The following is a 72,089-nucleotide window of genomic DNA, read 5'->3' as shown; positions in this document are numbered from 1 at the left end:
AAGACATCAAATTAAATTATATAAATATTAGGCTTGTTTAAGGTCGCAAGCCAGCTCGGGCTAGTTTATTAAACAAGCTTATTTTGAGGATTGAGCCTGTTAAAACTCGGCTCAATTCATTAAGCTTTTAGCGAGCCAATCTTGACTATCACACGAGTGGGCTTGGCTTATTTACACCTAACAACAAGCATACCCAATCAAAAGTCCCCCCAATGGCTTGGCTCGTTTACACCTACTGTGTGTAAAAGTTCTTTTAAGTGTTTTTGGTGCATTCTGAAAAACTACTTCATTTCTAATGCTAAATCATTAGTAGTTTCTTCATTTTTGAGATTTGTAGTGACTTGTTTCTTAATCCAAGTTGTTAATTTTGACAGTTAAAATCTTGTTGAGGGAAAATGGCAAAGCATCATCCTGATTTGATAATGTGCAGAAAGCAACCGGGAATTGCAATGGACGGCTTTGTGAGAAATGTGATGGAAAGTGTGTTGTTTGTGATTCGTATGTACGTCCATGTACGCTTGTGCGTGTTTGTGATGAGTGTAATTATGGGTTGTTTCAGGGTCGGTGTGTTATATGTGGGGGTGTTGGGATTTCTGATGCATATTACTGCAAGGAGTGCACGCAACAGTAGAAAGATCGCGATGGGTGCCCGAAGATTGTGAATTTAGGGAGTGCTAAGACGGATCTGTTTTACGAGAAGAAGAAATACGGGTTTAAGAAAAGATGATACCGAACGGGTATTATGCATATTTGTAGAATTGCCTTGTGGTTGTAGAGTTTAATGAGTGAGATTTAACATTTTGGCTGTTAAAGCTAGAGTTAGACCCTTGTAATGGAATGATGTCGGTTTCACCGGAGGTTGTTACTGTTGAAACCGACTCGTGGCTTATGATGATTAAAGGTTTCATTGTTTTTCGGTTGTATGAAAATATTAGTATAAAATAGACGGTAAATGATGGATATTGGTTAGGGATGAGATTGGTGCCGTATTGAAAATATGAATACCGAAAAAGAGTGAGAGTCATAACCTTATGTTGAATGTTGCCATTTTTTCTGGTTCGTACCGGTACCCTTGAAAGTACCAATACCAAAAACATGAAAAGTTAATACCAATATTGTGTGGTACGGTTCTGCTAAATGATTGGTATTCGGTAAAATTGTTCATCCATACTAATTTTTAAAAATTTGTCTGAAATGCCTAAGCTTGGTTTCATATGTCTGTTGTTCTATCAATCATCTTTTTTCATTTTTTCTGCTGTCCGTGATCTGTAAATATCCATGTTATATGCAAGTAACCCGATGCACACATGTACTGTCCTATTAGGATAAATAATAAGGAAATGGCGTATCAATTCAAGCTATAAATAAATAAAAAGATAAACTATTTGGTATCGTCTTTTTGTATCACTAGGCAAATGAACTCAAAAATAGGTTAATGTTAATTGATAAAATGAATATAAAGAAATTATGATTGTTGTGTATACTATATGAAAATTTATGACATTATTATTATTGATCAATAAAATCAATATCTGCAAAAAGGGGAGTATCAAATTATTTTATGGTAAAAAATTCATTTATTTCAATTCTTTTGAACTCGCAGCTTCGCCAGAAGCTACGAAGGGGGGCCTCGGCCCGGGAAGGGGAGAGTGGCCGAGTGGTCAAAAGCGACAGACTGTAAATCTGTTGAAGTTTTTCTACGTAGGTTCGAATCCTAGCATGTGTAAAACATCATTAAAATATTACCAGTGTTAATATTTTAGAAATTTAAAATGTTATTATACAGTTGACCTTTTCATGTAAATGAGGAAGTGTATAATTTTCTCATATATTGATTTATTATTCTCTAACAAGTGTGCATATAATTAAACTTTTGAAAGTATATGTGTATAATTTATTGCACTAAGGTACTCTTCGTTTGTTCAGAAGTAAAATATCTGCAGTCTACGGACCACATCTGCAGACAGCTGTAGAAAAAGAGGTGGGTCAAACTTCTGCAATCTACAAGAAGAAAACTGTTTGTTTTTTAACGTCTACAGATTACTGAAATAAACTGGTATTGGTGCACAAACTGTGGTAGTGGGTGGTAGTGCTGCTAGGCGATGGTGGTGGTGGATGGTGAACATTGATGGTGGTGGACGATGGTGGTAGACGGTGGTGGTGGCGGACGGTGGTTGGTGGGGGGTGGACGCTAGTGGTGGCGAACGGTGGGTTGAAGTGGTGGTGGTGGCGGACGGTGGGTGTTGGTGTTTTAACCGTCTGCAGACCTTAGAAGATCTCAAAAGTGGATGAGCCAAGTCTAAACCAAAAAGAGCCAGCGCAGACTATTTTTTATGAAACGTCTTCAATAAAACAAATAGTCTGCAGATGGCAATGTCTACGCCGTGCAGACATTTTTCAGAAAAACAAACACCATATAAATGATTAAAATAATTAGTATGCTGCATGTAAATTGAAAGATAAGGTAAATATCAAAAAAGGATCAGTTGCATATATATAATATGTATATACTAATACTAGTAATGTTAATACTTGTGTATATTTATTTATTTATTTATTTATTTATATACATACCTAATATGTTTGAAATAAGTCCCCTCAACATTCAAATATCAAATGCATATCCCACTCCACGTTCTCTTTTCCACCTTCCCTTTACTTTTGCACCTTTTGATCATCCTATATTTCTTCTATTTCAAACCATTACTGAAAACCAACTTCTAAAAATAATATCCATCTTCCAATATTATCAACACCACCATGAAATTCTTTCAATCTTCTACCTCTGATTCCCAATTATCCAAACTCACGTCCGTCGGAAACTGCCTTCCGGGAGTCCTATGCCGCCTGCCTTGCTTCCACGATCGCACCACCAAATCAAGGATTTAACCGAGCCTTTATACGCTAAAACTAATCCTGGGGTTGTGGCAAAGCTAATGGGATTGGATTCAATCCCACAAAGGATTCCTTTGGTTCATCATCAACAAGATCATGGTAATTTGGCCACTAGAAGTCACCCGTCCGGTCAATCTCCAATGATTCTCGAGTCAAGAAAGGGAAATTCTTCGTTCTTGGCTTCGAATCGCGTTGTAGAGGTAAGTAATCATTATACTGTAATCATATATTATTTTTCCTGTCTTCCCTTTACAAGATTAAGTGTTTGATAATAATTGATGTGAAGTATGAACATTGTAGGTAAACAAGAATCGAGATCAGATTCGAAGAGGAAGTTAGTGGAAGATGATGAATCGGTGAAGAAGAAACGTGTAACCGAGACAAATGCATTGTTGAAAGAGAGTGCAAATGCAAATGCAAATGCAAATGTTGATTATGAGTTGGGGTTTTTAGATCAGTTGGTGCTTGAATTAGTATATGTGTTCTAGTATTTTAAGTTTAGTTTACAACGAGTTTGATCATTCGATCCACTCGTGTAGTGTTTGTCTTGATGTTCTTGGTGTGTGTTTTTAAAATGATTTGACATGTAATGTAACTTCATCATTGATCACTAACTTAGTGACAATGAATTCAATATTAATGAAATACTTGATTATCTAATTCTACCCTCCTTTTGTTCAACCAATAGCTTAAATAGTTCCATATCATACTCAGCTGATAGTTCAAGTAATTCATCTTACAAACGGTATTGCTGGTAATTACATACTTAGACAACTTTTGTTATTCACAACTTAACTCAACCCAACGTTTAATATAAAACTATTTTCTCTCGAAATTTCTATCTACACAACTTAACTCAACCCAAACCAACTTTTCATTTATTCATAACCAACTTAAACCAAATATTTATTAAATAAATATGTTTTGTTATTATTTAATATATAAACATAAAATTCTTTTTTCAGATAATAAGTTAACGAACCAAGATATTATATCGGAACCATGTTAAAAAGATACATTTTTAATTCTCTGATTTCAGTAAAATTTGTATCGGAATATTAAAAAAAATAAAAAACTAACAAGTTTACTAACTTAGATTTGAAAAGAAAAATTAGTTATTACAAATTATTAGATAAAAATGAAAATATACATTAAATGAATTGTTTGAAAAGAAAAAAAATATTAAATTATCATCCAATAAAATGTTGCCATGCATTCAACTAATCATATTAATGGTGATGGCCTTTGGTGAACTTGGGTTGGTCTAGTAACCAGGTTGTGGGGACGGTTGAAAAAATTTGTTATTTTTTAATTTTTAAAATACATAATATTGACAACTTAATTAAAAGAGGTCATTAATAAAGCTAGTCTTATAAGTTATGGTTCGTTTCTATTAATTAGTTTAAACGTAAAACCCACTTGATATGTCTGTTTGTTTAACTTATGACGCAAAATACATTTAAAATACCTATCGAAATTGTGCCACTTCCATATCAACGCTTGGGTATTGTATACAAATTTAATTTTAGTGTTTAATATCGATAGTGTAACGAATTTAACTGATACTGACTAATTCATTTTGTTTCGCTGCAGCAAGGTATCATGAGTCATGACTAACTTAACCAACACCGACCAAATTCATGTCGCTTCGCCGCAGCAACGCGTATCAAGTATGGACGGAATTCACGTTGACTCGTAACCGCAACACGCGTGTTTTACCAACTGACTATATGTCATTTTAAACAGGGCCGGCCGGGGCATAGGCAATGTGGGCGACCGGCCGGGGCACTTAATTTTCAGGGGCACAAAATTAATTGAAACATATAAGGTTTAAAAATCATTATTGCGATCTTATAAAAATTTCGATGGGTTCGGATCGAAACGCACATAATATGTTGTTATAAAATATGTTTTATTTTTTATTATCGTAAGCTCTGCACACTGTTATAAATATTGTTTTTGTATCATAAGCTGTATGGTTAAGAGCGTAACTTATCTTTTAGGTTTACTGCCATTAACATAGCGAAGTTAATCGATACCAACTGAATTCACATCACCTCGTCTATACCTATAGATAAACCGAATCGGTTTGGTTTATTCACTGTTGAAGCCCAAAGCAGGTAATTGTAAAAGAAAAGCCCAAATAGTGTACGACGTGCAAACCCTCTAATCCGTCATTTCTTCTCGCCGGCACTTTCTTCCCGGTGACGGACCCACCACACATCACTCTATTCGACCTAAACCAGCTTCAATCAGTAAGTTTCTTTCTAATTTTGATTTGTACGGTGAATCATAACTCAATACTTATCGCCTTGCGTTGCTTTTTAACCCTAATAGTTCAATTCAACTAGTTTTTAAACGTCTTGTTACCTTCACGGTGTAAGATAATAAGATAACACCCGGAATTGCCTTTAGGGTCTTTCATTTCTATGACATCGGATTCGTTTATTAGCTACAGAAGATAGATTTGGTGAATTAGGTTTATGCACACTTATACTGTTCAATTTCTCATTGGCATTTTATCAAACAGTTGGTGTGCGTTTTAATAACTGACGTCATACTCGTTGTTCATGGGAAAATGAAACTTGTTCGGGCTGTTCTACGGTCTCTTGCTTCTGCCAATTCACCTAGTTACCATATTGTTTTCAGTTGCCAGCACTTGTGGCTACAAACTTCTCATTGGCATTTTAACAAACAGTTGGGGTGCGTTTTAATATCGGGCATTTTTAGTTGTCGTTTATAGGATAAATGAAACGTGTCTTGCGGCTGGCAATTCACCTAGTTTCATGGGTTTTCAATTGCCAGAACTTTAGCTACAAACTTCTCATTGGTATTTTAACAAACAGTTGGCATGCGTTTTAATAACCGAGATTTTATTTGTCATTCATAGGAAGATGAAACTTGCTCAGGGTGTTTTACGGTCTCTTGTGACGGGCACTTCACCTAACTACCATGGGCGTACAGTTGCCAGAACTTTCGCCACAAGTGCTGCTTCAGGTATTTGGATTAATCTTTATTTGTTTTATATATATTCTTCTCTCAAAATTAGTGCTTTATATTGTATCTCATAATATGAATGCTGATCCATGCCCGTTTGTTCATTCTATAATTTCTGCGTAGCTACCGACTCAGATGCAAACACAAACTCATCAGAGACTATGGAAGAAATTGAAAGAAGCATTTTTGGTGAACCGGGAAACAGCCAGAGTGCAACATCTTTTCTTCAAATGTTGGGTCAGCCAAAACATGCTCGTGAGGCTTATGCAATGAGTGCTAGGTTGAACGGTTCTAGAAGATTGGGACATGCAGACGGTCTAGATGAGAGTTTCACATCTTTGACTGATGGTATTGATGGGAAGTTAAAGGATGCTGCTGTTTCTTATTTTGAATATGATGTGAACGAAGTTGAAAAAGAAGATTATAAGTTCAGACCAGATGTTACATTTTGGCCTGGTAATACTTATGATATTAAGGTATTAACTATAAATTTGTACTTTTTTTTAGCAATTTTTCTAAAATTTATATATTTTTTCCCCCTCAAGATTTTTACTTAAATGTGGGTTTATGCAGGATCTTGATGTTACAAAACCGGGTGTTCGTAAACCGTCTAAAAGATTCGAGTTTGAAGTAACAACAGAGGAAGTTCTACAAAAAGCTGATTTCAGGGTGAGCATCTTTAGGTTTAGTTTATTTGTATAAAAGTAAATAACAAGTTAGTCATTTAATTTGTTTTAAAAGTTTTATGGGTAGGCTTGTAAACGAACTGAACGGAGCATGTTTGTGTTCGCTCGCTTAACTTTAACTGAACAAACGATCGAACATGAACAATTAAGCGAACATGATTATTTGTTCGTTTTCATTCGTTAAGAAAATGAACATGTTCGTGTTCATTTATGTTCGTTTGTTAAAAGTATACACGAACGATTCACGAACGTAAATGAAAGAAACAAACATAACTCAGTTAATACCAGTTTAAAGCATCGTGTAAACAATGTGCTGGGCATTAAACATTATTAAAACTAAACTAAAGTTGTAATGGAACCAGAAAAAGTTTAATGAATATATCAACGAACGAACTTAAACAAGCATAAACTAACAAACATAAATGAATGATTATAAACGAATTTATATAAACGGACATAAACAAATGTTCACGAACTTAAATCAACTAACAAACCACGTGCTCATGATCGTTCGTTCAACTAAATGGTCGGTTAATTTACAGAGCTGTATGTTGGGCAACGCGTTGATTAAAAGTTGGCCTTTATATGTGTGCAGAATGTGCGCTTTCTTGCAAACTTTATAACCGAGGCTGGAGTGATTATCAAGAGGAGCAAGGTACCAATAATATTGTTTTATTGATTAAACAAATCTTTAACAGTTATTATTTAAGTTATATTGCTTTTATGTAGACTAAAATCAGTGCGAAAGCCCAAAGGAAGATTGCTAGAGAGATAAAGACAGCACGGGCGTTTGGACTAATGCCATTCACGTCAATGGGAACCAAACATTTTGCTTATGGAAAGTCAATGCAGGATCTTGACAAAGATTATGAGTATGAAGTTTATGATCACAATTTTGTTGATGATGCGCCTTGAAGGTTATTAATCGTGTAAGTTTTTGTGATCCAGATGAAATAAGCCTAAAGAAACATTAAAGATTTGTGTTCATGTGGACATTATTATCACTGGCAATCCATCTTTCAGTTAGAATTATTATTAATTTTCGTTAATGATGCAGTATTTATGTCTTATGTGAATTCCAAGTTGTTGATAGTCGGTTTGTTGCCTTGCCGCTGTGTGAGGTTGTTTACTGTTAAATAATAAACATGTGATATCAACCCGGTTTTATCACGTCAATGAAAATTAAACTATACAAGGGGGAATTTTCACAGCCTTATAACTTCTGGGTTGTAAAAATTATATCTTTAGGATATTTAAAAGGTCAGTATTTTAAGAACCAACATTTTTCCTTAGACGCTGAGATTCATTGTATTGTTTTAGGCACCATACACATTATTATTAGAATACGGTATGCTATGTAAAGCTGTATTCCGTTGTATCGTGTTATGCTACGTAATCTTGTGTTATACTTAACATGCGATGCTTGCAATATTATATGATATTGTCTTATGTTATGACATGCGATGTAATGTTACATCATATTCGATGCAATGTGATGTAATATGGTGTAATGACAACACATATTATATTGTATTATGAATTGCTATTATGTTACATTACGAATCCACTTATATATTGTTAAGTTTATAATATTTCAAATAGCATTTTCTAAAGAAATAGCCTCCCTTATACATATTACATCAAGGCTCATACGGTAACACCTCCATCTTCTGCATCATTGCCGCCGTCACCACTATGACAGGACACTGGAAAATCCTGATGGTGTCCTATGCTAGCCGTGGCCATGTCAACCCATCCCTCACCTTTGCCGCATGCCTCGTTAAACTAAGGGCCGATGTCACCATTCCACCAGCTATTTTGTCATACGAAACGCCATTGATAAAGAAACCATACCTCCCAAAATAACCTTTTCTCCATTCTCAGATGGCTATGACTGTGGCAAACAACCAACCACCACCCGTCACCAATTCATGTCAGATTTTGCCACAAACGGGGCCCGTTCTGTTGCAGAAATCATCACGTCCGCCGCTGCAGCAGGTCACCCGTTTGACCACATGGTGTACACAAGCGGCATACCTTGGGTGGCAACCGTGGCCAATACCTACCAACTCAAATCCAGCCTCCTTTGGTGCCAACCAGCCACTGTCTTGAATGTTTATTATTATTATTGCAATGGCTATGAAAAATTTATATCCAGTGACACGAACCAGTTATGGCCTACAGTTAGTTTCCGACAGAACAAGAGTTTCTTGTACAAGTTGCTAAAGACCAGATTGATGCACTCAAAACCACTTCAAGAATACTCCATAATAGTTTTAACGAGTTGGAAAACGAATCGATCAAAGCGATTGAGCAACTCGAGTACCCTCCAATCGACCCTTGATACGATCGGATAAAAAAGAAAATGACGAATGCATCTTATGGTTAAACTCAAAACCGAATTAATCAGTAGTGTATGTTTCGTTTGGGTCACTAGCAGTATTATCAACGGATCAAATGGAAGAGATAGCGGTCGGGTTGCTAGAGAGCGGGCACCATATCTATGGGTGATCCAAGATGGCGAGCAAGCGGGACGATTAAGCAAACGGAGGAGCTTCAAAAACTAGGGAAGATTGTAGACTGGGGTCCTCAGGTGGCAGTGTTAAACCACCGATCAGTCGGTTGTTTTGTGACACATTGCGGCTGGAATTCGACGATCGAGGCGTTGGCGGCTGGTGTTCCAACAGTGGTGTTTCCACAGTGGACGGATCAGCCTACAAATGCGAAGATGGTTAAAGATGCGTGGAAAACAGGGGTGCGGGTGAAGAGGCGGCAGGGTGGTGTGGTGGTGGAAGGGGCTGAGATTCAGAGGTGTGTGGAGATGGTGATGGTGGGTGATAACGGCTGTGATATGAGGCGGAATGCACATAAATGGCGGTTTTTGGCGGCCGAAGCTCTACACAATGGCGGATCCTCCACCATCAACCTCCAAGCTTTCTTAGAGCATGTTTGGGATTGAGTTTGAAAAATGCTTATTGGCTTATTAGTGTTTTCAAAAGGCCAATAAATTAAAATGTGTTTGGCAATTACAATAATCTTTCTTATTTTAACTTTTTGAAAGAGTTAAAAAACAGTTTTTCAAAAGCCCAAAATCCTGACTTCAAAATGGCTTTTTGTAAAATACAATAAGCTTATAAGCATTTTTGAAACTCAATCCCAAACATGCATGCTCTAAGATGATGCTTGATAACAATCTATTAAACTAATTTATTCACATAATGTTTTTCACTTTTAAACGTTTACTAATACATTTATGGTAATATCTTGGCCAACAAGTTAAGATAGATCTATAAATACAAGATTGGATGGATGATCAACAAAGAATTATGTAACGAGTTTTTGAATGTGTGTTCTCTTGTAATAATAAAGTGCTTATCGACCTTTTGCTTCGATTATTTATATAGAGTTATGAATTATATAATTTGTATTGTTCAACTCGTGTATAACATGAATAACTAACTTAGTTATAAATATACTTATAATTCTGTTAATATGAAGTTAACAAAAAATGATATATGTTTTTCTTAATTTTTTCCCACTTTTAATACCTGAAGTAAGACACAAGAAATTGATTTGAGAGGGTGTCCAAAATTAAATCATAACGGGTATATTTAGAGTCTCTTTAATATATTCCTTACTTGTTTTCTTTTACACTCTAAAGCTTGTCTTTGAGAGCATACATTCTTTACTTGTGCAAGGAGACGTCCAAATTAAACAAAAATATAAGGTTCCTAACTGCATCTCATATTCTATATTCGTTTCATTTTTCTTTCTCAACTCTCAAGTTGAATTTTTCTTGGTTCATCTCTCATAATCTTCTTCCCAATTCCCTTTAAACTATATATTTTCTATCTAAAGCCCAAACCATCATAAAACAATGACTGAGGTCGTTAGCGCCCTGGTTGGAAAAGTAGTCGACTACTTATGCGGTGCGGCTAAAACCGAGATAACCTACCTTTGGAACTACTCTGAAAATGTTAAAAATTTGAAAAACGAAATCGAAAAGCTCTCAAGTATGAAGGGAAGGGTTCAGCAACACATAGAGTTGGCTACTTCTAAAGGGGAATGCATCCTAAAAGGCGTTGAAGAGTGGATAAAGAAAGTAGATGCTGAAATATCCGACGCCACAGAGTTTATTGCCAAAGAAGCGGAAGCTAAGAAGACATGCTTAAAATTACCGTTTTGTGTCAATTTAAGCACCATCCTTCAGTTCAGTAAGACGGCAACAAAAAGAACCTCTTATCTTCAGCAGCACCAAAGATACGGTAAGGATTTTGAAACTTGTGTTTCGCTTCCTGCACCCACCCCAGGATTCTTAGACTTATACCGTCGAAAAAGTCTTGAAAATATTGATACCCAAAAGTCAACTTTGAAGAAAATCATTGAAGCCATAAAAGATGACAAGATACAAATAGTTGGAATCAATGGGTTAGGAGGTGTAGGTAAAACTACACTAGCTAGTGAAGTTGCTGCTGAAATGAAGAATGAATTTGCAGAAATTGTGTTTGTAACAGTTTCACAAAATGTTGATGCTGAAATGATTAAACAAAAGGTTCTAGTTGCGGCAAAAAGAATTATCAATGGAGAGAAGGTTCTAATAATTCTTGATGACGTTTGGGAGGAACTGAAGCTAGAGGAAGTTGGCATCCCATTTGGGAGTGACAACAAGAGTTGCAAGATTTTGGTTACATCTAGAAGCAAAGATGTGTGCGAGGCAATGAATGTTCAGAAGAATGTTTCAGTAAGCCCTTTGCAAGATGAAGAAGCGTGGACCCTTTTTGAGCGCGTGGTTGGTAAAAGCGAATGGGATAGTACATTGGAAGAAGTTGCACTGAATATTGTTAAAGAGTGTGGTGGACTACCACTTTTTATTCAAGCGGTAGGAAAAGCCTTAAGAAACAAAGAATATAAAACTTGGGAGGCAGCGCTTGATCGACTACAAGATCCAACCGATGAGGATGCTCTCTTCAAAAGAAACGGAATAATGCAACTGAAGCTAAGCTATGACTATCTTGAAAGTGAAGTAGCTAGATCGTGCTTCTTATTGTGTAGTATGTTCCCAGAAGATGGAACCATTGGCTTTAAAAGGTTGACATACTATTGTCTGGGTCTAGGAATTTTTAATAATCACGATGGCGATATTCAGGGTGCAAAATATAGAGTTCAACTAGCCGTTGACTCCCTTAAATCATCTTTCTTGTTATTGCCTGGTGGAGAAACAGAAGATGAAGAGCTATTCAAAATGCACGACCTTGTTCGTGATATGGCAAGGCTCGTTACTTCTAAAGGTGATTACAAGTTTTGGGTGGAATCTGGAAGAGGTTTGAAAAAATGGCAACCAAAAAAATACTTAGAAAGCTACAACAAGATATCTCTCATGGGAAATAGAATTTGTGAGCTTCATGATCATGGCCTTGTTTTCTCACACCTTGATACTTTCCTTATACAAGATAACCATATGTTTTCACTTCCTGATGAATTCTTTCAAGGCATGGAAAAACTTAAAGTTTTAGATATGTCATGTAATAGGATACCATATCTCCCACAATCACTGAAGAAACTCACATTACTCCGTATGCTTGATCTAAGTGGGAATGAATCCCTCAATGAAATTTCTATACTTGGGAAGCTAACATGTCTTGGGATTTTAAAGCTCAGAAAGACTAGAGTTACAAATATCCCTAAAGAGATCGGGGAATTGACCAATTTAAGGTTGTTAGATGTTTACTTATGTGAATCTCTAACTTATGTAACACCTGGTGTCATATCAAAGCTCAATAAGTTGGAAGAGTTGTATGTTGGGTTGTCGAAGAGAGATTGTAATTTTCTCCTAGAACTAAATGAGTCGCTTAAAGTTCTACATTTAAATGTTCCTGAATTGCTTTGTATTCCTGAAGGGTTCCACTTTGAAACTTTGATGGGATTTCTCATTGAGGAAGGCTATTTCGAGAACAAGCCAATATATGATTGTAAACGCGTCCTACGTCTTACAGAAAGTATCTTACCACTCACGATGCGAGTAACAAAATTGATTCAGGCAAGTGAATGTTTAATTTTGTGCTATATAAAAGATTTGAATAACGTCCTACCATACCTTTATCTAGAAGATTGTGATAAACTAAAGTATATTGAAGTGACTGCATGTCATGATGTTAGAAGCTTGGTGAAGACATGTGACATGGATGTAACACACACATCGGATGGACTTGGTGAAAATAAGGTTTTCTCCCAAGTGGAATACATCTTGCTAGATGATCTCAATAGGTTGGAACTTTTATGGGACAGGCCACTTCAATATATATACTTTTGTAATCTAACAAGTATCACGATTTGGCGTTGCCCCTCCTTGTTGAACTTATTCCCTTTAAGTATAGCACAAGGGCTAGTCAATCTTAGAGATATAGATATTGACAACTGTAAGAGTTTGTTGGTAGTCATTTCGAAAGGAGATGAGGGAACAACAAGAAGTGAAACTGAATTGGTGGACACAAATATTGTGTTCCCTCTTACCAATATTAAGCTGCTTAATCTTCCCAAACTCGAGAGTTTCTACTCTGGTCATTCTATCATTAAATATCCTTATTTGGAGAATATGATGGTGATAGATTGTCCTAACATGAAGAGATGGAGTTATGGAGAGAATCATATACCCAATATCAGATTTAAGCATGAAGGGAGGCCACATAGCAATATTAATGAATACATTAACGATCATAAGGTATGGAAAATACATACTCCATACTCTAGCTAATAGTCTAATAAATTAATATATCGCTTTGCCATGTAAATTAACTTATTATGTTACAGTCGATGGATGTAAACACAATTATCCGAAAGGGGTCATTTACAAACAAGGATCTTTTCCGTGCCGACCAGGTAGGTGATTAAACACTATTATGGGAAGGGATGTGCTAAAAAGTCAATTGTGTCTAAAACCACAAGTCACAAGGAGATTGGAGGGTAGTTTCAACGATACTAACACTTTTGTATATATGCGATACACACTATTGCATATATGCACTACACCGACGAAAGTTTTTTTTAATAGTATCAACATATAAGAATGAAAAAAAAAAATAAGAAACTACAAAAAATTAGAAAAAAAAAGTTAAAATATTTCTTTAGGAGTTTTTAAGCCTATCCAACCATTGTACTATAGACTATTCATATGAAAATATATTTTTGGTGATCAAATCTAATAAAAAGGCTTGAGTATGGCCTAATCTTTCATTCCAGTCCTTACACAGGCTTAGCTAAACAAACAAAACCCTGAAGGCATTTCCCACTAAAAATCAAGTATTTAAAGTTCAATTAAGTCAACAACCAAATTATCCTTTCATTCTCACGGCTGAGCCTACCGGCACATCCCAAATTAAGTGTGTTCCCGTTTTATTTATCTCTTATTATATAATAATTTTGAAAAATAACTCCCGATTTTTCTATCATTTTCCATTATTTTGCAAAAAATCTTAATTCAAGGAACATTAAAACTTTTAACTTTTTTCAATTTCTCTCCCATCCCTACACTTGAGGCAAACATTGTCCTCAATGTTTAAAATTTAAGACATAAAATAAGGACGGGGTTTAAAATTCACTTGACAATTTTCAAACCGGGCCTAATGTGATGATGGTTATTAAATATACAAAAATACAATTACACTTTTAACACAAAAACTAATAAAACAAATAAGGTTATGAAAACGAAATCACCTGATAGAAAATAAGACTCTCATGTGCAACTTTCGTGCCCTCGGTGAACTTAACTCCTCAACTCTCAAAATAAAATCTGCAAACTCTCAAACATGTAGAAGCAAGCTTCTCACAAATGTTAAAAATATAGGTCTTTTAAATCGTTTGCAAAACCATTAATTTTAAATTACCAACCACGATAAATTAATTTCATAACCAAATTTGTTAAACGAGTAAAAATGTTAAAAGACCTAACTCACTTTCGTAGGAATCACGATTGCATTTAGCGTATGCAACAAGTCCTTTAAACCCCCCGGTAGCCCGGGTGGACGAGTATGGTCTCGTGAGGGTTTATAGTGAACTACACCCACAAAGTTCAACTACAAATTATACATGTACCAGAATACAAGGCCGGGTTGCCTCCCGGTTAGCACTAAGTTTTTTTTAAGGTCTTCAGCCGAACCATTACCTGATTTGGCGATTATGGTGATCTAATGGAGTGCTTACCTTCCTCCACCTCGTTGTTCTTACTCCTCCAACAAAGTGGTGCACTGTCCATGACACTCCATCTTGGCCCGAAACATGCCAATCTTCTTTGTTCATTTTCAAATCCCGGTGGCTTCCTCACTTTCTCCTTCTTTGGCGATTTCTCCTTACTTGTCTTACCTGCCTCATTTTCTTGCATGTTTGAAATCATCACCTGACTTTGCCACCTCTGCAACACGTATCTCTACCGCATTTAGCTCATCTTTTTCTCTCTCCCGCTTCGACCTATCAAACACAAAACTTTCTTCTTTGGTGTCATCCTCACTTACATGAGGAAGACACGTGTTAGTAGCACCTGACCTAGAAGATTTATTTTCACAAAAATAATCAAATGAATTTGAAAAAATATGCAAAATTAACTTACGATTACCAAATGCCATGCACACTGTTCCGTCTCGGAAATTGATTTGAGCATTTGATGTTGCCAAAAATGGTCTCCCCAATATCACTCTCGGCGCTTCTTCATACTCTACCGGTTCATAATCCAAAACAAGAAAATCTTCAGGATAGTAAAAATCACCAACCTTTACTGCAACTCCAACCAACTTCCCTCGGGACCGTCTTCGAGTGAAATCAGCTAACACCAATGTGGTGTCAACTTCTTGTAAAGGCCCGAGGTCAAACCGGTCATACACACTACCCGGTAGAACACTTACACTCGCCCCATAATCAACTAACGCCTTGGTGGTCTTGAACTCGCCAATCTGAATGGGGATAAGTGGTGCCCCTGTTTCAAATTCTTCAACTGTGTCGTTCACCCCATGATCTTCAATGGTGATTGCACTCACGTGTACGTTTTTACCATTTGATGAACTGCTACTCTGATGGCTCGGGTTCTTCACAGTATCACTTGGTAGCTTGGATGGATTCCTCTTCAAACTAGCCACTTCCTCAGCTAGCTGATTCACCTGTTTATCCCTCGCAGCATTGGCTTTCTCTTGAAGCTCCAATCTTTGATTTACGCTTTTATTCTGAGCCTCCTGGTCTGTCTTCATCTGCTTCAGGAAATCCATCACGTCCTTAATCGACTCTTCCTGATTACCCGAAGAACTTCCTTGACTTTGAGCTACCTCTTGACTTTGCTGACCTTGTTGATAACTCTTGTTATAACCCCCCGATTCTCTTTGATTATACCCGCTTTGACCGCTACCCCTCTCGTTCCCATATTGACGCTGATTCGACTGATAACCTGCTTTTTGGGAATTACCTTGAAAATTCGGGTTTTGTTGCGTGTTCGGGTTTTCGTAACTGAAGTTGGGATGGTTTCGGAGGCCCGGGTGATAGGTGTTTGAATTCATATTATTATTGTACCTCTTCTCACCCTAAACAAAGTTCACCTCCTCTTCTTCCCCTTCTTCTTTGTCTTCCAACACGACCCCACAAGTAGCCACTACATGGCCTATTCCACCACAACCTTCGCAAACTTGATACGCTTTTCCTGATTTGCCTTTTTCTTTCACTCCCACACCCATTAACTAATCCAACTTTCTCTCCAACCTGGCCATACGATCATTCGACTCACCACTATCCACGGCTTTCACAACCGCCCTTTTTACCATACGATTCGACTGCGCTTGCCTTTTTGAATTCATTGCATGCATTTCTAAGTGTTGCCAATCTTCATTCTCATCATTAGTCAAAAACAACCCATTTGTGGTTGACTGAAGATCACGCACATCGTCACTCGACAACCCGTCATGAAACGCTTTAATCAACTCCCACAACGCAATCCCGTGATGCGGACAAGTTCTCAACAACCTCTTGAATCTAGTAAATACCTCATGAAACGTCTCACCTGAACTTTGCTGAAAATTTCTGATGGAGGTTCGGGCCTCGGAAGTTCTTTGCGGTGTGTAATACTCATCCAAGAATTGCTGAGCCATAGCTTGCCACATGTAGACACTTGCTGACGGTAACGATAAAAACCACTGCTTTGCTAGATCTTTAAGGCTGAACTGAAACACAACTAGCTTGACTTCATCAGCAGTAAACCCTTGACTTGAGATGGTGGCACAAATCACATTAAACTAGCTCAAGTGCAAGTACGGTTCTTCTGATGCTTTCCCATGAAAAGTAGGCATCCTGGTCAGGTTGCTTTGCCTCACTGAAAACGTTCTTCCTTCTCTAACCGGAATCACAATGGGAAGCGGGTTTGTGGCCACTTGTGGAATGAAGTGGCTTTGAACCCCCCGAACGGGCGGTGGAATGAATGCCCTCAGGACCCCATCGTCAAATCCATACTCGGGAAACTGTGGCTCGGGGGGATCTTGTCTTCTTCTCTCTCGATGGTTTCTTGGTGGTTGAGCGGGCTCGGGTGTTCGGTTTCTGGGAGGTTGTTGTTGTCTTCTATAATACCGATCCCCTTGCACGTCTTCCATCTCCTCTTCATCCTCGAACTCATAAAAATCGTCAAATCCCCTCAGCCAATCATACTCGAACTCGACTCTATTTTGCGATGGTTCAAACCTGATTGAACGATCATCTCTCATTTGATATCTTCTTTGAGCTCTCGGGTTTCGGTTTTGGTGAATGGGTGGGTTGAATGGTGGTAGGTCATGGATTGGTGGGTTTTGTGGAATGTTTTGTGGGATATTTTTTGGAATGGGTGTTCTCGATAGTGCGGCGGGTTAAGGTCATCGGGTTGAAACACAGGTGGAACCGGGTAGGGGTTATCTTCTTGATGATTCATATCTTCTTCTTTCGGTCTTGAAGTTTTACCCCTTCTTTGTTTTGCTCTGTTTCTTCTTGCGACTTTCTCAATCTCGGGATCAAATTGCAACACCTCCTTGTCTCGAGCAAATCTCGTATGCATCAACCTAAGAGATTAACTGCACACACCAAACAAGCACACCCCGCGTAAAATCAACGAAGAAAATAAATTAAACTAAATTACGCTAACTTAAACTAAACTAAACTAGCACTAAGCGCGCTGAGTCCCCGGAAACGGCGCCATTTTGACGTAGGCTGTCGTGGTATACTAAAAAACAATTAATTAAGGACTTAAATACCTATAACTAGTACGGGTAAGTAAGGTCGTCTCCTCAGGGACTCAAGGAAAGTGCTAATTTAATATAACTAAATTAATTAACTAAAGCGGACAGACGATGTCAAGCGGTTTTTAGAAAAAGATTTAATTAAAACTAATTATTACTTAAAAACGATTTGTAAATAATATTAATAAAAGCATTCATTCTAGGTTCGGGTAATGTGTTCCATACGTTAATCACAAATTCTTTAGTCTTTGGTTTTATAATAATTGCTAGTCCTATGGTTTGATTTATGATGACAAACGATACCCTAACCGAATTGTTGACACAAATGCACCCGGACACCACAATTACCAACTCTATGTCTAAGATGATTAACTCAATGACAAGGTTTGATGATTCTAGTTCAATGACACAAGAGCTTAAACCGTAAATGTTGATGAACAACCAAACAAACGTTACACAAATCAATAATCGCAAACACAAACTTTAATCACCCAAATAACAAATTAAGCAAGACAAATTCATATAAAATCAATCAAGCTATATTCAATAAGCATAAGAATCTGATCATAACAGTATTTCACACAAAACCTTAGCCTAGAACGAACACACACGACTAGCCGGACATCGACATAATCGTTAAAGTACTTATCTTGATGAACATAAAATTGTAGGACAAACCGGAAGCTTCGGGATGGCTGAAAATCGTCCTAGAACACCTCTTCTGCCTCTGGAAGTCGTAATCTACCGAATAGGGTCGAAAAATTGTTTATATAGTGAAAAACCTAACTTTAGCCGACTTTGAGCATCTTCGCGTATCGCGAAGTTGCCATGTGGTGCATCTTTGCGATACGCGAAGATGTAACTGACTTCAAATTTAGATTCCTCTCGTCGAGAAACATGAAATTCATATATTATGGATTCCGTAACTCATTTTCTAGGCCGAGATATGCTCGTTTTACTAAAACACACTTTCCTGGTAACCCATCTTGTTCAGTTTTCGCTTCGGCTTCATATTTCTCATCCAATCATCTCCCGAATCCTTCTAAACCCTCAATATATGTTTCCCCATACTTCCATCTTCTCGAGGCTTGCTTAATCTTCATTTGGATGGCTCTGAATTAGCTCGTTTAAGCTCCTTAACTTCCAATGTCCTGAAAACACATAACAATGCTTGAAGTACCAATGTTCATTCAATTATTTAACTAAATATAACTAATTAATATATAATAATAACTAACTTTCACCCAACCATCAATATAACTCACCAAACATAAGCACACAATAAATAATATTGAATAACTCTCAATATTATAAAGAGGATTTATAACTCAAAAACCCCTATTACACATAACTCATGTTTCTCTATATGAACCCTAACTCGGTTGCATCTCGTGTGTGTTTCTAATGTATAACCATAATTCGGTTTATATATACTAACCTAACTTACTAGCTAAAACATTACCAAATATAATAAAACCCAAACTGCAACCTCATAAACCCATTACATATTAATGAATCTTATAGGCCCAATAGGTCCGACTTGGTCATCTACATGTGACAGGCCTATTAAGATGAAAATTACATCCAACAAAAAATGGGCTTATTTTTTGTACTGGGCTTTATTTTTTAACCTTTCATGGCTGGCCCGGACTCAAATACTATGAATGGGTCAGACTCAAATAACATGGATGGGCCAGACTCAAATAACATGGTTGGGCCGGACTTAATAAATATAATTTTTTTAGAATTTTTCCGGTAAAAATACACTACTAAACGAAAATGATGGTGGGGCCGCAGCCCGGTTTAGCCCAAAGAAAGGACCGCCCCTGTATGTACATTATCATTTACCTTAAATTATACATATTTGTATAAAAAGCATATGTGTACATATATGTACATATTATACATATATGTATAATTTCACTAAACCTAGAATTTTATTTTTTTTGTTTTTTTAGAAACCGGGATGATAAATAAGAGTTTTGGTTTTTTTACTTTTTTATTTCTGTGTTTTTTTTTGTTTTATGATTTTTTTTTATTTTTGGGGTTTTTTTTGTTCAAAATGGTTCTCATAGTTCTTAATTCTTAAAAAGTTCTCACATGATCCTGATCTTATATATATATATATATATAGGCAAAGTATAGAATGAAAACCCACTTGAGTTGTGAAAACCCATGAAAACCCTATGTAACATCGTTTTTTTTGTTACATGTAATATATGTTGTTACATTTAATATAAAAAATCGAAAACATAAAAAAAATATTTTGCTATTTTTTTACATTTTTTTACTAATTTTTATATATGTTTTCAGGAGAGAGAAAGTGTAAATTAAATTATATATTTTTTATTAACTTTAATTGTGCACCACAAGATTTAATCTTTAATTAAAAATATGTGGTTAAGAATGGATTTATAAAGTTTTCACAACTCAAGTGAGTTTTTATTCTAACCTAACCCTATATATATATATATATATATAATTAAAGGAAATAATAATGTATATATATGTACATTATGTAGCTGAAGATAAAAATGATAATGTATATATACGTAAACTTAGAAAAAAACTCGAAAAGTATGGTTTCTGTACAAAAACAGTTGGTGGTCGGACATGAGTGGTCTATAAGTCAATCTTGTCTAAAAAAGTATCAGAAGCCATGCGAAGGTGCCAAATGTCACAAGGGGGTTGGAGTTTAAATGTGCTCAACAAAACTTAAAAATATGGTAGCTATTACTCGCACGTAGACACCCCGCATAAAACCACTATTGTAAAAAAAATCTAGACGCCCCGCTAAAAATATTTGGATGCGCTATTATACATTTACCCAATTTAACGCTCTTTAATTTTTTTTAATATATAATAATACCATATTTAAATTAAAAATAAAAATATACTAGATTTTTTAAGGGTAACTTGAAAAAAAACATTGAGACGTATATGAAGTTATTTACATTTTAAAAAGTAGATGGAAGATAAAAAAAACATCTTCTATAATATAGGGGATAGTTCAGGAGAGAAATGAGATTACTGTGAAAAATGTGAGAAATGAATATGTATCACTAGTTTTATTTTATGTTTTAAATGCTTAATGATAAATAAAGAAAGTATTAATTCATGCTCTCCTTTCAATTAATATAACTAATAAATATAATAGTTATCTATTCAATTAATATAACTTATAAAATTGTTATAATTGGAAAATAATAAGAATTCATTTATTTTTATAACTTATTTTTTCTCTCTTGAATTTTTATCATTAACAAGTACAATTTATTTATACATTAAAATTTCTTTCTATTCAAAACCAATTTCTTCCAACTCAATATATTAATATCCATCAACACGTAGTTACATTGTGATAAATAGTACTAAAAACTATCTTACACGTGTTTGCATTAAATATCAACAAAAAAGTACACAACCTACACAAAAGCATATAACCTACACTTGTTCTAATAATAAGAAAACAAATAACTTACACACGAAAAACATATAACCGACACACAAGATTCAGCATCAATAAACTACACGCACACGAAAACGTATAACCTACACACGAAAAAAATATAACCTACACTCGAAAATTTTATCCTACACAAATACAATTTATTCATATATTATATATCAATATCAATCAACATGTAGGTACATTGTGATGAATAATACAAAAAACTATCTTACATATGTTAGCATTAAATATCAAAAAAAAATATACCACCTAAACAAAAACATATAACATACGCTTGTTCTAAGAATAAGAAAACATATTACCTACACACGAAAAACATATAACCTATACACATATAGGATATGTGTATCAATAATTAGAGAGTGATTTATTATGGTTATATTAGTTGTATTAATTGAAGAGAGAGGAAGCATTTATTGTTGCATTTACATTTTTTTTCATTTGTTTTTAAACATTTAAAACCTAAAATAAAACTAGTGGTCCATATTCATTTCTTACATTTTTTACAGTAATTTCATTTCTCTTCTTAACTTAAACCTATATATATATATATATATATATATATATATATCAAACATTTATCTTGTTATGAGTTCTAGATGACATAACTAATGCTTTACTATCATAATTAAAGGCAGAAAAGCGGTGGATAATCAAAAAAATTAGAACACATGCGCAAATGCTGAGAGCCGCAACATTATTCCATGCAGTAGGTGTCGTACCCCAACTAGCAAATGCGAAAGCGTAAAACGGGAATGCGGGAATGCAACAGACACCTCTTGTATCAATCACATTGTTTATAAAGAAATATTGCAACTAATTTACATTATATTACATCGTTCTATCATCGTTTACAATCTAGGTGATACAAAACAACATCAGTCATTAATTGTCCCACTCCTTACTAGTATACTTGTATCTATTCAAATAGCATCGATCACATTCCAAGACAGGTAGCACATCATCAATTCATTCCAACTTTGGTATACCTGAGAAGCACGTTAAAACGGGTCAACTACCTATAGTTGACGAGTTTCAAGAAATCAGTTATGTGTAATCACAAGTCATAGTCTGTATATACGCAAGTATGTATGTATGTTAATCTACAGTGAAGCCTTGACTGTTCGTTCGTGTTGCGTGCCTCCATTTCCCACGCACAATCAACCACTGTGCCCCCATTCCGCCCACAACATGCCCAAGTAGCTATGTCTAACACTACATAGCATGTTTGTATAATTATGGTCATGTGTAAACGACGTTATGTATAACACGACAACCAAGTTGATTCCGTTTGGGTTTGTCAAACAAATAGTACTATTCACAAGCCACTGGCTCGAAGTTAATCACTGTGTTAGTGGGGACTTTCATGTGCTAGCACTTAGATAATTCACCTCATCACATGTTTCAGGTATATAGATATAAACAAACATGCTTTTCACCCCAAAAGTTCGTAAAGCGGTTTAGAAAGAGGGGTCATGAAACTCACGGTTTAGTAGTTACTCAGTACTGTATCAGCTCGTGATTTGTCCCACTTGCTATCACTTAGTCCCTATAATCAATATTATAACAATATTAATATTTTAATATTATTATAATCTCCATACTAAACTGGGCTGTATATCTAGTATCTAGTCTGTGTATAGCTCTCACGCCCAGAATATGTCAATAGTCTTAGATTGTGACGTTGTTCAATGTCTAATGTTGAAAATCGAACTTGGCTCAGTTTCACCATTTCACCTGCTGAGCCAAGTTGATTGTTTACGCGTTTAGAAAACAGGTAAGACCATATAAACTTGGGTAAACGTGTCGGTTGATAAAATGATGAAATTTATAAAGAGAAATCATAGATTAGATGTCTGGATTCGCTACGGGACTTATTTCCGTTTATTTAGTCTGGTTTGGAGAAAAACGCGCACAATCCATCCAATTGCACGAATTTCTCACAAAAAGTTCGTTTTTACTCAATTAATCCAAAAAATATGATTTTTGACCACTCTTGGTGTTCTGATATTCCAACAGGCTCGTTAATCACAAACCTGTCGGTTTTTATCAGAATTAAATTTGTTTAACTTTCAAATTAGCACAACTAATTATCTGTTTATCTTGTAATTACGAAAATTTATACACTCACTAATTAAAATATGTATATTTTTACAAAAATATTTCTGGAATTATTTACTGATTTATTAATTTACAAAAATTCATTTTATATGTTATTTTTAACCTGTAAATCGTCCGTTTATACCAAACGATTTCCAAAAAATCTGATAAATTTACTGAGTGATACAAATAACTCCCAAACTATCCTGTAAACTTTCCAAAACCTAACAATCTTGCCAAATTACCTTTTTGAGCCAAAAACGATAATAAAAACTCTAATAAACGTGAATTCATAAAATTTTCCAAATGACCCCAAATTTTATATGTATTCATATTATGTCATACCTAAGTTCTCCACAAACTTTCATACTTTTTCAAGTTGTTTAAGTATTTTTCCTAAATAAACATCCCTAAACGATAATAAATTCGCCAAATATTCTCGTATGGCCGAAAAATTACTAAATTTGGATAGGGACTCATTCATATGGTCCCTGATATCGCTGCAAAATTTCACAAGCCAACAACAAGCACGTCACAATCTAATCTTAAACTGCCCTAAACAAGTATTTCGGCAATACCTTTACGGTTTTCGTTTGTTTCAACTCTTTTACTTAATTGTCCAGGTCCTTGGTCATCTAAGTAATATAGCTACAGTTCCTATTTCACAAAACCAAACATGTATCATCAAAAGATCAGCCTTGAAACTTAGGGTTTCGGTTAGGAATTTTAACCGAACTTTTGAACCGTAAAAACGCGATTTAAACCCTCTAATCCGTGTTTATGGCCAAAAAATTTATCAAATCAGATTTCTAAGCATGTGTAAGATCAAAACTTGTTTTTGAACACTTTTTAGGGTTTTTTTCATGATTAGGATTGATTTTTACTAATCAAGGTTCATGTTTTATGTAATAACCATGTAAAAATCACGCTTTAATGATGTTTATTTCAATGGGATCCAAGCTTTAATGATATGCGATGTAATGTTACATCATATTCGATGCAATGTTATGTGATATGGTGTAATGACATAACATACTAGTGTATTATGAAATGCTATTATGTTACATTACGAAATAATCCACTTATATATTGTTTAGGTTTATAATATACCCCCCCCCCCCCTCCCCCCTCCCCCTTATACATATTACATCAAGGCCACTGGAAAATCCTGATAGTGTCCTATGCTGGCCGTGGCCATGTCAACCCATCCCTCAACTTTGCCGCCCGCCTCGTTAAACTAAGGGCCGATGTCACCATTTCCACCAGCTATTTTGTCATACGAAACGCCAATTGATAAAGAAACCATACCTCCCAATATAACCTTTGCTCCATTCTCAGATGGCTATGACAATGGCAAACAACCAACCACCACCCTTCACCAATTCATGTCAGATTTTGCCCACAAACGGGCCCGTTCGGCCGTTCTGTTGCAGAAACCATCACATCTGCCGCAGATGGTGTACACAAGCGGCATACCGTGGGCGGCAACGGTGGCCAATGCCTATAAACTCAAATCCAGCCTTCTTTGGTGCCAACCAGCCACTGTCTTGAATGTTTATTATTATTATTATTATTGCAATGGCTATGAAAAGTTCATATCCAATGACATGAACCAGTTATGGCCTACAGTTAGTTTACCTGGACTGCCACCACTAACCATGGCGGATCTTCCGTCGTTTTTCGTTCCATCTAGACCAACAAACAAGAGTTTCTTGTACAAGTTGCTAAAGACCAGATTGATGCACTCAAAACCACTTCAAGAATACTCCTTAATAGTTTTAACGAGTTGGAAAACGAATCGATCAAAGCATCTGAGCAACTCGAGTACCTTCCGATCGGATAAAAAAGAAAATGACAAATGCGTCTTATGGTTAACTCAAAACCGAATTTATCAGTCGTGTATGTTTCGTTTGGGTCACTAGCAATATTATCAGTGGATCAAATGGAAGAGATAGCGGTCGGGTTGCTAGAGAACGGGCGGCCATTTCTATGGGTGATCCAAGATGGTGAGCAAGCGGGACGATTAAGCAAGCAGGAGGAGCTTCAAAAACTAGGGAAGATTGTAGACTGGTGTCCTCAGGTGGCGGTGTTAAACCACCGATCAGTCGGTTGTTTTGTGACATATTGCGGCTGGAATTCGACGATCGAGGCGTTGGCGGCTGGTGTTCCAACATTGGTGTTTCCACAGTGGACGGATCAGCCTACAAATGCGAAGATGGTTAAAGATGCGTGGAAAACAGGGGTGCGGGTGAAGAGGCGGCAGGGTGGTGTGGTGGTGGAAGGGGCTGAGATTCAGAGGTGTGTGGAGATGGTGATGGTGGGTGATGACGGCTGTGATATGAGGTGGAATGCACATAAATGGCGGTTTTTGGCGGCCGAAGCTCTACACAATGGCAGATCCTCCACCATCAACCTCCAAGCTTTCTTAGATGATGCTTGATAACAATCTATTAAACGTTTACCTATGCATGCAAAGATTTTATGAATAAACGAATTTTGTTTATTTATGTCATCAATAAGAATTCTTAAAAAAAATAAGCAAACATAACATTGTAAGCATTTGCAAAGAGAAAGTTGAACAAAAAGAAATTTGGTTGTTCGATGTCTTTTTGACACATTCGATCGTCTTGGTTGAGCTTTTTGACACAATGATTAATTTAGTTTGATCTTTTGTTAAACATTAAATTCATTATACATGAATAATCTATTTAGTTTGATACATTAAATTCTTTTTGTTAAATTTCATTCTTTTAAATTTTATGAAAGACTGAGTGAGAAACAATGTTAATAACCATTACATTCATATTATTTTTTTTATTTTAAACATTTTTTTTATTAAATCTCTCACCATTATCTTTATGAAAAGTATCTTTAGTAAATTGAGATGACAATTTAGTTCTCTATATATGTTGTATGGAGTGATACTTCATTTATGTGTTGTTTGTTTTTGAAGACAAAAACTGTCTACAATCTGATTTCATATAATTTCATGTGCAACTGAAGATGTGGTCTAAAGGTCTGTAATCTGAAAATATAATACTATTTGTTTTATAAACTGGGTATCGTCTGCATAAGCTGAAAACTAGTTACCTATCATATATATCACAGTAGATAGAAGTCATTTAACGTCTGTAAACTGATGAAATAGTTGGTGGTGGGCGGTGGACGGTGGGTGGTGGTGGTGGTGGTGATGGACGGTGATGGTGGTGGGTGGTGGACGGTGTTGGTGGCAGATGGTAGGTGGTGGCGGACGGTGGGTGGTGGTGGTGATGGATAGTGATGGTGGTGGGTGGTCGACGGTGTTGGTGGCGGATGGTAGGTGGTGGTGGCGGACGGTGGGCGGTGGTAGTGGACGATGGTTGTGGCCGATGGGTGGGTGGGGGTTGTGATGGATGGTGGTGGTGGTGGGTGGTGGATGGTGGTGGTGGCGGGTGGTGGATGGTGGGTGGTGGTGTCGGACGGTGGGTGGTGGTAGTGGATGATGGATGTGGCCGACCAGTGGGTGGTGGTGGTGGGTGGTGGTTATGGACGGTGGTGGTGGGTGGTGGATGGTGGTGGTAGTGGTGGTGGGTGGTGGTAGTGGACGGTGGGTAGTGGCGGTGATGGACGGTGGTGATGGAGAATGGTGGGTGGTGGTGGACGGTGGTGGTGGTGGCGGATGGTGGGTGGTGGTAGTGGACGCGGTGGTGGTGGCGGTGCATGATGGGTGGTGGTGGTGTTGGACATTGGGTGTTGGTAGGATGTTAAAAAGTGTGAATGTGTGTGAAGAAGTTAAACAATAGCTTCTTTTTTAAGACCATAAAAGCAGTTTGTAGATCTTAATTAAAAAAAACAAACAGTCTCCAGAAACTTATGTCTGCGCGCCCGCAGACATAAGCCTCCTGCAAATGTTTTAAGCAAAAACAAACACCACCTTAAAGTCTTTGTTTTTTCGAAAAATTCCCAAAATAAATATTTTCAAAAACATTTTCTAATTTTAGCTATCATTTACAAATAATTTCAAAAATTAGTATTTTAAACTAGTCGTGACGAGTAGTATATGTTAACAAACGAGTAGTTTACAAAACCAATTAAAACATGCCACGTGACTATAAACTAACCCTGACGAGCATGTTCAATAATCGTTTAGTCGTCACGAATAAAAAAGTTGCATGCCTCATAATCAACGCCCACGACTGCTGCATAAATCCTTTAATCGTGACGAATAGATCTTACAACTTTCCGACACATGAGTAGTTCACCAAATTAACCATGACGAGGTGTTTTGTTAACCAAATACATCGAACCGGTTAGCTTTACAAAAGATTAACTGGAACGGTTAGTTTACAAGCTCAGCTAGTCAATACAAGTAGATCTTCTGGTATACATTTTCAATACGTATAGTTTGTTACTAGCTAGTTAACTCATCGCTCCTAGTTTTACCTTACAATCTACTCGTGGCTACACGTTTTAGCGGCAATCCAACGTATTTAAAAAACATATAAAAATATTATCTAATCCCTTATTTTTATGGCATCCTTTATAAAATTTATTATGTCATGTTTCTTATTTTATGTGATCCCTTATTTTTATGTCATCTTTTATAAAAATTATTATTATATCATGCCTCATATTTTATATGATCCAATATTTTTATGTCATTTTTTCTAAAAACTAGGTCATGTTTCATATTTTTTGTGATCCTTTGTTTTTATGTCATCTTTTATAAAAATATATAAAAAAAACAAAATGTTAAATAATCTTAAGTGTTTCAACGTATTATTATTATGAGAATTGCATATATAAATAAAAAAATTGTTATTATTTCGAGAGACTCGATCACTTTAATTGTGTCGTTTTATTTGGGGGTTAACGATTTGAGGTTTGGGTTAATAAGATGAGATTTACCATTCTTGACTCTCTCGAAATCAAGGTGACAAGGTATCACAAGCAACAATTTATATCATCGTTCTATAAGTGAGGTGTGAGCAATATCATAAAAGCTGGAATATATATATGGACTTTGGTACAGTTATTTACTTTTTGAGAACCTGGCTTGTAGTTGGAACTTTTGTAACCTTAAAGATTTTACAAAATTTAAAGACTTACAAAATTCAATTATTTATTGTCTGAATATACAAGAGAAAAGAAGAATCATATGGGGAAATCGAGAGCCGAAACATTCGAAACGTCTCATAGCTGTTTAACCAATATATATATTGACACTTTATTATAACGTTAAGAAAATTTTTATGACTGATGAGGCGGAAAACAATATTGCTGATCCATTAACGGACTGAAATTGTCACCATCATCATAAATCACATTATTATGATTATTATCTTCATTCAACATCATTAATGGACTGAAATTGTCACCACCATAAATCACATTATGATCATCTTCATTCAACATCATTAACGGAGGTTGAAGACTGAAGTTGTCATCATCATAAATCACATGATCTTCACTCAACATCTGATCAGACAGACCCATTATAATATTATTCATAGGATCCACCATCAAACTAGGGTTCCATGATTGCATCATCATCTGGTTATTAATATTATTATCATAAAACCCCAACCCCACTTGAGGATATTCAACATTATTCGGAATAATATTCTTGAAACTTTCAATTCTGCTTTGGACATCAACGATCTTGTTCTCCAACCCTAACGCCAACTCCCGCAAACCCGCTTCCTATCCAAGAAGGAAACTTGGCCTCCAAGTTCTTCTTTTTCTCCTTCACAAGTTCTTCTTCAACCTACCTTGTTCTTCCTTTCATTGTAATAATCCGATAAAGTGTAACCCTTGATGCTTTCAGGGTTCGCACGCCGGGTACGGCTGTAAACATCGATCGTACTGATGAGTTTGCCGTGATGGGGTGGGAAGATTTGTGGGGTTTGTTGATCATCGGAGAAGATGATCATGGCGACATTGGCGTCGCAAAGGGTTGCGACTTCTCGGGCTTTCTTGATCATGCCACTGCTTCGTGAGTTGAAAGTGATTTTGCGTTTTTTGGGGTTGGTGATGGGGGATTTTGGCACGACCCATGGTGTGTGTATGGTAGGGAAGAAGAATTGAAGATGTTTTGAGTGATTTGTTTGTGTTAATTAACTGTAGATGGATGTTTATATAAGGAATTGAGAGGGTGGTGGAGGGTTTTCTATTCGTAAAGGAAGACGGATCTTTGAAATTAATGCGAATATTTTAAAATTAGGAAACCTCATCATAGCCGTTGGAATTGTCAAATAGAATGCCACGATTGATATAATGTTGCAAATACAACTTCATATGATGAGAAAATAAGAAGAAAAAATTATTACATTATTTGTTTTCTTTAGTTATTTCGTTTAAGACCTCGTTTACCAGGAATCATAGAACCCATAATTACCTGCCACTATTGGCTAAACTAGGTCACTCTCTCTTTTTGGTCAGCTGCCCGTCTAGTGAGTTATCGTTGATACCTCACCAGTCAAGTCAGTGCGATCAAAAGAAATGGTGTTTGTAAAGTTAGACTCGCTACTAAAGAAAGAGCTCTTATTTGATATTATTTCCCTGTTACGTATGGCATCGCCACTCTCTTTGATGACACACATACATTCACTAATTCGGAACTTAATTTGAAAGCCGTATTTTGACCCGAGTGTTTTTTTTATGCCGCTAATAACCAACGAATGGCAAGTGTTTTTCCTTGTGTGGATTCTATTTAAATGGGAACTTGATGAGTCGATCTAGAATCTTACGCTAGTAGTATAGGTAGTATTGTTTGATTGTAAATGAGTCGAGACGTTTGTGAGCAACTCGAATTTCAATCTTCAAGTTTAAATAAATTGAGTAGAGATTAGTGTTTTTTTTTTAAACAGCAAATGTTACTCATACTATATGTTATATGAATAAATCTACTCTTTTAGGTTTGAACTTGTGACCTCATCTCTAAAAAACAGATGCCTCCACCAAACGGGTTATCCTCACATTCACGAGTCAAAATTAAATGACCTTGAATTGAATCTGAATACTCATTGAGTCATTTCATTTTGTTATGAATACGTTGGGCCTAAATAAACCACTAGGCCCAATTCAACAGACCCGTCAAGTAATGAATTGAAGATGTCCGCCTATCACTTGAATTACCTTGGTTGATTATTATTTTGTATTTTGGGAAGTAATTCAGTAATCACTTCACATTAAATGTCTAATGAGTTTTACTAGACTCGTGAGCAAATAGCACATTACTTATGTTAGTATAAATGTATAATAAAGTATAAAATGTTTTATATATCTGATGAAGTCTGAACTATAGAAAACTAACATGATGTGACAAGTATAATTCGGCTATGAGGATATGTGTTCATACAATTATACACTATAGTGTGCACCACATGTTTATAATTATGCAACATACACATCACTGGCGGGAGATGGCGGCCACATGTTTATAACTATGCATAATAACTTATAATTACACACTGAATCAACGGCGGCAGGGGAATGGGGTGGTGGAAGGGGTTGAGATTCAGAGATGTGTGGAAATGGTGATGGCGGAGATGAGAGTGATGATATGAGGCAAACGAAGTACACATCACTGGCGGGAGATGGCGGCCGGATCCTCCACCATCAGTCTCCATGCTTTCTTATATGATACTTGATAACAATAAATAATCTATAAAGTTTAATTAAATGATCATACACAATTGAGCCTAAAAACTTACAAATTACATCAAAAGTTGGCTAGATTCTATAATTTTCTTTTTCTGTTCTATCATTTTGTCAATCTGTCTGTTCCCCTGTGCAGGGAGTTTGCAGGGCAGGGTTTCTGAAGGCAAAGCTGCTGATCTTGCTAGAAACTGTATTTGATTTTGATCAGCAAAACAATATAAAGACTCCACACACTCTTCTAATGCAGACTCAGGCCAAACAGGTTTGAAATCCAACAGCTTTGCATATTCAACTATCAAGTGATACATATAATCATATACTCTATCAATATTCAAACTCTCCATAAAATCCTGCCCTGATTTTCCTATTGCTTCTGCCTGTTGAAAATGAAAATGGTCATATCGAAACAGAGGTAAAAACACGAGTAAATTGCATTTTTCATCCTTTAGATTTACCCCGAATTGGAGGTTCTGTTCTATAATAACTAAGGTAATTAGAAAGAACGTCCTTTATTTGAAAAGTCATAAAATATTACGTCCTTTCCACTAACTGGTGTTCAAAATTCTGTTAGCTTTTATACAAACTGAATATTTAGTCCTTAAACCTAAAGGACAAAATGTGTAAAAAGAATAAGGTAGCGTTTGGTATGCAGGAATGACGGTAGGAATGGAATGATTCATTACGTGGGAATGAAAAAAGTGATGTTTGGTTGCTCAATGGAATGGAATCATCCATTACACATGGAATCCCATTCCATCAAAACCATTCCTTCCCATCCCCCTTCTTTTTTTTCATTCCATTCCTCCTTCACTCTACTTTCTCAACAACACTACCACCTAACAACCACCACCACCACTACCATTGGCACCACCACCAACTCCGCCGACACCACCACCGCTGCCGCCACCATCGCCACCGCCACCACCATTTTTGTCGCCGGAGCTACCACCATCGCCATTGTAGGTTTTTTTTTTTTTGGTTAAAAAGTATTTTCAGATATGAGTGTTTTTATTATTTCTATTTCATTTCTATAATTTTTTTGGATACCAAACAATAAAAATTAATAATTGATTTCATTCCTATAGGTTAACCAAACAATACAAAGGAATAGTAATAATCCATTTCATTCCCTTGTCCATTCCATTCCTTCTCCCATTTCATTCCCTCTTCATTCCATTACCTCTAACCAAACGTACCCTAAGTGAAAATTACACTCTTTGTCCTTTAGGTGTAAGAGCAAAATAATAATTTTGTAAAAAAGTTACCAGAATTATAAGCCCCAGTTAGTAGAAAGACTAAATGTGTTACAATTTTTCAAATAACGGGCGTTCTTGGTAATTACCTTAGTTGACAAAACCTGCAATTTGTGGTAAATCTAAAGGACGAAAAGTGTAATTTACTCTAAAAGCACCAAATAAGGGATGTTTTTATTTTGTTTTGAAAGTGATTAATTGGTTATATGATATTAAATAACTCACTTCAACTGGATGTGCGTTTCCCCAATCAACTGCGGTTTTAATCGATGGACATATGTTGTCTGGAGAGATTGGTAAGTAATTCTTCTTTGGGAAAAGACCGCGGCTGAAGAAATCATCGTATGTTGGGTTTATAATAAGTGGAACACAACCGCATGACAGGATGTATTTTAAGCTTACGGACCAAGCGTAACCCTCGGCATATATTTTATACCTACAATTAATAATCAGAATTAGATAATCATAAGTTGATAAACGGTTTGAGTGTTTTAACGTACCGATGATTGCATTGGGATGAGAGCTTTGACTGCTTAAACCCGTCTAGTGCTTCCTGTGTCCAATTCTGTAAAACAATTTCATATGTGAAAAGAAAGGTTAATGCAGATATAAATAAAAATACAATTAGATTCATATTAACATACCTGACGCATGATTAACGCACCCCATTGTATCGTGTCATTACATTGAAGCAATGCTTCTCTAATTGGAGAAACTACATCCGGATTGCCTTTCCAATATGCATACGGATACTTTTTCTTCCAACTTTGCTTTTGTGAGCCTTCTTTAATGCTTTGAAACTCTTCTTCCCATGGTCCAATGTTAATCTCTGACCTGGTCAAATATGGTCAATGCAGAAATTGTTAGCAGGGAATAAGTCAACCCCACAAACATCATAAGATTATTGTGACTTAAATTGTCAATTAATCAATCAAGATAATCACTTTTCACCAAAGAATGACAGACACGCGCTATCTTTACATGAACATTAATCCATTCTTGCATTCATAACGAAAAAAAAGGCGTAACTTTTACTAAAATCATCAATTATCAAAATTCTAAATCACTTACCATAGATGCTATAAATGCATACAAGTCAACCCCAAAATGACATAAACTATTATCACTTGAATAACCAATTAATCATAATCAAAATAATCACTTTTCATCATTCTTGCAAACATAATGACAAAAAGATGTTAACTTTCACTATAATCATCTATTATCAAGAAACACATATAAGTTAGCAAGAAACATACAAGGACTAAAACCATGATTACTCGTAATAAAAGATTCAAGATTCTTACCAGCCCCAAAAAGACCAATCCGGAAACGGGATATCATAATGATTCGCAGTCGTACAATACCGAAAGATAGGCACGGGTTTAACCGACTCATTCCTCTCAATAATCGGCTTATCCATACAATCAAACATCATATCCACATCCGGGATTCTACCCGGATACCTCTTAAGCAGCTGCAAAAGCCCCCAAACAGTAAACATTGCCCTACTCTGCACACAATCATAATAATAATTCACATACAATTTCCCACCAACAATCACAACCCGAAAAGATGCAAACTTCTTCACTTCCATCAAATGATCATACGAGATGCGGGTTTCGGCCCACGGCTCGAGATCATGATGTATCCACCTAAAAAGGCTAGGACACCTGGCCGATTCACCAGTAAATGTATATTGATCATTGTGAGACCTAATCCCACAAGAGAAATAAGAGCATTGAATGATCTTGGAAGCTCGGGCGATCTTGGTTTCGTTATTGAATTGTTTTGCCGGGAAATCATGCCAAGGCGTTGGTTTTAGATTGTATCCGATGATGGTTTTGGTTTGCGTTGAGATGTTGTCCACCTGTTGTTCGACGAAATGCCTCAATGAAAAAAAAGTAAAAAAAATATATAATTGAAATGGGAAAAAAGGTACCTCGAAGAGGAAGATGGCGGTGAGAATGAGAATAACGAGAAGAACGGTGAAAAGTGGGACGGAATTAGGGTTTCGATTTGGTTTCCGGTGAAACAAGCCCATGATTTGAGGATGATCAACATTGCCGTATGATTGATGTAAAACACCACCAATTGGTGTACCTGTCTCCTACTTCTTCGACCGATTGAATATTATTATGTGGCATGTTTGGTCCCTCTGGTTTTATGGAGTATTCGGTAGGGCCTGATTAGCTGAAGCATACATGTTCGTTAAGTAATTAAGTAATCTATTAATATTAAGTAATTAAGTAATCTATTAAGGCGGTTCGCTATGTGCGGGGCTCACTAAGACTGGCACTACGGGGTCAATATGTGGGCACTCCTTCATGTTCAACGCCTCAACGGTCATATGCCTGATTTAAATAAAAAAAATCTCCAAAATTTTATGTGTGTGTAAACCCACTTGAGTTGAAAAAAACTCTAGAAACTCATTCTCAACCACATATTTTTAATTAAAATTTAAATCTTGTGAATTAAAGTTAATAAAAAATGTAAAAGTAAATTTAACTTTTTCATTTCTGATAATATATGTAAAAATAGCACTTTTGGTTTTAAATATATGTATCCACCTAAAAATGTAAAAGTAAATCTTGTGGTCATTTATTAAATTTTAAGAATATTGGTTTTAAATAATCTTCTAAAATGGCATGCCTAATTGTCAAAATCTTCATTATGTGACATAAAGTGGGCCCCAATCTTCACCCTTCTTCTTCGTCCCATACCCCATTGTTATTGACTCCATCTCAAAACAAACAGAGTCCTTTAATGGCATTAATATCATCGTCGACACTATGCCAAGCACAATCCCGGAGTGACGACAAGCACCACCAATCCCCAAATACCAACCTCTCAACACCATTCCCATCTTTAATCAATAATTCCACCACAGAAACCCTAAATCCAACCACCACGCAACCATCACTCGTGGTCGTCAGAACCCTAAATCCAACTACCCACCACCACCACTCGTGATTTGAGTTGATCGGAAGACTTCTGGGTTACCCGGCCAAGAAGAAATCAGAGAAGGATAAAAGTGTGCCTCAAAAGTTGGATTTGGATCAGGAAATTAGGGTGATTTGTGGGAGAATTCTAAGGTAAGATCGAAATAGGATTTTCAACCGTACCTTCCGGAGGAGGTAGACAGTGGAGGTTGCGGGTTGCTGGTGGTACGTGAGGTTGGTGGTGGTGTCTGGAAGTCTAGAATGAGGGAGATGGGTGAAGTGAAGGCTGAGAGATGAGAGGGAGAGATGGTTAGAGAGATGAGCTGAGGTGTATTTGCTACGTATTCACCACGTAAGCAATTTTTTTTTGACAAGTAGACATGCCATGTAAGCAACAGCTGTTAGTCGTGGGTCTGTTATAAACAAATACCCTTTTAGTTGGGACCGCCACCGGGCAAGCTTGAAGTTGGGACTGCCATTTACCAACAGGGTATAGTTGGGATTATTAAAAACCAATATTCCTAAATTTTATAGTGAATTGGGTATTTCTAATTTTTATATTACTTTGTAAGGGCATATATGAGATTTTGGGTATTACATTTGTTTTATTTTTTATTTTTCGTCACAGGTGAGAAAGGAATGAGAACGCTCGGGAAGCCTCTTTTCTACAAAGGATATGTGTTTCACAGGATTATTACCAGTTTCATGATTCAAGGTGGCGATTTCACCAATTCAGATGGTACAGGAGGTGAATCAATCTACGGAGTAACGTTTGAAGATGAAAACTTTAATATCAAGCATTCTGAACCAGGTAACAACTTGATTAATCGGCGAGTGAGAATAAAAGAAAATGAATATTTGAAAATATTTGCAGGACGGTTGTCAGATGGCAAATGCTGGAGAGAACACTAATGGCTCACAATTCTTCATCACAACAGTGGCAGCTGACTGACAATTTGCATGATTATATTAGAACATGTTTTTGTTTATATGCACGGTTGATTAGAGTATTAACATCTGACTACTGTTGTTAGGTTGGATGGTAAACATGTTGCGTTTGGGAAAGTGTTAAAAAATCTAATCGAACATGAAATCGGCCTGTGCTGATGGCAGTGAAGAGAATAAAATCAACTTCTGGTTGAATCAAACAATTGTTTAAATTGGATTCAATGTTTTAAGTGAAAGGGCATTTTAATCTTTTATGAAAATCTGGCCCAAAAAAAACCAACATAACCATCTGTGTTAAGTTTGACCGAATGATAGGGGTCAAGAGTATACAATATGAGTAAAGCACACCACAGGGACTACCCGTGGAGTCACATGCTCCTACCGCCTTCAACACACTACTTTGTGTTGGCTGACCATGGGGCGTATGTTAAAAACCGTAATAACTCCAATGATCAAAAACCAAAAATAAACGACTACAAACATAACATACCCATTGAAACAGAATGAAGAATTTTGCATAAACTGTTGTATTAATTTACAACTAATCCAAGTCTACACAACTAATCTTTGCTTAATTTACAATCTTCAGGATACAAGCATAATCTCATGAGAAAACAGACCTACCTCTTTTAACATACAGTCTCGTACAACGTTTAGATAATTAGTCGGTATCACTAGCAGAGTCCAAGAAGCTGAACTCTCTCTGCCCGTTCAGTTTGATTAGCAAAGTTCCTCTATTTTCTTCTTTATATTCGATGTTTTCTGCTTCTAACAGATTAACAACCTACAACCACCATCCTAACCTCATAAGCTGCACACACATAAACTGATATACATACATATACACACATATATTGCATACCGATTGTTTAAGCTTTGACTTTCCAAGACCGTGACTCCCACACCCTGTGATAACTCTGATGAGCCGCACAGCTGTACATTATAAAAAAAAAGAAATTAAAATAATAATAATAATAATCTGCAATTAGAAGACGAGATAATCGAAGAATAAACGGGATGCTTACAACGAACATATGCACCAAATAAGAGGTGAAGCTTTAAAAGCTTCATTCCTTGTTTCACATGTTGTCCATGCAGATCAATTGTTATCACATTCTCAATGTTTTTGTTTCTGCATGTCATATACTTAGCCAATCTAAATAATCAGAGAATATTATAGCACATGTAACAAACCTTGAATTGAATATATCCTGGCTTGCCTTTTCGTCTGCTTTCCGAGCCTTTTCATTACAAATCCTTCCCTGCATTAACATATATAACTTCAATTATTCTTCACCTTGATTCTAAAAAGCGCGTTTAAGGCGCAAGGCGAGAAATAAATGTCCCAGGGCCTTAAAGCAGCGGTTAGTGCACATGTGAGTAAAAAATAGTCAAAATAAGGTTGAACATTAATGGTTTAATTAAAGAAGATTTTCATCTAAAAAAGATAAGAGTGATGCCAAAAAACCCCGAAAAAATCGAACCGAAATAAATGAACCAACAACTGTTTGGTTTTTATGTTTCTGCAAAAACCAAATTTTCGGTTTTGCATGTAATTAAACCAATATAACAGAACCGAACCAAATTAACAATTTTCATTTTTAATTTTTAATGTTAAGTAACTTATGAAAATTTTATAAAAGTGTAACTCAAATATTTAGGCCAAAATCCATTATCATCCATTAATATTTAAATAGCAAAAAGAAGAAGGCCCGACTTTATTAATTTACGCCAACTTTTGTCAACCCAAAACGTAAAACCGGATCAAACCCAGACCAAATATCAAAGCCAAATGATTTTCAAAAACCGAACTTTAGATATTTGGTTCAGTTTAAGACCAAAACCAACCTATGCACACCCCTAAAAAGAGCTTCTTTGGTTGTAAGTAGAGCAACGCCTCGTGTGCGTGAAGCTCTCGCTTTGCACCTCAACTTTCAGGTCCTAGCCTCAGGCTTTTCTATAACCAAGTTCTTGGCAATTTATAGAAACTTTAACATGATTATATTAATTTTTTTAATATTTTTCACACACACCTGATCAGAAAGATATGCAGCATATTCACGTTTTCCATCCGCATATGCGGTTGCAGCCTGTACAACAAAAACGTAACAAACCCATTGTAAATTATACAAAACTAACAACATTTAGACTATAAAAATTACCTTGTGATAATATGACTTCATTGAATCCCAATGCTGACTTGCAGTAGTTCTGTACTCCTGATAATCATTTCTTATAGCTACATGCAAATTTAGGCTGCCTAAAGTTAAAAACTTAAAACTGAGACCGATCAAAGAGGCAAAAATTTAACAATTACCAGGAATAGGCTGATTTTTAACTGTATCTTCAAAAGGATAGTCAAGCCCCTGGCCAAGTGATTCCATCTTTTTCACTACATTCCTCCAATTCATGCTTTCGGGCTCATGTTTTGAACTTTTTGGTGTATTGAAAAGTGATTCCAACACTTCTTGAGTCAGTTCAGATGTATTTTTGGTGACAGAGGAAGGATGAGGTTCATCACCAGCAAGAACGTCAAAATAATTCCTAAAAAACATGAAAAAATATCAATGAAAAATCCAATATCAATACAAAACAAAGCAGCATAATAACTAGAGCCTCTTTACCTGCGGTTAAAGCCCATACCGTAATCAGTATCAGATGAGGAAGCCATATCAGAAGTACTATTGTTCAACTGTCACAAAGGTATCATACCAGAGAATACATAAAAATTTTCACAAAACAAAGCCAGTTTCAAAAAATACACATAGAACAACAAGTTACTTACACCGTCACTTGATTCTAAATCAAACCTAATATCTTTACTTTTCGCATTTAAGTTATGGTGTTGACCACTATTATCAAGTTCAGACGAGGGAGGAGCGGTTAATTCAAGCAGTATATCCAATGCCTATATCCAAAATGACATAACACAAATGTATGTAAACTTCTCACAATACATTGTTAAAACATAACTTAAACTTAACAAACAAGCAACCCGTTACCTTTTCAACATCGTAAGCAGTCTGGCCTACCAAAAAGAACACACATTTACTTTAGTACACATATTATAAAAACCAAACATGTGATATTACTAATAATTACTAATACTCACAAAGCACATCTTTAACCAAACCCATGCCAAATTCACACTCATCACTAAGCATCGAACACAAAAACTGTTCGGCGTCTTCATGGCTGACACCGTCATCTCCCGACACCTTCAACTTATTATTAACCCCTCGTTTCCTAGGCACATAATCCTTCCCTATAACACTAGCCACCATGCCAGTTGCAGCAATCACTTTGCTCCCCCTACTCCCTTTCCCAATCTTCCCGACAACCGGCCGATTAAACCCGTCACAATTCGACAAACCCGAGCTTCCACTTGAACTCGAACTACCCGTTTCCGTCAAACTCCCGAATATTTCTGCAGCATCATCTTCGCGATTAGCACTAGCACTCGAACTCGAAGCATCGTCTATAGAAGTTGAACCAATTGCGTCTGTTAAAGCGGTCAAAACCCTAGATTGATCGTCAGATTGATCGTCAGTTTGATCGGAATTAGGTTTTTGAGGATTAGGGTTTGGTTCCTTGGGTTTGGAAACTGGGGGTCGATGTCTCTTCTTCTTCTTTGGATGCTTCATGGCGTAGAAAATGAAATTAGGGTTTTGTGAGATTGATCGATTGGTGCAAAAATAGGGTTTGGTGAGATCAATTGGTTGGAAATTAGGGTTGGAATTGATGAATTGGGATCTGGGTAAACCCTAATTTGGAGGATAACGGAATTGGGATTTGATGATGAAAGGAAGAGCGAGGGTTTGGGTGGATTTGGGGGTAATCAGGCGCCATTGATGTCGACAAGTTAAAATAATAATATAATAATAATAATACTCCATTGGATGATGGATGTGGGGAGTTAGATAATGGATCTGGGGGTAAATAGATAATTGTGTAATTAATTTGTACGGGATGGCTTAATGGTAAAATGTTATCGTTAGTTGGCCCAATTAAGTTGTACGAAGTTCTTAAGTACCTCCTAGTTATCTTCGGTTTTGGGGAAAACCCACTCGTCCGAAGGTCTGCCTTGATTGTAAAACCCATACGCTCTCAGGATCGAACTAGAGATCAGAATGATCTCAGTCTTCCTTCATTAAGCCACCTATGTCATCCTCAAAATGTTGTTTGTGGAGATTGAATTTGGGTCTCTATTAAAAAACTCGGGTTTTCTCTCACCACATAACACTGGAAAGGACGTTGGAAAATTATTAAATTATTATTTTTGGTTAAATGATTTATGGATTTGATAAAAAGTTGATGGACATTGGGACTGGAATTAGGGTTTTTAATTATTACTGAAATTAAGTTGATGGTAATTGTCAACTAATCTATTTTTGTCGCAAATTCTACTTTTTTTAAACTATGGTTTTCTAAGGAAAAAACTAGATTAAAATGTATTTAAAGCTCATGGTACACACCTACGTACATCATTCCTCACTTTTGAGTAATTTACTCATGATGAGTAATATAAATGTCACATCATTCTTCATTTCCAATCTTTAAACCATGAAAATATCAACTATTCTCATCATTGGACATCTTTTTTATTTTATAATGTAAATATTCAACATAAGATTAATTTTTTTTAATAAAAACTCATGATTTTTCTATTATAATAAAAAGTTTCAATTACAATAGAGAAGCAAGTAAACGAGCAATAAGTTGCGCTGCCACCCCCTTTTAAATGGCAAAACCAATCCTGCTGAAAACAAAGTTATCGTTTTTCAGCGTCGTTAAGTTACTGCGCACGACCTGCTGAACTCTTTTCAGAAACGTAGCCGCATCGGGGACAAGAGACCCAAATGTATCGAAAGCAAAAGGAATGAAGGCGTGTTGATTCTCAACACACGCCTTCTCGTGCTTAGCAATTTTTCCTGATTTTGCCTTTAACACGGTCTGCTTAGCAACAAACCGGTGTCCCTAAGCTCGATAAGAGGGGACACCCCAATAGGGTTTACACAAGCATGCTCCCCCCCCCCCCCAAATCCAAACATAAGAATGTCCATTGGTCGAAGAGTATACCTTCTTTCACGCGGATCCTACAAGAAATTCATAAGAGCTTCTTTTTTGCCGAGATTCCCGCCCGTTATAACACATTACAAAGGACATCCCTAACTCAAACTAAAACAAATCACAGGCTTATGATTAAAACCCGTTTGAATGCTTAAGCATAAATATCATTCAACTAAGTTAGATTACTATATGTTAACTCAGTACGATAATGGTGGAATGGCACATCAAATGGCACCAATAATGGTCGGGTATAATGCATGTATATTATTATATTAATACGTTCGTTTTAGTATAATTAGTGTGTGAACATTGGTACTTCAAGCATATTTATGTGTTTCATGTCTTTGGACATTAAGGATGCTAATTGGTGTTATTTATGAGCTTGGGATGATGACTTAGAAGAGCGGAATTGAGTGGCACGCTTTCCAATGCAGAAAAAAAGAAAATGCCAAAATCCCTGTTACTAAAGCCCTTCGCGAAGGAAAAGGTGATTCTTCGCGTTACGCGAAGAATCCTAAATGGAACCCAATAATGTTGTCCTTCGCGCTACGCGAAGAACCAAAGTGTAAGTAGTTCGCGCTACGCGAAGAAAGTAAAAAAAGGGGAAAATAACCTTAATCTTATAAAATTAGTATTGAGCCCCCCATTCGAGCCATCCTTCATTCCAGTAGTCAAGAACAAACCTAAGGGCGATTTTATACAATCTTGGAGCTTCCGGTTCGTCCAATCAGTTCATGCTTCCATCCTTTCATCAGATAAGCAAATTACTCATGATGTCGATGTCAGGCTAAAAACCTTTGTGATCACTTTAGGTTTGGGTTTTGTGTAAACTGACTTTGATTGGATTCTATGTGCTTTATTGATTAAGACTTGGTTGAATATATTATTTGATCTTGTTTGCTTTGTCAGTTGATTGTTAAATAGTTTGTGTTTTTGTTTATCAAATCTTGCATAAACTATTAAGTTGTGTTCATCAACATTTAGGACTCGGTTCTTATGTCATTCATCCAAAAACCGTTAGTCATTGCATAATACTTGGTTTTCATAATATAATACTGGTAATTTGGTAGATCGCGCTCAGTTGTGTCAACAATTCGGATAGGGATTCGTTTGTCATCACAACCAAACTACTAGATCTAGTAATTACTGCGCAATTAATTTAACTGAATCCGTGATTAGTTGTTTATCACATTACCTGAACCTGAAATGAATCATTCGTTTCTCATAATTGTTTACAAACTTTAAAAGTAATCGTGTGTTTTCAATACATCTTTCTAAACTGCTTAGCATCTTTTGTCTGCTTAATAATTAATTTAAGTCATTAGCCAAACTTGCAATTTTCACTGATTCCCTATGAAGAAGACCTTACCCATACTAATTATAGGTATTTAAGTTTTATAAATTATTGTTTTTGATTAGTGCACGACATCTAAATCAACCAACGTCCAACAAGACATCTACTACTGACACCATCAAGAAATTAAATTATAATTCGTTCAAAATTAACACAACCAAATAAAAGCACATAAATAAACGTGAACCCAGTTGTAACAATTCATAAATATTATATGTTGAATGTAAATACTAAATGTTAAACAAATGACTAAACTGTAGTGCCGGTTATGATCACCGGAAAATGAAGTCTGCGGTTCCAAAAAGTTTCAATCAATTGTTGTCTTGGTCTCGAAAACCTTCGATCTACCGTTAATTCATAAGTCACACCACCTCGATAACCCTTGTCTAAATTACCGACCTTCTGTTTTTAATTTTTAAAGCCAAAACTGATTATTCAAAATAAGCTAAGCCACAAAATGAATAAAACCACGAGCCCATCACTTTAATATGGATTGTGATTGTTGTCCAATTTATATCCCCATATTTTGTTGTGAAAACTCACCGACAAAACAAAAGGTCGTACATTAATCCTCTTATTATATTTTTTCAGTGTAACGACTTGACTTTAGTTTACAATTGAACTTCCAACATTCTCATGTTAGAGCATGTGTAGGGGTTCAAGTTTTTAGGGGTATTTTCTATCATTTGAACATCATGTCATCATACGAATTCTTAGTTAAAAAAGGATGTAGTGGTTCAGGTTCTTTTCACACCTCTTTAATCATTATTAAATATTTAGATGAAATTGAAATGAAATGAAACCTAAAAGTACTTAATTAAAAACATAAAATACTTCACTAAAAATTTAAAAAGTACAAACTTAATAAAACATAAAACATGTCATCAAAATTTTAAAAAAAACACATAACCAATAAATTGGACCGCGAGTTGAACCACACTTGTAATTGCATCATCAATTTCATTCTCGTATGAGAATGTACTGTCTTCAATGGTTGATGATGTTGACTAGTAATCCATTTTTTTTAACTTTAAGATAAATCTTTTTGAATGAATTCTTGTAATTTTGAAAAATATAGTTTGAGTTTGAGTGTAGTTTATAAAACAACAAATATATATATATATATATTCAATATCTTTAAGTAATAAATTCTCAATGATCACTTAAAAAAATCACTTTGAAAAACATAAATTCTTAAACGATAATATAGATGAAATTAAGTTGTGCTATCTTCTAGAAAATTTATGTGTAATTAATAATTGCAAAGGTTGTTTGTGATTTTATAGAAAATATGGAGCTTTGTTTAAATAACGCCTCATTATATTTAATGTCATTTAACATCATATGCGTAATGGTTATGTGACAGTTTTCTAGTGTGAAACAGGAGGTTTCACGCCCCATTACTGCTGGTCTTAAATCAATATAACAATTTATTTATTATCAGTCCCTTTTTAACTATTTCTATATTGAAACTTAGAAAAAAAATAAAAGTTCATTAGTAGTATATATTATAGTTATGGGGTATACCCAAATTGCATTCCTCCTTACTTTTCTGTAGTTACAAGTATGATCTCTAATAGTTTGTTGGGGGTAACACGTACTAGTGTTTACTGTGCTCTCTTATGAATTGACTTTGAAAACCTAGTTTGCATGCGATGCCACTTCTTGAGATCCCACTGATTCGTTGCTACTTTAACGAAAGTATTTTGCAGCATGTTATATCGATATTTATGTTCTGATATCCAAGTCAATCTCTTCCTGTAACGTAATGATGATCACACGTCTTTCATTATGCATGCAATGACACTGCGCCAATAGTGACGATGAGTCTACGTCTCAATTTTTTTGTCTTGCGTCATGTTAAAAATCAAAGAATGCGAAATACAATGAAAAGAATTGAAAGGAAGAAGAATATGCAATATGGTATCAAGCAAATGAATAATGCTAGATTGTTTGTTACTAATGCAGGATAATCTTCTTATTTGAATTCATATCTTCTTATTTGAATTCATATCTTTCTTTTTCAGTAAGATATTTATAATTAAGTATAGATAGGGCAATTAGGTTTATGGCTTATTTAGTTTTTGTTAAGTTTATTGAAAACAAACATATTTCTTGAAATTTCGCTTCAATCTAACGTCTTTTAATTAACAATAAGTTTCTTAAGTCATTGATCGCTTCTCAAAACTGCATCAGTTACCATTGTTGTCATCATAATGATTGTAATCCGAATTCTAGCATAGCAACACACCAACCTGCCTGAGTTGGGTGTTAGGGACACGGACACACCATCAATCAACCATGAAAGATCATACAATATTTTGTTGCGCGACATGATTAAAAGATTACATAACCATAAAAAGGTCGGCAATCGACTCAATGCTTCCTTATTCATAACTACAATTCTATCTTAAACACAAATAGATACTAAAGGGGTTGGGAGTGTCAAGGTTTAGCATCAATCGACTTAATCGGTTCTTCATATACACTATCTTTAACAAACATTTGGTGATTTGTATCAACAACTTCATCTCCTACATTTGGAGAAACCGCATGTGTTAGTAATTTAGCAGCACCTAGTGATGCAACAAACTGGTCATGACCACTCGGCTTTGTGAACCTTGATTTGCCATCATGTTCATCATACTGCATCTTCCTCGTCCGCATCTCTTCCCTCACTTTCTACAAGAAATCAAAAGGTAGATGAGTATAGAGTTAAGTTCCAAGTTAACAATGTTAAAAAAATATTTGTGTTGTGACTTGTGTCTATGAAAACTTGAACATTTCACCAAATATGTTAGGAAAGAAGAACCTTGTGTCCCTAAGTAAATGCTCTTGTTTTAAGATAAATAGATAATCATGATAATATGCAAGGGACAAAAGTTCTAAACATGGGATATTACTATATACCACTGATAGGTAGGCGTGCAAATAAGCCAAGTTGCTCACTACTCGAGATCTGATCGATAAAAAGCTCAAAATGAGCCGAGCCTTAGTGAGCCCGAGCCACATATAGAGTCGTTTAGCTATCAAGCTCGTGCTTGACCCTTGTATGGGATAGCTTGTAGAGCCTTAACAAGCCCAGTATATTTTTAAGTTTAAACTCTTCTGGACTTCTATGCATTAGTTTTACACCGCACAATCAAGCTCGAGCTTAGCTTAGGTTCATTAAAGTATTTTCGAAATAATAAAAATAATTATAAATGTATATGCATTAATTAATAAAACGACTCATGACCCAAGCTTGAGCTTTAGAGAAAGGGCTCGTAACAAGCCGGGATTGAGGTTAGTTGAGCTCGGGCTTGGGCTCGGCTCATTTACACCCACAGTCCAAAAATTGGCTCTATGTTCACTATACAAACTCATGCACATTCTTGTTTATATACATTATGGGCTTATGGCATCCACAACTATGAACTACTCTATATATAATTCAAAAGCAGAAACCGACCTGCATTAACCTCGAATCAAACTCTGGCAATCCGATTTGCCCAACCGTCAACGACCCAAAGAAGTTCCCAAGCAAGGCAGCATCCGGAACCACAAGCCCCTGAACCAACCCGGCCACCAACCCTCCTAAGAAACTATCACCCGCCCCAGTCGGATCAATCTGCACGGTCGGAAACGGGTCCACCTGCACCTCCCCATCCTTCCAATACAGCGTACACCCATCTTTCCCACCAGTCACCACCACACAACAATCTTTCCTCGCCTCATCGACATCCACACACGGCGCTTCCTTAGCCGAAGCCTTCAAGAACCCGATTCAATGAACCAAATGCGCAAACCCACTTTCTTTCAAATTCACAATCTTCACAACCCCATCAATTGCATCAAACTCTCGAATCAAAGCCTGAATATCGACCAATACGACGTCGCATATGTCCAGCATCTTCTCTAACGTTTCTGGCAATATCTCACCCGCAATTCCAACGGCCATACCGAAACTGAAACGGGTTTCGTCGGGCAGATCCGACGGGGTAATCGGTTCGCAGGATTCGACCCGTTTGAGGATCCGATCTTCCCGAAGGATCTCCGACGGGTCGGAGATGAAATAAGCATGGAAGACGGTGGTTTTAAGTGACGGCGATGAAATAGGTGGGTGGTTTACGGTGTTGGTGGTGTAGATGAAATCGTTGCCGGTTTTGGAGATGTAATCGGAATGGATGTTGAGGCCGTCGAGTACGGCGGAGATGAAGGCGACGGCGCCGCCGAGGGATTGGGCGAGAACGACGTCGTCTTTGATTAAGACGTCGTGGCAGTAATTACCGACGATTAGCCCACGAGGGTTTGGGTTTGGATTTGCACCCATTGATGATTAGGGTTTGTGGGTTTTGGTGGTGGGTGTTCATGAGTATATATTATTAATGGGTTTGTTTGGATTTGGGTTGGAATGTGGAGGAGATGACGCGCGGAAGGCAGTGACGGTGAGGTGGCGGAGGTGGTGGCTGATCAATGGTGGCTTGTTCAATTGCATAGGAGTGCGGGTTAGTTTTAGTTGGTTAGCTAATGTTTCTTCTTTCCTTTTTTAAGGTTTTGTAACATGTTTTTTTAGTGTTAAGGTTTGGTTTGAGAACATGATAGTTTGGTTTAAACAAATTTAATGATAACAACTAGCCACAAGGACACAAGGTTAAGGTTATGCGTTTATATTTGGTTTTTACATTGTTTGTTTACGTAACTAAATAGTATATATACTAGAACTCTTGTGGTTTGTAACGTTTTTTTATATGAACGGTTTCTTATTTATATGAAGTTGAATGTCTATCGGAATATTTTTGCTTCTCATTTTCGGCAATTAGCAATCATTTTTCGGTGGACCTTCGGAAATCCCTTTCATGTAGCTTGGCAAGGAAATTTTGAGTCATGGGTGCATGACCCTTTACATGTAAGACTTATTATTACTCATGCAATTTGGGATTCTCATTTTGGTCAACCAAATGTAGAAGCTTTTACTCGAGGGGGTGCTCCGGGCTAGTGAACGTTGCCTATTCTGGTGTTTATTAACGATGGTATACAATCAGTTTACAAACTAATGAAGATTTTATAGTTTGTTTTAAAGAAATTTAATGATAAGAAGATTATGTGTTTATATTTGTTTTTACATTGTTTGTTTACATAACTGAATAGTATATATCAGAACTCGTGTGGTTTGTAACGTCTTTTGATCTGAATAGTTTCCTGTTTAATTGAATAGTATATTGAAGACTCGTTCGAACAGCTTAGTTGATTTGTGCATTAAATGTAACTATAGTAAAATCCATACAAAATTCTTTACGTTAACATATACAAAGTAATTCATTGAGTTCATTCAAGCTAGTTTCTTAGTGTATTTAACAGAAAGTCTAAAACAAAATACAAGAGTGACTTGATTCAAACAAAATTTCAATCAATCTTTCAAAGCACAATTCATTCTTTTGATCAACATTTGCTTCAATCTTCATCCAGTCATCATTAATTTGTTATTACCTTGTATAACCTTCTGAACTTGCTCATTAGTGTCTAATGACCTTCTGACCTATCAAATATCATGAATGCAATTCAATATTCAAAAACTGATGTCAACAATAGTAACAGATTCTTAACTTGAAAAACACATTGCTGGTAAAGAAACCTTCAAGAAAACAATAGTAAAGGTATACAATTTTAGTAAATTAGCACATCAAACAAAAAATAAACGAGCTAAGCCGGTCATGTTTGGGTTGACACGTGTTTAACAATTTTTGGATACGGGCTGGGTACAAATCATTCTGAGATCAAAATAAAAACAGTAAATAAACCCTAAACCACTAAATTCCAACACTAATCCACTAAATGACCAACATAATTGTTTTACAATTACCCACATAAAAGTCACCTATAGGGACTGCAAATTGATTGAGCGGTTTTGATTTTCAATTACATTGGCAGAAATATAAATGATGAAAGCACGGAATTCAAAGGGATGCTAATATTCCCATTTACATTCATGGAAAACAATTCTACAGAACATGGGGTAGCAGGGTTGTCCGCGACTGGCCTTCCGGTTCAATCGCATGGGGTGATGGTTAAAGCATGACATATTAAGATCTCAAGTTCGAAATCTGACTCAAAGGGGTTTCTCACAGTGATGGGTTTCCTCCTTGATCGTGTTCTTGGATGAGTCAAGCCTGAAGCGTCAAAATAGTATGGATGCTTAACATTCCGTCTCAAGAATGCTCAGTCAGGTATTGGAGGTGGTTATCCATATGGTTTCAACTTTCAACCCAAAGTTGTAGAAACATTGAGAGAGGGGGGATGAATAGGTTTTTGAGCCATTTAGTTTATCTTAGAGGGTGTTTGGGTGCTTTTAAAATTGTTTTTTTGTTTATTTGCTTTTTGAAAAAGCAAAAGCCACTTTTGAAAAGCTCCAATTTGAAGTTTTTGGAGGAGCTTTGCCAAAGACCTTTTGCTTTTTAACAAATAAATAGCAAATAAGCAAGTTTTAAAAGCTCACCAAACACCCCCTTAAGTTGTTTAACAATGTAAATCTTGTGTATAAATTCTTTTTTGTAACTCAAGTTAGTAAAGCATGCAAGTCACTAAATAGTTTAAGGATTAGGGATAACAAAACCGGTTTATAAAGGTTTAAGTGAATATTAAATAATCCACTCTATGTCCTTCCCTGATTCTCCTAATCGGGATTGCACCACTAACAACGTTTTTCTTGGACGGAAGAGACCACCGATACGTCTCACTAGGGCAAGGTAGTGATCGCCTTTTGTAACACATTATATCAAGATACTATATCTTTACACTTTTATAAGCATTCACTATATGTCAAGATAGTCAAGCCGCACAACGCTATGTCAAGATAGTGTTTAAATATTAACAACATTTGAAGCATAAATTTTAGGGATGTTAATTATTATTATGATTATTGTTATTATTATTATTATTAGACTTCCCATTGTCGTGGGCGAGTGGAGCAGCGAAGGAGGTGGTGTGAATCACGTAGATGGCGCACACCACACTGGCCTCCCGCGAGCGGCGGCGAGAACAGACTCCTGCAAGCCGCCGTGAGCCAGGTCGCGGCTGGCGAAGGGAGAAAAAAGAAGATGGTTGGTGGTTTTTATACCGGATGAATTGGTCTGTGTTTAACAAAATAATTTCATTTATTTAATTTAACAAAAAATAATCAAAAGAAGAAAATAGAAGAAGATGAAACAAGAATATACCCTAATTGTTATGGGCCTTTTGTTTTATAAACCAAAACATGGGCTTTTTTTTTAAACTTCCTAGCCCAAATGTAATGTATTTTCTTGCCTAATTTTTATAAACTATTTAATACTTTTAGTTTAATATGTATTTTTCTATTAATATTAGTATTCAAAATTAGAATAAAAAATTAAATAAATAAATCTGATAATTCGCTGAGCCACCGTTCGCCTGAACCACTACAAGCTCAGGCAACTTCAGTAATAGCTTCGGCGAGTGTTCAGTCAGCATTCAGTCAGCACTGCATTTCACAATATTATTGGATGAATTCAGAGACTGACTTCAGTGACAAGTGACAAAACTTGTATCATTTTATTAAAGGGTATAGATATTGATTAAGATATTTTTAAAATTTAAAATTAGTTTATTATATCATACTTTAATATTAAATAAATTAAAAAGTCTTAATTACCTAAGCCATCATCAACCAATTGGTTTTTTATTTGTGCCACCCATGAGCATATGTGGTTCCATATTGGTTCCATATTATGGAAATGAAGGAAGCTAGAAAGATGATAACGTGTTAATTAATTTAGAGATTATGTGAATATTCTTGTTTTTGAATTCACATAAATTCACGTTTCATTACAGAATGAGAAAGCTAAAGACAATTTGGCACATGTGCCTTAAGCGTGATTACCTGTTTCTTATATATTGTGAGTAAGGTTTTCATAATTTAAGGTGTGATTGTGAGTGACTATTAGATCATTCACAGCATGTATATATCTTAGAGTTAAATTTAGCTAGTTATGTCTTTGCATTTTGTTTATCGTTTAGATAAATTTTAGTTAAAATAATAGATTTTCTATTAAGTAAAGTAGGAAGATAACCTTTTTTAGTTTTTTTTGGAGTCCAAGTAGGAAGATAACTAGTAGCCATTGCACATGGGGAGTATAGTATAAATGTCATGCCTACTTGGACAGTTGGACCTATTGACAATTTGTAGCAAGTACTTTCTAACAAGCAACAGATAATGCTAAGCATGTCTCTCCCTTGATGCCCACAAGTGGTTTACTTTATTTGTCTCACTAATTGAATAAATAATTGTTATGTTAATGATAATGTTATATAATCTTAGCACAAGAATAAAGTAATAATACATGATAGTGTTGAATCTTAAGAACCCATGTCCTTTTATAATCAAGAATCAAAGAGGGGTTCAAGGTGTTTCTTAAACATAACAAGTTAGAAACTCCCGGCGTTGTGGCACCTTGAACTTGATTTGCAAAACTCAAACACCGCCGCTGTCAGCTATCTCGTCGGAAACACTTAAACACGCATGTTATGGGGGAACTAAGCGATATCAATTCAATTTGCATTTAAGAATATTATAACTAAAATTTTGTATTTTAAAAGAGCATGTCTACACATGGTCATATGGTACAACTCATAAAAATGTGAAACCAACTTGTAATTTTGCTTGTGTTTCACGAACTATATAAATTAATTCATATAAGATTAAAGAACAGTATATGTTAATAATAAAATAGAATACAAATAGCATTATTTTTATGTGATTTTGATGTGGGAAATCAATCTCACTTTACTCTATCAGATTCCATCAACTTTTTCAATGGATTTTTAATAGTCACACAATCTTAGAAAAAGTATTTTAATTACTTCGAACCCTCAAAAGAGCTTGGAATATACCCCGTATATTTTAATTTAAATATAGTTAATTTTAATTTAAAAGATACGACAGTGTTAATTGGCATTATTTAATGTTAATTTGAAGGAAAATTATTCAAATAAATAAGCAAGGAAAACGACATCATATACCTTGTCTATTTTAGAATAAAACAAATTTCTTTTGTATCTAATGAGACAGACACAGTATTAACATAGATTCCAAAGAGAATATTTTCAAGAAAGTACATAAAAATATGTCTTATTATTGGTTTCGTATTCTCAAATAATCAAGATAATTTTGTGAATCGTGTGAGTTTTTTTAGTCAAAATAAAGTATTTTGAGTGTACAAAATCTATAACTGTATAAGACAACAAGTTCTAGAAGAACATGAATCACAAATATTGGGTTGAAACGCTACAACTTTTCATGAAAGATTACAAGTTTGATGGTTATATTGCTCAAACCAGTAAAGAATTTATGTATAAACTTACTATTACCCAGTAGTAATCAAGTGTTCACTAATGTTCACGAATACTATGGAGCATAGTTAATACTCCTCAAAATACTACTAAGCATAGTATCACTAAATAGTAACTTATCATTGATAATTAACATGCTGCTTCTTAATATTAAGACAACGCCCAAACCTTACTAAGGTGTTGCCAACTCGGAACCCCCACTGTATAGGTGTTTCACGGTTCACCCTTTGGAAATCCTAGGTTCCATGGTGTTAAATTTAACTAAAATTCAGACTAATATTAAACGAGTTATAATTCTTTTAAATGTGTATTATACTTTCTCATTTGGTCTATAAGTATATCCAATTATATTATAATCACACTAATACCACTTAAAACACCAACATATATGTGGTATAATTTTTGATACCTATACAAGCTATCAACTTTGATTTTTAAATAAAAATCTCTTTAAGCATCCAAATCATCACTAAATCATTTTATTTCCTCAGCCAGCTGACTAAACCAATCAGACTGGTTTATTACTTCTTAAGACCATACAACTCAACCAAGAATTTTCTGCCAAACTGAACAATACACCCACATGAACTTATAGATATGTTTCTAATTTCTATGAAGAGTACAATATGTTAGTTTTACATTGCAAGTATATCAACGTATTATAAGTTTTAAAACAATTTATATGATATAATAGTTATTAACATATTATATTTAAAACTATTTTTTGTTGCGTAGGAACGTTGAGAATACAAAAATATATAAACGTAAAGCTATAAAAGAAAGAAAAGTAGTTGGCTTTTATAAGAGATAAAGGCAAAGAGAGTGGCTTGTTTAATGGTTTCCCACAAAGCTGTCTTTTGACGCCGTACCCTCTATTCGGCTCCGGCGCTTTGACTACGAATCACCTTTTTCTTTAAATTACAACATAAGCAACAAAATAATAATTCAAGCATCTATCATGAGGTTTAGGGTTGTAGTATATGAAATAAATATATGATTCTTTGGACTATGAAGTTATATAGAATAATTCAACATAATACATGCACAAGATAGAAAAAATGAAACTAACATACTTGAGTTCATAAAAACCAAGAATCGCGGAAACTCTTTACAGTCGGGACATGTAACCTATGGATCATAGAACTACAATATCTAGGACACTTCACCTGTGGACACTAGTGACATCAACTGTTACATAATGATCTCACACACAAGCGACCATTTGATTTAACTCTGGTTGATACGTAACCTCATGTTGGATCTTATAGTGAGACAGATCTCGTAGCAAGAATGTCAGTTGTTTTAGCATGCTGTTTTTTACTAAACAAATATTGTAAGAGCTCCCGACATTGAGCATTTCAACACTAATGAAGTGATATATGAAATGAAAATACATATACTCAAATTTGGCATTTCAATGATAATGATAGACAAAATGCATTTTAATCATAAATGAATAGAAAAGACATGTACTCTAATTTGATCCGCTTGCCACTTAATATGAGTATATGAAAACACATTTGAGTGATACGTGAATTTGGCCATATATTTGAATCCAATTCGCATATCATTTTATGTGTGAACACGTAAAGGCATGTCATAGGATACAAAATTGTAAAATACATGTGCAAATACTCGAATATAAGTCGTGTATACTTTAATATGTTGATGAAAAACATTTTCTTTTACAAATTCATGGATTTAAAATTCATATACTTTGTTTAACATAATGCTATATACATATAGTTTGATATCTAAGTAAAGTATATATATACAATAAAAACGTTATGTATGTCATGCCTAGAGATGATAAGTTGCTATAACATACATATACAAATAAACAAATAACATACGATTTTCTTAGATTTATAAACTCAAATTTCATTTATCAAATATTTAACTTGTAAATTAAACACACACCTCAATTATTTCAAGTAGTTTGAAAAATATTCCCCCAAAATCGACCTGTGTTAGCACGCAACCCTCACGGCAATAATTGATCGCAATTTGGCATTTAATACGTAACTGTTAGCCGCACATACGTGTTCAAATCTCACTTGATATCGTTTTTGATTTTTATTCTTTTTGTTTAATGTTTTAGAATTTAGAAGTTTAGATGGACTGGTCAAATATAACTTTTTATTGTGACCCAAAAGTAGTTGCCTTTGGTATTGGACGGTGGTTAAATTTCTGAGTTTAATTTCTCTATTTTATTCCCCGTTTGTTTTTTGGTTTAGCAGCATGTAAGCGATAGTTGAGATTTGAGAATTTATGGTTTTATTCGAAACCCGATTCAAATGAGTTTTCTTATAACGGTGGATTTCCTTCTTGATGACGTTTTCTTGTTTTTAAGTGAGTCAAGCTTAAAGCGTCAAAATCAGTATGCATGATTGACATCTCGGGTATGTTTGGTTGAGAGCTTTTAAGAGCTTCTAGCTCCAAGCTTTTAAGAAAAAATCCATACTCAATTAAAAGCTGTGTTTGGTTGAAGACGCATGAAGCATTTAGGTTAGAAGAAAAAGTCTAAAGCTTGAAACTCATACTAATAGCATTTAGAAAAAGCTACAAGCTTTTAGTATTTTAAATTAGGGGCAATTTCATAGAATAGTAACCAACTTTCAAAAGTGTTCCAATTAGGTCACTCAACTTTAAAAAGTGTTCTAATCAAGTCACTCAACTTTTATGTTTGATTAAATTAAAGGTTTTAACATGTTTTTTAGCCCTTTTCTTTTTTGTTTCACATAGGAAATGTTTTTATCTTTTTTTTGAAGTTGACGTTGACTGGCGACGTGAATTTTATTTTTTATTTTTAAATTTTAATATAATTAACGTTTTTTAATTTTTTAAAAATTTAACTACATATATTGCAAATTCCGACCCCCACATCTTATCATCTATTTCTTTCTTGACGCACAAAAAAATCGGTAAGACTTGATTTGAAGATTTAATGACCCGATTTGAGAAAAATATGCATCAGTGACCTAATTGGAACACTTTTGAAAGTTGGTTACTATTCTATGAGATTTTCCCTTTAAATTACTTAAATAACCTTCCAAAATAAATAAGTTTAGTATTAATTTTTTTAGTTTTGCCCATTTTGGTATTTTATACATTTTATTAAAAGCTCCAGCTACTTTGTCAAACATCTAAATATATCTAAAAAATTACAGCTATCGGCTGCCAGCTACCAGCTACCAGCTTCAAGCCATCAGCCACCAACTAGTTTTGCCAAACATACCTCATCTTATGAAGGCTCACTCGGGTATTGTAGTAGTTCCATACATTGCTAAAAAAGAATCTTATTTTGATATGATATAATCAGAAACAACAAATTTATAAATTATTATAAGAAGCTAATATTCTAGCAAAAGAATTAAAAGCTTATTGTTCGATTTGAATGCAATCAAAGATTATTGTTCTGACTTAAAACTCATTACTCAAAACAATATCTTATGGTTTTATAAGTATACTAGGTTAGCTAGTGACCGTGTCTCACATATGTAGAAATTATAAAAAAAATGCACATATAAATATATGTTTATATATTTGAACACTTTATAAATATCAACATAGCATGATTTTTGTAATGGAAATAGAATGGTGGTGGCGGAATCATGGCAAGAATTACATTATAAAACGAATGAACATATTACATATTGCTTGGTAGTAGATTGATTATCAGGTGCATAAAATTAGTATATTTACTCATTCTAATAAATGAAAATAAGTTGGGACACATATTACTTGGAAAATGCATTTCTAGCATAAAGTTTCCGTTCAAACTATTCTTCTTTTTTAATGAAAACATATTTATATCAGCTTAATCAAAATATACCAATGTATCCTTTAATCATAATATTAATTACTTAAATTATTGAGATTAAAAATATACAAACATTTATGTCAATTCAATCAAAATATTTGTATATTTAATGAAATCATATCTACTTTTTTTTATTATTAATCAGTTATTATACACTTTTGAGTGCAGATATGGATGTGATAAATTTAAGTGACTGATATATGCATGTCTAGGATGATAAAGACAAAAAGCAATTTTGAATGAATAAAAATTTAATTCTGACATATTCATTCAACCTCTATGGATGCCTGAAGTTTTCATCTATCTTTTTCGAAACTGTAATACAAAGCGTGTTTTATTCATACTAATTTTATATATGATTTTCTTTTTTTTATGTCCTTCATAGTGAAATATCTTATTATCTTTTGTAATTCCATTAAAAATATAATTAAATCTTATAAAATCACTAGATGCATCTTTTTATAATTATGAAGAAATTGTGTGAGAATACACCATGTATTGTATGAATATTCCATTAGAAAATATAATTTGAACTTGTAAAACCATTTAATTTGATAAATTATAGGGTTTTTTTTAAAAATTAATAATATAAGTTATGTAGTTTAATTGTATTTCTTCTAAACATCATGTGTATCACACGGGTGCTTAAGCTAGTAAAATAATAGTTTAAAGTAAAATGATCAATAAATGAGCATGAATATTGTTAATGGAGAAATAAATGGTCGACTTGATCAGTAAGCGAAGGACAAGTACGATTGTAAAGTGTTTTTAATTAGGGTTAAATACAAGGTTAACGAATGAAATTAGATTATGGCTTTTGATCTCATAAACGGTCAACTGATTCACAAATCATCATCGTCATCGTACTCAGTATATCCCACCAATAGCAAAGCTATGGTAGGGTCTGAGGAGGGTAAGATGTAGACAGCCTTACCTCTACCCCATAGGAACAGAGAGCTGCTTCCGGTGAGACCCCCGGCTCGATAGTAGTTTTACATCAAGCCTTGGACATGAGGCACATAACACTCAACCATCGGCACACCGGTCGATTGGTGCATGTAGCCTTGTCTTTTGGCTATCAACGCCACCACATTATGCCTGATTAACATTCCGCTACTTTTAACGTTATTTTCACGAGATTAGTAAAATAACGTCAAAATTAGTACAATTTCACTTTTGCCCACTCGAGGGTTCACACATATATACATTATATGCATGCACCGCAACGAATTGGTAAAATCATAACGAATGCAAGTAATCAAGATTGAAATCCACCTAAACTGACTAACATCAACAAAGAAATCTCCTATAAGAATGAGGGATTCGATTCTTGAATGTGTTAGCCAAATTACGGGTAGGCGATGGGGGCTAAACGAACAAAATATATCTTTAAAATGTAACCGGTAAACTAACAAAATATATTAAATTTAACAACAATAAAACATATATAATATAAATTAGTAAATTGTTTCCTAAATGAAAAGTTTGAGTACTGAGTTTACTGAAATATTTGGAAATACATTTCGTGATTTTTTCATTTAACGTAACAAGTATGAATTAATCCCCCTTAATCCATCTCTAGATCGAATGCATATACAAGCAATTAGTAAAAAGATACCATTGTAAATGTTTTGAGTCAAAGCCCACTTGATACATCTTAAATAATTTATCATATGACAGTTGGTGAGGCCATTATTAACCTTCCAATGCACAACTATATAAACCCTTCTGGCTCATCTATGATCACCACACCATAACAAACTCAAAACAAAGCCAACTACAGAACCAAAAGCCTTAAAAAATGGCTGTTGAAAAGCTTCAAAAACGAGTCAAAAAAGCTCCAAAAGATGTTGCCATCATCTTTGGAGTAACCGGTCTTGTGGGAAAACAGCTTCTTGAAAACCTTCTTTCAAGATCCAAATGGAAAGTTTACGGCGTTGCGAGGAGGCCAGAGACCGTGTTCACCATCAAGAAACCGGTGTACACAAACCCTAATTACCATTTTATTTCATGTAACCTTCTTGACCGTTACGAAACTTTAACCAAACTGTCTCATTTGCATGATGTAACCCATGTGTTTTGGGTCACATGGGCTAGTGAGTTTCCACTAGATAGCATTGAATGCTATGAGCAAAACAAAGCCATGATGTCCAACGCGTTGGACGCCATCCTCCCACGAGCCAAGGGTTTGAAGCACGTCTCGCTTCAAACCGGGACCAAACACTATGTGTCTTTGCATGGTGGTTCATTAGACCATCTTGTCAAAAGGGTTTGTTACTATGATGAAAATTGTCCAAGGGTTGAGACACAAGTAGGGTATAACTTTTATTATGGTCTTGAAGATTTGCTTAAAGAAAGGCTAGCCGGCTCGGTCCCTTGGTCGGTTCACCGGCCAGGTTTGATCATTGGGAGCTCGAGGAAAACCGTGTATAACTTCATGGGAAGCTTATGCGTGTACGGGACCATTTGTAAGTATTTGAATCTTCCCTTTGTTTTTGGTGGAAAAAAAGAATGTTGGGAAGAACAATTTGTTGATGTATCGGATGCTCGGCTTGTGGCCAAACAACAAATATGGGCAGCCACAAACGATTCGGTTCAATCAAACAACGGGCAAGCGTTTAATTCAATAAACGGGGATGGTTCAACTTGGAAGGATATATGGGGGGCGATTGGGGATAAGTTTGGCATGGTTGTGCCTTTGGACATGTTATCCGAGGATTTCACATTCGCGGGGTCTATGAGTGACAAAGGGGGTGTTTGGAAAGAAATAGTGAAGAAAGAGGGTTTGGTTGATACTGAAATGGAGGATCTAGCGAACTGGTATTTCTTGGACGCGTTGTTTCGTTGCCCGGTTAAGATGCTAGGAACACGAGAGAAAGCCGATAGGCTCGGTTTCACAAAGAGGTATCTAGCACTTGATTCGATATCGCATTGGATTGATGTTTTGAGACAAGAAAAACTAATTCCATGAAAATGAGAGAATAATAATAATGTAGGTTATGAATCTATAAAAAAATGATAGTTGTGGGGGGTGTAAATGTAAAATTTCCCCAGTTTATTTGGAAGAAAATGTGGTGTACGACTCGTTTGGGAAGCTGTGATCTTTGAATATACATATAATAATAATAATAATATGTATATCTATCTATTTTTTAAATAATCTTGTACCCTTTTCAAAGGACATATGATATAGATAAAATATTAAACTCCAATTGCCCAGGTTTTTCTCATCTTGTCTGGTAAAGGATATTCAAACAAAGGATCAAAGTTGCTGAAGATCAAGGGGTCTTTCATTTTCAAACAATAAGTTCAACAAACTTCAATGATCCATAGCATGATATTGTAACAATAACATAACATGTAAATCTCACATTGACGCACGGTGGACACAAGAAACATAACAAAAGATGTTTATAAAAATACATATCTTGCACATATGATATGGAGTTGATCCAGAAGTTAGTCGACTCTTACTTATAACAGCTAAACAAGGGAAAACGGGACCTAAAGAGTCCCAATATAAAAAATAAATAAAAAGGTATAACTTGGGTAGCGAATGAACTATGTTACAAGGCACCTAAGTCCTAAGCAGTGGAAGAAAAGGTCTCGAAATCCAAAGGTGGGTTGGCCCATATATTTGACCCGACTATTTGGTGCCAATCATTTTATTGTAGTGAAACTAAAAATCATGTAAACTGTTAACTGCCCAAATTTATGAATTTATCAATGTCTTTAATTTCATCAATTTGGTATGTTTTCAATTTGATAAGTTTGGTAATATGCGACAAATTTAGAATTCCTATTAAAGTGACGCTATGTAAAATGTAAAGTTTTCATCATTCAACAATACACTATATTCTTTGTGCTCAAAATCACGCATTATCCATAGACAAGAAAGAGGTTGCGTTTATATGTAATGTTTTACTTTAGATACCATACACGCATTTTAGAGACACTAGTATGGGATGAGAACTCAGGTGATTTTCTTGGATATGCCAATCAAAAATAAATCTTTAGCAAAGGACAATATTGACTTGGTATAAACGATAGAGGATGTCACATACGACCTAAGAAAACATGCTTTTGTTCATCCGTTAACAATAACTTGTAGTTCATGAGAGCTATAGAAAAGTAATAACAAAATGTTGCAAATGAATCTTTAACCATCAAAACCTAGTTGATTCCTTAGCTAAGTCGTGCATCAAATTAGTTTAAACAAATCGGCATGTGTGAAAGATAGAAGCTGTAATGAACGTAAGATATGATATCATAACCGATTCATTTGTGCATTTGGATTCTTAACCCGAGCGCCTGTGGCTGCACGGCGTGCTTGATGCTTGCAACTCGTGGCGATCGTATCAGGGACAGAACTGTAATCTATCTTTTCTGAAAGTTGAGAAACTTGAGGGAGAGAGCAAACACAAGAAAGAATGATAGACTGACTGCAAAAATAACCAAAGCTGCAATACCAATCATGCCGGATTCAATACCAAGTTCTTCCTTCAAAAAGCCTTTCACTGTCCCTTGAAAAGCAGGTCCCACAATCAGGTCTTCCACGTCACCAAGTTGAGAGCCAACTAGACCTTGCAAAGTCCACGCTATCGGGCACACATAATAAAACCAAATCCACCAGCCCGGTATTTGCTACAATAAACGCCAGTAACAATAAGTTGGTTAAACCTTGCACCAGAAAACACATATAGAACAAGAAGTTAGTTAAGCTAGTTACCGGTTTTGGGACAAGAAAACCAGCAAGAAGATTCCATAACGAGTAAAACGCAGAGGAAACAACCGCAGCCATTTGTTGAGACGGTGTAAGACCAATCGCCACCATTCCATAAAAGGTAAAGTAGGTGAAAGTTAAAAACATGAACAGAAGATAGTATAAAAATTTCTCTGCACCAAAAAGAATCAAAATTTTAACTTTTGTTCACAGATTAAACTTTAATCATTTTATGCATTTTGGATTGATACCTATTTTCCTCTCAAAGTTGATCATGAAGTATGTAGTCACACCATACACAATAGTCTGAGTCGCTATGTATGGAATCTCCACCAGACCCTGTAAAATATAAAAAATCAAACTCAGAATTGTATTTATAAAAAAAGAAGAAAAAGAAGGGAAAAAAAAAGAAAAAAACGTACCTGTGCCATAGCATAAGGGATTGCAGAATACATCCCAGCTGCTCTCTCACGGTAAAATACCGTTCTTTCTATTGCAATCACGGGTTGCACGGTGGAAGCGTTGTTTACACCAAGAAACAAGACAGCTGTGTAAAGTGCACCTATAACCACCATCAAGTTTTGGGTGCTGTCTCTGCAGAATGAACAGATTAATAATAAATAAATTATGATGTTTGAAAAAGGTAATGAAGGTAAACTTAATTAGAGAAAAACAAGAATTACCTTTTAGAACCGATGTCCCAGAATACAGAACCGACAATCAATGCACACATAGTTGTAAACAACAACCTCACAGCATTGTATTCTGGGCTTCTCCAATACACAAGATTCTGCTTCCACCAACAAGTTTTAAACTGGTATAGACTATTTTGAGAGTACGGCGTAGAAAATTTTAATGGCTCGGATCCTGGCTCTGGAGTACTCGTCTGCTTAATCAAATCTTCAATTTCCCTAAAAATATAAAACCATTAAAACTGGTTCTGTATTTAACACATATCAAGCTTTTGTTTTTAAATATTACCGATACTGCTTAGAATTTTTATAAATCTCTGCAAAGTCTTGGCCAATCCTTTCTTCAGCAGCAGGTGTAGTCATTTCAAGCATCCAATTTGCAGGATTATAATGACTTGGCATTGGTGTAATCCCATTTATACTCTGCATTATTTTAAAATATAATTTTCAATAGTTTGTAAAACTAATTAAGTAATATTTAAACTCTGACCTCGAAGTACTTAATTAAAATATCTGACCCTTCGCCCACTTTTCCTCCATATATCACGCGTCCTCCTCTTTTCATTAGAAGTAGCTATTAATAAAAAATCAAACTTATACATAATTTTTAAAAAGTTTCAGCATGACTGATAATAAACAAAGTAATGAAACGTAACCTCGTCAAATGCTTCGAATATTTCAATACTAGGTTGATGGATGGTGCAAACGACTGTTCTTCCAGTATCTACTGTATTACGAATGGTTCGCATTACAATAGCAGCAGCTCGTGCATCTAGTCCAGATGTAGGTTCATCCATGAATATTATGGAGGGATTAGCAACAAGCTCAACCGCTATTGTTAATCTTTTCCTTTGCTCAGTGGATAACCCGGTACTGCCGGGTAAGCCTACTAATGCATCTTTTAGAATATCTAGTTCAACTAACTTCATCACTCCTTCCACAAACTCCTGTTTTTTTACCAAACGGGTCAGTCAAAAATTCTAAGGATTCAGTCAAAGAATCAAATGGGTTAGTTAAAGATTCATACTGTTCAGTAAAAGATTCAAAAGGTCAGTGAAAAAATATTTAAACCGGTCAGTCAAATATATTCAAATGGGTCAGTCAGAGATTCAAAGAGGCCAGTAATAGATTCAAACAAATGAGTCATAGATTCAAACTGGTCAGTCAAAGATTGAAACGGGATGAATAAAGCTAACCCGTTTTTGCTTTTCTTTGATGTCTGAGGGAAGGCGGAGAAAAGCAGAAAATAATAGAGATTCCATAACGGTGACTTGAGGTGAGTGAATATCATTTTGTTCAACATAACCAGAAACCCTGGCGAATGTGCTTTGCTCCTTTTGATGCCCGGATATGGTGATTTCACCTTCAGTGTATCCACCTGTCTTCCTGCCAGCAAGGACGTCCATTAAGGTTGTTTTGCCAGCCCCACTTGACCCCATCAGTGCAGTGAGCACACCTGGCAAAAACACTCCGCTTACGTCAGACAAGAGTTGTAACTTCTTATCTGCTGCACCTTCCATAGCCATGTCCTGAAAAAAAGTTTTTTAGTCTTAGGCTTTTAGCATAAGTTAAATGTTTGCCACGTAAGCAGTAGAGAAACTGTGTAAGGTATACCTTTGGCATGTCAACAAAGTAACTGACATTATGAAATGTCATTGACAACGGTTTAAAAGGTAGAGTCATGCCCTGTCTTCTAGAAACACTTTCAGATTTGGCAACAGTCGTCTTCTCGCCGGCTGTAAAGAATGGAAAGTTTAATTTAATAATATACTCCATCCATCACACAAATGCAACATCACATAGTTTTGAAAAAATTGTAAACTACAGATAATAATTAGATATCAAATTTACCTTTTAACAAAGAAGTAATAAATAAAACTTTTAGATCAAAATGAAAACAACAGATTCAAGTTAAGAATACCATTTAATAGTGTACATGGTCCAATTCGGGCCATTTTAACAAAAACTCTTGGATAAACTGCTGTCTACGGCTTCGGACAGACAACAGATAAAACGGGTTGTTTTGGCAGTTTCGAACCATTTTTTTAAAGGGAAATCACCAACATAGCCATCTTGACCAAGATAATCAACAAAATAGCCTTGACTTCATAAAAAGCAGATTAAACCAGAGCACAACATGTCATTTTGGCGCAGCATATTCAACATGGCGCAACAGATTTCCATATGACACAGCAGATTTCATCTGAAGCCATTTTCTTCTTTAAAAATGATAGGCAAAGGATATTTAAGTAAACACAAAAGTCAAGGGCCATTTTGTCAAAGTCAATGATCAAAATGACTACTATGGTAAATTTCCCTTTTTAATGTTTCATTAATACTGTATTATTTTTATTTAAGAATAACAAGGATGATTCATGAACATAATACAAATGCATAACTGTATATTCTTATAAAAAAGTAAATATTAAATGTAAAACTGCCGGTTCCCAGTTCCAAACTATAAACCTAACTGTAAAACTGTGGAAACCAAACCATAAAGGTGTAAACCAAACAACTGGTTCAGTGGTTTATGAACATCCATAGTAACCAACTAGCGTGAAAAGGTAATTGCAAAAGTAACTAACCTGCATCTATGGTTGATGGTAGAACAATATGTGCACCTTTTAGAGCTGCAGTAGATAGCAAATAGTATACATATCACTGATATTAGCATACTTATTTACTCCACACCCAAACAGTAATAAACAAGCACTTACGTTGAAGATAAGCCAAAGCCAGAGTGACTACGATATTGAAAAATAGAGCATAAAGTAACAAGGCACCAACTCCAATCCAATACCAATAAGTCTCAGTGGGCAGATGATGAAACCGAAGAACACCGTACCCGACTGTCATGTTTGTACCAGTAAGATTCTGCAAAGTGGCAGCATTTGAAATTGTCATTACACAAAAAACACATTTGCATTTGATAAAGATGACGTGGACAAGTTAAACGCAAAAAAACAAACCTTCTGCCATCTAGTGGAAGTAAATTCATTAACAGCAATTGCACTTTGTGCATATGATAAAGGTGACACCCAATAACCCCATATCCACCATGGCTTAATCATATCTGAAATAAAACAAGCCAATTTATAAACCCGTGATTCGTTGAGATTAATATTAAAGGTGGTAAGTTACCTTTAGGCATGATAAATCCACCCAACAAAAATATTGCAAGCAGAGAAGCCGACCCGAATGTATTGGAAATCATCATATTTCTTGCAACTGCAGCCAATGTACGAAAAAGGCCTAAAGCCATCTGGTGTATCAAAAATAGAACAAACACGTAACGGAAAAACCTGAAAAAAACGCAAAAAATAGACGAATATCAAAATTCTAATGAAGGATTTTTTGCAGCAGTTAAAAGTACAGGTGTAAATGGGCCAAGCTTGAGCTCGTATATTTTACGAGAGCTTGAGCTCAGCTTATCTCAAGCTCTATTTCTAAAGCTCTAGCTCGACCCATCAATAGTTTTCAAGTTCGAGCTCGACCCAGATCGTTATTATTTATTAATTAACTTTTACGATTTTAATTATTTTTATCTCTAATCTAATTATAACTTTTATAAATAACATAAAACATATTATTTCTATCATTGTTTATGCATAATAATAACTATTTTATGATATATAATTACCATATTATATAATTATTATATAAATAATAGGCTCGTCTAGGCTAACGAACCAGCGCAAGTTCAATAAGTGAAGCTAAGGCTTGAGTTCGAGCTCGTTTAACCTTGCCTTGATTCGAGCTTTTAGTGAGCCGATTTCAAATAGCTCACGATATGCTTGGCTCGTTTACACCTCTAGTTAAAAGTTAAAGCTTAAAGACAAGAAATAGAGCAGACCTTCCTACATTTGGGGAAAAACCAACACTATAATATACTATGATAGACCACACGCAAGCTTCAACGAAAGAATATGGAACACGCAATATCCAACTAGAAACAGACCACGCCCATGCGGGATAAAAATTATTATCCCGTTGCTTGTAAAACACGGGCAACCGAAATATCATAAGTGGGAGCTCTGCAAATCCATTGAACATCATGTGCACAAGTGCAAAGAATAAACAACCAAGATAAAGGGTTCCATCCATCATGTCTGTGGGATGTAATCTTGTTCTTATAAAGAGTGTGCATGTAACAAAGCCCACAAATGCCACCTGTGCAACATATGACATATCAATTTCAAACAATGTTATGTTTCAACATTAAGAGAGACATACCTGTATCGTCTTGAAAATATAGAGAAAACGATGCCGTTTTATTAATACAAATTCTCTTGAGAAACAAGCTCTAAAAAGCTTCCATTTTGATACGCCATACCGCCTTTTCCTCAAAGCTGACACGTGGCTCTTGGATTTATCAAATGGAACAGAAAGAGAAGATTCCAGCAACTTTCCATAGGTGGAATTTTTGTAAGCCTCTGAAATCTTGGAAACTGAAATGTATTCATATGGTTTTGACGAGTCAGCCCAGTACTGAGCTTGATCTTTTCTTGAGGTGACCTATGCATACAAAACAACACAATGGCTGTGAGTAGACCTCTAAGTGAACTAAGCGTTCAGTGAGCTGTTCGTGAACCGTTTAGTGGAAGCTCGTTTATAAACGTTTATTTAATATACGAATGAGCATGAAGAAGTTTTTTGTTCAGTTAGTTGAACGAACGAACATGAACAAGTCTCATTTGTGTACGTTCGTTCATTTATGTCTATTGATATTTGTTCTCATTTAAGTTCATTTATGCTTGTCAGTTTACATGTGGTTAAGTTCATTTATATTATACATGATCATCTAATTTTTTTAGGCCCGTTACAATTTAGTCTAGTTTTAATAAATTTTTAGACCCAACATATCTATGTTCATGTTTACTTTTGATCGGTGTCTGCTTAGTTGTGCTCGTTCATCTATATTTAGTTATATTCGTTCGTTTACATTTTGTGAACTGTTCATTTACACCATTAACGAACGGACACAAACACACTCATATTCATAACAAACAAATATGAACATGATAACCCCGTTTGTTTAACTGTTCATGTTCGATCATTTGTTCAGTTAAAGTTAAATGAGCAAACACAAACATGCCTTCTTCGTGTTCGTTCAGTTCGTTTACAGGCAGGCCTAGACTTGTGAAATTTCCTAGTAGAAAGTAAGTATTTATAAAACATGCAGTATATAATACATTCATACCTCTTGAAGAAAATCTGCAGTGCCTTTACGTGCGGGCTTTTGAAAACCTAAAGACGCAAAGAAGTTAAGGACTTCTTCTCGCGGGCCTTCATAGACCATGTGTCCTTCTGATAATAGAATCATATCATCAAAAAGATCAAATGTTTCAGGTGCAGGTTGAAGCAAAGCCATTAGAACTGTGGCTTCCATTTGATGAACAAAATTCTTTACACACTTCACAATCTGGTATGTTGTCGAGCTATCTAATCCTGTTGATATCTCATCCATAAAAAGAGTTTTCCTTGGACCAACCACCATCTCACCTATAATCGCTTGTCTTTATCAGCTATAACTTTAAATAAACTAACATGCCAAACAGGAAAAGTCAGAAATGGACCTGTAGTGACTCTCTTTCTTTGACCACCTGAAATACCCCTGAGCATATCATTTCCAACAATTGTGTCTGAGCACACATCAAGACCAAGCACCTTCAATATGTAATCGGTTGAGATGCTGTGCCTTTTTCCCGCAACAGAGGATGCCTGAATATTATATTATTGTATTAGAACATATATCTCCAAATTATAAAGTATTTAGCAAAGAAATGGTGTCAGCAAGCTATAAATCTCAAAATGTAACCTTCATAAACGCGTCTATTTCAGGACTCGGGCGTATTTTATTTTCTTTCTCCAAACGTGTAAGTTCTCTCATCAAGTTTCCTGAAAGCAAGACAGATGAAAACAGAAATCATTTAAAATATCATCAAAGCATCGACTAAATAAGAGTAATGCTAACTATTATTACATTTAATTTCCATGTCTCTTAATCCCCTTTTTAGGATGTTCTTACTTCTTAGATATGTCCATTAGGCAATATATTGTTTTCAATGAATAAAATTGAGAATATGCAGTTTTCAGCAAATAAGCAAGACAAACCTGCAAACCCTTCGCCTTCACATCGTGCGCCAAAATCAAGAGTTTCACGTACTGTTAGTTCCGCAATGTGGCTATCTGTTTGACTTATGTAAGCTGAAGTCCTTTGAACACAGAACTCATTGAGTTCATGACCATTATATGTAATTTTACCCATTTTCTGAAAGAAAATATACATAGATTGCTAAATGAGAAAGGTTACAACAAGTTGATGTTCAACAGTGTAGCGAGCTTTTGACACCTCAAAACAATTCCATGTTAGATTTCATGTAATACCAAAAAAATCATTACTTGATTTGGAATTAGCATGTGTAAAACCCATAAGTTATTACTTTTTATTTTTTTAAGCATTTGATTTGTGCTAGAAACTTTAACTATGAACTCCCATGAACCAAGTGGTTTACACAGAATGTATTTCCTGATACCATTCAGCGATGACTAATCTAACAAAAAATCCAGATTATTCATATGCACACCAATACGAGTATAAGTTGATTTGAATCTTCAATCCTTTTCTTTTGATTTGCGATCTTATTTATACTCACCAAAGGCATAGTTTAGTTTCCATAGGTTAAAGAAACTTAATACGTTGTACCATTTTGCAGGATGTTAGCATTTGCTGGTTTGTAACCTAAATAAAAAGACTTCACAAAAACTTGAAGCTTTAAGCATTTTCTTGTTTTTAAAACATGGGTAACTAAAATCTCCCAACTCTTGATCATGATCATTATGTACACTTGCAAATTCAAGCTGTTTGTAAACTGTGTTGTTATGTTTCATGTTAAATCATTTAAAACAGATTAATCCGTTATCCACTTGATATATGAGAAGTGAGCTGCTTTGTCATATAATCAGCAGCCACACCCACACTTGTAATTTTGCAGAAACAATCAATCAATTAATCAAGAATTATAATTTTGCAGAAACAAGAATTATAAATAAAAAGATATCACATTGATACCTTTAAGCTTGGATCAAGTTTCCCTGCAAGAGCTAAAAGCAATGTAGATTTCCCTGAGCCAGGTGGGCCCAAAAGCAATGTCATCCTGCCACATTTCAAACATAAACATAATTAAGAATCATTTTCTTTCGTTTAGTCATCAACCGATTTCCTAGAGTGAGGTAATGTAATGGCAAACTCAAACAGATTCACATCAATTTAAACTCCTCGGATTGAACATTCAACTTATCAATAACATATCAAGTGTCTCCAATATGAAAAAGGAAGTAGCAAGAAAGAAAACGGAAAAAATCACCCTACTTGCTTCAAAGATGACATTTTGTATTCACTGACAAAACAATTTGAGTTTTCTGTAATCATTCATGCATATCTACTTCACAAGGACAGTGGAATAGTTTCACAATCATTGCTTGTTTAAATGCATACCCAAAGTGATGAATAATAATAAAGTAAATAAATCTCTTTCTCAAAATTTCAGCGGTTGCAACTTGTAAATTTGAATTTATCACCAATCAGTACTATTAAATAATCTCCCACGACAGTATTTAATGATATAAAATATGGTAATTTTGCAAATGCTATATGTGTGTATCCAAATAAAAGAATGTAATCTATCCTACATAAAATTACTGTTTATTGGCCTTATGTTTTCCTCTCAAAAGTTACAATGTAGCAAGGATAATGCATACATAGCAGCATTCTCAAGCTAGTCACGGTAAATCTTAAATCAAACATTTAGCCATGATCGAGTGTAAAACATATATAAGAATACCTTCCTGGTTTTATTGAGCCGCTAATATCCTTCAATATAGATAGATTATGCCTCCGCGGACGAAAAATCCCCAAACTGGTAAACAAATGCTGCAATCACACCAGAAATCAAAGACAAAATTCAAAAACAGTAAGCTCCTTATTTCTCAACTTAAATGATTAAGAATATTATATATGCATGGAAGCAATAATATATAATATAATTATAAAAACTGAAAACCTAATTAACCATTTGTAAACATGCATACAAATGATTCAGCTCCACTTCACTGACCTCAATCACGTCACGAGCATAATTAAACAAAGTCGGCAACGCTCTAGAGCCGAGCAGTACATCGGCCTCAACGTTCAGTTCCTCGAACCTAACCTCAATCTTCGGCACCTCCAATCCAACTCTATTTCACATAAAATCATCAATAAACTGAACTAATAAACTAAAACCTAGCATAACAATACCTATCGAATCGCTCTTTAATGGCCGCAAGGAGCTTATAGTTATCCTGTTCCGACGTATCAAGCGCTTTTTTCACAATAAGTGAGCGGTTACGTCGGTCAAGCTTCGTGACGTCTATAGTCTCGGTTCGTTCACGATTGGATCCGGAGTTTTGACGTCGCATTAAGGCGGTTTTCTTCTCCTTACCGGACGGCAACCGCTCAATGGCCGCCCATAGAAGCTCGGTCTCGTCACGGTGAACCTCGCCGTGGTTGGATCGCCGGGAAAACGTGCCATGACCGCTCTCTATGTCCACGTCGAAGTACTCGCTTCCGTCTGAAGCTGCCATGGTGAATATTGTTCGCGATTATGTGATTTGGTTCTCAGTCGGAAATATAAATATAATGTGATGGAATTAGGTCGTTTCGGTGAGGGTTAATGTGAACGATATGCAAACAGACGCTGACAGTTGGCCCGCGAATTTTGAAGTCATGAAATGACCAAATTCTCCCTCACTCTGCCGTCTTGTCTTGCTTATAACATAACAACCTTCTTTTTACGGAATTCTGGTAGCGATGTAACTGAAAAAGTTTTAAGAGTTTATAGTAATTAGAATATAAATATTAATTAATACTTTATACTCGGTCAAACGCAATTAGCTTTATGGTAATGTTATGGTACAACCGTCAACAACTAACTTAGTCTAGTGGTAAATGTGTATGTCTTACGATCTTTGATGAAATAAGTGCAAAACAAAATAGTTGTTAAAAAAATTATGTTATTCATAATAAATGAAAGGATTTGCATGCACTAGTTTGCTCATGAAGAATAACAAAATTGGTAATACATTAAACGATTTTTTTTTTCTTCTAGAAGACACATAATGTATCTGGTTTTGATTAAAGAATTAAATTCAATTTTAACGATACAGACTATCTTTACAACCAAAATTAATTTCATAATCAAAACAATAAATAATATTTAATCAGAAGTTTTATTTCCTGTCAAACGCAACCATTTGATCAAGACATATTTTAGTTTAAGCAATTAGATTGAGGCTTTTTTTTCTTTGTTATGTAACTCCATCCTTAAAAGTCGGATAGAAATGGTAAAAAGAAAACGTGAACAATTTCCGATAAATGGGTCTGCTCAAAATAGTCTCAACAATTTTCCAATCTTAGTATGGTTTGACTAGAATGGTTGTTTTTTAGTTAGAATAGAATAAAAATACAACTTTTTTTTACCTTTTTTTTAATAATTTGAAACGCATGACATAGTATGGTACTTATCTACAAGAATGAAGCGGATTCATGTTTGACACGTTTCTTGAAAGATAGCGTGCACCTCTTCTAAATGTGTCTTTCTCTCTAAACGAGGTGGATTCGTGTTTGACATGTTACTTAAAAACAGAGTGTACACTTTTTTCTAAGACAAATATGTATGAGTCTGTGGTTAAACAGTTGGAGCAGTAGATGCACTGCTTGAGATAAACTCATAGTCCAAACTAGCATCGAGTTTTTTTAATGTTTTTGTATGTGTAAAGAAAGTAGTGATCTAGACCGAATTAGAGAGCACTCCTCTTTAATCTCTCTAATGTGTTTCTTGTTCCTCTCGATTTTCATGTGAGTAGTTTGGTTTTTAACGTCTTACAAAACAAACCTATTACATTTAAGTTCATATAAAGAAGAAACTATAATGTGCATTAATATACAAATTAATTACTTAGCCGGGTTCAACGGATCATGCATAATATGTTATGACTTTAAGATCAATCAATAAAGTTTTCAAGAGATTGGATTTAGCAATTCAAAATGTGGTAGCGGGACAACTTGTTACCTGTCTGTCTTATGTTTCCATGTAATTTCTACTAGTTAAATACTAATATTTCCGGTTACATAAAAAAATTGATGATACAAATTTAAGTATGCAATTCATTCATTTCGAACTTTGTAACTTCTCAACAAAAAATTACATGAATTAAATTTGGTCAAAACGTAGTTGTGTTTAAAATAAAGTATTTTTTTTAACGTTGTAGCCATATGAGTGCCGATACTGTGACGAACCCAACGAATTATAACCGAGCGGCATCAGCATTGCCTGGTATCCAGATTATCAAAACATGTACCAATATCCATCCTTACGGTTATTTTTATCGATGTAAAACACATGTAGATATCATTTTCAGTATGTCACAACTTTACTTTTGGGTTTTATCTTTCGGTTGCTATAGCGAGTGCATGGTACCGTAACGAACCAAATCAATACCAATCAAATTACCATTGTGTAGAGTAGATAAATCACATAGTTAATATACGTACAGGTGATGAAGATATAGGTGGTTCAAATACTACCAAGTCATTCCACGGGACACTTGTGAACTGTGGTGATCTGTCTAGAGTGCCATCACCCCCAACTACTATTAAAAGGTACAGTAACGAGCATGTGATAAACGACCTTATGTTAAATCAACTTTTGAGTCGACCTCAATCTTGTGCAAGAGTTTGATTATAATCCTGTTACTTTGTTACTTTGAAACACATGGTGAGTTACAATTACAAAACACAAAACTATTTAATATAAAAAATAATAAAGCTAAATCGTTAAAGTTTTTTTTAACTGATGGTTCATATTTAAAAAAAAATTG

At 35.3% G+C, this 72,089-nt stretch overlaps 6 protein-coding genes and 4 pseudogenes across 7 annotated transcripts; 6 read left to right on the top strand and 4 right to left on the bottom strand.

The window, feature by feature from the left end:
• Positions 1–317: 317 nt before the first annotated feature.
• LOC143575705 (PHD finger-like domain-containing protein 5A pseudogene) lies at positions 318–733 on the top strand (annotated as a pseudogene).
• Positions 734–5,687: 4,954 nt separating this feature from the next.
• LOC143575704 (uncharacterized) lies at positions 5,688–7,557 on the top strand. Its single transcript, XM_077059996.1, has 5 exons — positions 5,688–5,892; positions 6,016–6,368; positions 6,466–6,561; positions 7,174–7,233; positions 7,308–7,557. The coding sequence occupies exons 1-5, from the start codon at positions 5,790–5,792 to the stop codon at positions 7,491–7,493; spliced, it is 798 nt and encodes a 265-aa protein (XP_076916111.1). The 5' UTR covers positions 5,688–5,789; the 3' UTR covers positions 7,494–7,557.
• Positions 7,558–8,273: 716 nt separating this feature from the next.
• LOC143575696 (UDP-glycosyltransferase 75C1 pseudogene) lies at positions 8,274–9,537 on the top strand (annotated as a pseudogene).
• Positions 9,538–10,405: 868 nt separating this feature from the next.
• LOC143575695 (putative disease resistance protein At1g61300) lies at positions 10,406–13,466 on the top strand. Its single transcript, XM_077059990.1, has 2 exons — positions 10,406–13,296; positions 13,386–13,466. The coding sequence occupies exons 1-2, from the start codon at positions 10,456–10,458 to the stop codon at positions 13,464–13,466; spliced, it is 2,922 nt and encodes a 973-aa protein (XP_076916105.1). The 5' UTR covers positions 10,406–10,455.
• Positions 13,467–17,342: 3,876 nt separating this feature from the next.
• LOC143575694 (UDP-glycosyltransferase 75C1 pseudogene) lies at positions 17,343–25,818 on the top strand (annotated as a pseudogene).
• Positions 25,819–31,006: 5,188 nt separating this feature from the next.
• LOC143575703 (uncharacterized) lies at positions 31,007–34,339 on the bottom strand. The gene is made up of 6 exons (XM_077059995.1): positions 34,215–34,339; positions 33,580–34,142; positions 32,917–33,106; positions 32,773–32,837; positions 32,498–32,708; positions 31,007–31,396 (listed from the first exon to the last, which is right to left on the bottom strand). Exons 1-6 carry the CDS (start codon positions 34,314–34,316, stop codon positions 31,076–31,078), a joined length of 1,452 nt encoding a protein of 483 aa, XP_076916110.1. The 5' UTR covers positions 34,317–34,339; the 3' UTR covers positions 31,007–31,075.
• A 2,286-nt stretch (positions 34,340–36,625) lies between these two features.
• LOC143575692 (SMR domain-containing protein At5g58720-like) lies at positions 36,626–39,995 on the bottom strand. Its single transcript, XM_077059988.1, has 11 exons — positions 39,275–39,995; positions 39,165–39,190; positions 38,948–39,070; positions 38,787–38,854; positions 38,480–38,706; positions 38,325–38,401; positions 38,196–38,252; positions 37,357–37,424; positions 37,188–37,294; positions 37,025–37,095; positions 36,626–36,946 (listed from the first exon to the last, which is right to left on the bottom strand). The coding sequence occupies exons 1-11, from the start codon at positions 39,804–39,806 to the stop codon at positions 36,824–36,826; spliced, it is 1,479 nt and encodes a 492-aa protein (XP_076916103.1). The 5' UTR covers positions 39,807–39,995; the 3' UTR covers positions 36,626–36,823.
• Positions 39,996–44,875: 4,880 nt separating this feature from the next.
• LOC143575701 (inositol 3-kinase-like) lies at positions 44,876–46,911 on the bottom strand (annotated as a pseudogene). Its single transcript, XR_013142818.1, has 2 exons — positions 46,038–46,911; positions 44,876–45,268 (listed from the first exon to the last, which is right to left on the bottom strand). The product of XR_013142818.1 is annotated as an inositol 3-kinase-like (transcript).
• A 10,610-nt stretch (positions 46,912–57,521) lies between these two features.
• On the top strand, positions 57,522–58,734 carry LOC143575700 ((S)-8-oxocitronellyl enol synthase CYC2-like). The gene has a single exon (XM_077059994.1). It carries the CDS (start codon positions 57,556–57,558, stop codon positions 58,723–58,725), a length of 1,170 nt encoding a protein of 389 aa, XP_076916109.1. The 5' UTR covers positions 57,522–57,555; the 3' UTR covers positions 58,726–58,734.
• A 1,397-nt stretch (positions 58,735–60,131) lies between these two features.
• On the bottom strand, positions 60,132–69,794 carry LOC143575699 (ABC transporter G family member 31-like). The gene is made up of 24 exons (XM_077059993.1): positions 69,469–69,794; positions 69,287–69,407; positions 69,014–69,102; positions 68,242–68,326; positions 67,284–67,440; positions 66,988–67,067; positions 66,746–66,890; positions 66,370–66,671; positions 65,403–65,684; positions 65,023–65,339; positions 64,311–64,471; positions 64,139–64,242; positions 63,887–64,043; positions 63,755–63,799; positions 62,784–62,905; positions 62,366–62,698; positions 61,826–62,116; positions 61,660–61,743; positions 61,459–61,592; positions 61,161–61,388; positions 60,900–61,071; positions 60,729–60,816; positions 60,484–60,650; positions 60,132–60,398 (listed from the first exon to the last, which is right to left on the bottom strand). Exons 1-24 carry the CDS (start codon positions 69,792–69,794, stop codon positions 60,132–60,134), a joined length of 4,257 nt encoding a protein of 1,418 aa, XP_076916108.1.
• Between the last annotated feature and the right edge of the window lie 2,295 nt (positions 69,795–72,089).

Source organism: Bidens hawaiensis, unplaced genomic scaffold (assembly GCF_021521415.1).
Source record: "Bidens hawaiensis isolate Kalapana, Puna unplaced genomic scaffold, B.hawaiensis_p1.1 tig00027583_1, whole genome shotgun sequence".
In the NCBI taxonomy this organism is placed as follows: domain Eukaryota; kingdom Viridiplantae; phylum Streptophyta; class Magnoliopsida; order Asterales; family Asteraceae; genus Bidens; species Bidens hawaiensis.
This window is presented reverse-complemented; position numbering and strand designations above follow the sequence as displayed.

Coding starts and splice junctions, on each gene's coding strand:
- LOC143575704 (XM_077059996.1), top strand. CDS start 5,790: ATGAAACTTGCTCAGGGTGTTTTACGGTCTCTTGTGACGGGCACTTCA. Junction 5,893..6,015: donor CGCCACAAGTGCTGCTTCAG/GTATTTGGATTA, acceptor ATTTCTGCGTAG/CTACCGACTCAGATGCAAAC. Junction 6,562..7,173: donor TACAAAAAGCTGATTTCAGG/GTGAGCATCTTT, acceptor ATATGTGTGCAG/AATGTGCGCTTTCTTGCAAA.
- LOC143575695 (XM_077059990.1), top strand. CDS start 10,456: ATGACTGAGGTCGTTAGCGCCCTGGTTGGAAAAGTAGTCGACTACTTA. Junction 13,297..13,385: donor AATACATTAACGATCATAAG/GTATGGAAAATA, acceptor ATTATGTTACAG/TCGATGGATGTAAACACAAT.
- LOC143575703 (XM_077059995.1), bottom strand. CDS start 34,316: ATGGGCTTGTTTCACCGGAAACCAAATCGAAACCCTAATTCCGTCCCA. Junction 32,709..32,772: donor TCATCCCAATGCAATCATCG/GTACGTTAAAAC, acceptor TATTAATTGTAG/GTATAAAATATATGCCGAGG. Junction 31,397..32,497: donor GAAACGCACATCCAGTTGAA/GTGAGTTATTTA, acceptor CATTTTCAACAG/GCAGAAGCAATAGGAAAATC.
- LOC143575692 (XM_077059988.1), bottom strand. CDS start 39,806: ATGAAGCATCCAAAGAAGAAGAAGAGACATCGACCCCCAGTTTCCAAA. Junction 39,191..39,274: donor TTTGGTTAAAGATGTGCTTT/GTGAGTATTAGT, acceptor TCTTTTTGGTAG/GCCAGACTGCTTACGATGTT. Junction 36,947..37,024: donor AGTCAAAGCTTAAACAATCG/GTATGCAATATA, acceptor TGGTGGTTGTAG/GTTGTTAATCTGTTAGAAGC.
- LOC143575700 (XM_077059994.1), top strand. CDS start 57,556: ATGGCTGTTGAAAAGCTTCAAAAACGAGTCAAAAAAGCTCCAAAAGAT.
- LOC143575699 (XM_077059993.1), bottom strand. CDS start 69,794: ATGGCAGCTTCAGACGGAAGCGAGTACTTCGACGTGGACATAGAGAGC. Junction 66,891..66,987: donor AAATAGACGCGTTTATGAAG/GTTACATTTTGA, acceptor TATAATATTCAG/GCATCCTCTGTTGCGGGAAA. Junction 60,399..60,483: donor GTTTTCTTGTCCCAAAACCG/GTAACTAGCTTA, acceptor CGTTTATTGTAG/CAAATACCGGGCTGGTGGAT.